This window comes from Cnephaeus nilssonii (genome assembly GCF_951640355.1).
Source record: "Cnephaeus nilssonii genome assembly, chromosome: 18".
Classification (NCBI taxonomy): domain Eukaryota; kingdom Metazoa; phylum Chordata; class Mammalia; order Chiroptera; family Vespertilionidae; genus Cnephaeus; species Cnephaeus nilssonii.
Genome location: NC_137089.1, coordinates 51,777,276 through 51,849,364, shown reverse-complemented (window position 1 = coordinate 51,849,364; position 72,089 = coordinate 51,777,276). Strand labels below are relative to the sequence as shown.

The 72,089-nt window shown below is 48.4% G+C and overlaps 1 protein-coding gene across 1 annotated transcript; it reads left to right on the top strand.

Annotated features, from left to right (window-relative positions):
* Window positions 1-17,661: 17,661 nt before the first annotated feature.
* Window positions 17,662-32,452, top strand: STMN2 (stathmin 2; the record flags this gene model as incomplete). The annotated part of the gene is made up of 4 exons (XM_079796516.1): window positions 17,662-17,752; window positions 18,382-18,554; window positions 29,689-29,880; window positions 32,393-32,452. The coding sequence occupies exons 1-4, from the start codon at window positions 17,671-17,673 to the stop codon at window positions 32,450-32,452; spliced, it is 507 nt and encodes a 168-aa protein (XP_079652642.1). The 5' UTR covers window positions 17,662-17,670.
* Between the last annotated feature and the right edge of the window lie 39,637 nt (window positions 32,453-72,089).

The window sequence follows — 72,089 nt, the reverse complement described above, 5'->3', positions numbered from 1 at the left end:
TTAGTCACTAACATTTTTAGCAGGGTTTATCTGTTGCATTAAACACACTTTTACTTACTGTGGGGGTTTTTTCCATTATTAATGGATAGATTTGGAATAAACATTTTATCATTTGGCCCAATATGCATGCAGCATTTCACTCCGATTCAAGAATTGCTCTCAGCGTGCCAGAAAGCTGAGTCACACAATAAAATACTTTTCCTCCCTATAATTTAGGATCAAAATAGTTTCTGAATTCTGTGAATATTCAGTAGTTGCTATCAATAATAATTTTAAGTTAAATTTGTACAATTAAAAAGTAAATGGAAGATGAATCAATTACATATTTCATTGGGGATCTTTCTCATTGATAAATCCAGACCATCTTTAGAAAAAAAATCCTGATTTATCAATCACCACTGTTCTCACTCCAACGGTATGGGCCTGACTATGGACCCCGCCCACCCCTGTGGCTGGTTCCTCACTTAAGGCTGGTACAGTGGCCTCCCCGAAGGTGGCTGCCGGCTCTGGGCGTGGCCACCCCAAGCCCCTGCAAGCTAACTCCAGCTCACACGAACTTCCTCTTTGGTTTTGGAAAAACACACATGATTCTGTGATCACAGGGTGTGTAATGTAAGAAATTTGTCAGACAAGGGGGAAATAACAAACTAGCCACTGACCCAGATGTTTCCAGTACCAAGGCCAGTTCCCTTTCCTGGTTCTCGCAAATGGAAACTTTGGAGTCTGCATTAACTTTTCCTCCCACTAGAGGGCAATCGAGTTCTCTAAAGAGGTAGATTAACCCACTTTCAAATACTTTTTTTTTTATGAAATATTTTTAATTGGCTTATTCCGTTGCTTATTTGCTACTTTAGTGTTATGCTTTACCCCAGTAGAATAAAAATGGTTGTGAGCCTGGTCAATTACAATGTATTCTCTTACAATTTTACTTTCTAGTTTCACTACATTATTACTATAATATCATTTATATTAATTTGGGGGGAGGTGGATAAATAGTAGAAAATGGTCCGTAATAATAAAAAATTTACTAGGAAAAATAACATATTAATGTTTAAACAAAGGAATAAATTAAACAAAAACATTTTTTACTTATTCATTTATTTATAGTGTGCTTGATGTTTGGGGCACACCTGAATGTCAATGGCCACCTTTGCATTGGTAGGGAATTTCTTTCTCTTATCATGTAATTATAATCCATCTGTAAAGTATTTGATAGTTTCACATGACTGTGTTCCTCAAGCTTTAATGTGCATATGAATCACCTGTGATTTTCACTAAAATGTGAATTCTGATAGGAGATCTGGTTGAGACCAGACATTCTACATTCCTAACAAGCTCCCCGGATGCTGATTCTAACCACCAAACGCGTGAGTTTTAGAAACAGAAAATGTGTGCTATACACGTTGCTTTCATAATCAGCTCTAGTATGATGCCTTCCCATTTTCAAATCCATGGCCAACTCTACAAAATATTTCACTTCCAAACCCACATGCTTAGGAAGTTCATTCTTCTCGAGTTACATGTTTTTTTGCCATCAATCTCTCTTCATTGGATTTTTAAAATATATTCCTGTTGCAGGATGTAGGACTCAGCAACAGACCTTCAGGAGAAATGTCGAAAGGAGCATTTGGCTGTATGTGTGCATGTGTGTGCGCAGGCGCGCGCGTGCGTGTGTGTGTGTGTGTGTGTGTGCATGTGCACGCACGTGTGTCTAAGAAAAAATGAATGTGGCTTTTGGTACAGTTGAGAAGGACTGATAAATCAATATCCAGCATCGCTAGCTTACTGTTATTTACAAAACAATGAGTTCAACTCGGCAGTTTTTAGGTGTGGATTAATATACAAAAGTCTGAAACTCCATTTGCCCTACAACTAATTCATCACAAATCCTCCTTCTATTGAAACAACTAAAACAGAGGATGTGTCCTAGCAGGTTTGGCTCAGTGGATAGAATGTCGGCCTGTGGACCAAAGGGTCCCGGGTTCGATTCCGACAAGGGTATCAGGGTCCTCCCTGGCCCAGGCCCTGGTCGAGCGCATGCAGGAGGCAATCAATGGATGTGTTTCTCTCACAGCAGTGTTTCTCTCTGTCTTTCCCTCTCTCATCTACTCTCCCTAAAAATCAACGGAAAAATATCCTCGGGTGAAGATTAACAACAATAAAAAAGCAGAGGGTGAGCTGCACTAACACTGCCTCTCACTGTGCCCCATACTCCTTGCTGACCAAAGCGCTCTGCCAGCATGTCTTCCTTACGCCGCGTGAGGAAGCCGATAGCTCAGTGTGGCTGCAGATCAGAGCACAGATTGCCTGTGGGCTTTCTGCCTTCTTAAGCCAGGAGAGGACCCCCCTCTTTTCTCTTAATACTTTCTAAGAAAGTCAGGCCAGAGGGGAAATGGGTCTGCGAGGACCATCAGCAGAGACATCACAGCCTGCAGTGGTGGCTGCCCTGCAAACATGACCACTTTCCTGGAAACGTTATCCTGCAAAACCGTACTACACGTGAAATATCTCAAATGAGAAATGCAGTGCTTCCCAAACAGGGTACCAAAAGCACCCCAGCTAAAACTGGCCACGGAGTGGGGAGGGTGTACTGCTACTCAGCGAAGTTGGATTAAGCCTCCTTCTCCATCCTTTGTTATTGTTGTTAACTGTTCATTTCAGGGTCTCTCAAAAGCTAGGAAACTTTCCATTTTGCAACTTCCGGTCCATTAAAGAGAGAAGAAAGCTGCTGACACAGCATTACGAAAGTAACGTGTGTTTCAGACGGTGGCCCGGCCCTGTGAGGCTGCAGGGCACCTCAGGCGGAGAGAACAAAAGTCTCATCCTGACGACCTCCAAGACTGAGCCTAACCGTCTTCACTGGCCCTTTAACCAGCAATTCCACTGTGACACTGCTTTCTTCCAAGAATCACTTTTCTGGCACAAAGATTCCTATAACAAGAGACTTTTATTGATTGAGTTAACCCTTATATAACTTGCTAGGCACTGAACACTTTACACATATGACCTATGTTAACCACCCAATAATCCTTAAAAGTAGGTCATTTTACAGGTGGGGAAACGGAGGCACAGGGAGGTGAGGTGATTTGGCTGCCAAGGTACCATAGTTTGTCAGATCCAGAATTTGGGCTCAGACCATCGGCTCCAGAATCTGCGCCTTTAACCAACACCAGATGCTCCTGGACCTGCGTCCTGGCGGGGTGATCCCACGGGAGGCCGAACCTCTGAGGCTGCCGTTCAGTTTCACAGGCCGGAGGTGGCCTCGCCCTTTCTGCGCAGGCTCACCTTGAAGAGGAAACACCTTCAAATTGATGACTAGTTTTAATAGCTCACCTGGGACTTTAAAATAATTGCCATGATTTGGGCTTTGGGGGAAAGAGTTAAGAGATCTCGGGGGGTTGCAATGTATGGAGCACGTGGCTCTCTGAACGGTGCGCTGAGAGGCAGCAGGGATTCCTGATGTGGACATGCTATGATGACCAGTTTCTGGGGGAAAAAATGAAATCTGGACGTAATTTAATCAGTATCGTCTTGGATAATGCATTTCAAAATGGATCCTTCTATTGACGGTAGATACCCAATTCTAACATTTTGTCTTATGAAATAAATCTCAGACTGAAAGAAATATGCACCCCAGGCATCCACATTTAATGCAATCGTTGGAATTGCTTGAAGCGCCTCCCGATGTGACTGCCTCTGAAGCAGGCAGGCGGCAGAGCGCCCCGGGAAGGCCGGGACACCCCGTGCAGCGCTGTTTAATTACCTTTTAATGAAGGCAGCGCGTCCGTCGTTTGTCACGGAGACGCTCGCAGTGGAACCTGTGTTTGTATAACCCACTTTTCCTGGCCGTGATTAAAGATAACATTTTGTGTACACTCGTTCTTACAAAACACTTTTATGTGGCTGTAAAGGTTAATGAATGCATCCCAGCAACCCCTGTGCTCATCATGCAAACAGCTTCGCCGGGAATTGTGCTTAAGAGAAGAAGCCACATGTTATACTATCCAACCACAGCAAAAAAAATTTAAGATTTTTCTTATTGGTAATTTTGCTGACCTCTAGGTTAAAATATTTACTGCTTCGAAGAAGTACAAGATTCCAAAAAATTGCTTTGTAATCAGAGTAGATCATTATGGTTCTTACGTGGTACAGGAAGGTACATTAAGTAGAATGTTCCCGGGAGTTATTATTTTTTTTTTTTTTAAGCAAAATCATTGCAAAAGCACCACCAGTAAGAGGGCGTATGTGGCAGTTATTTGTTCGGAGCAGCTAGCTGTGCTTTTGATGTCAGAGTTTGTACGTCACCATTGCAACAAGGACTTCCTGTAACAGTGACCATCAGTAATAAGAGTCTGTCCGTCTTCTAGCTGTTTGTCTTTATGGCAGGATTAAAAGAAATGGGTGCAATGTATCTAAACCCAGTCCCACAAACACTTGTACAGGAAAGCATTGAAGTTTCCATTTTAGCCTCCTCTCCCTCTTCTGGAAGTTTTTTCCCCCTACAAACTACACCCATATTAATTTCACTCAACAAACCGACTCATTGTAAACCTAACGAGTAATCTTCCCGTTTGGACTTCCTGGTGGATAGAAACCAAACTCCCAAGGCAGAGCTCCACTTAGAACATATTGGCTGTTGCAAAGCTGAGGCCAGAGAATCCCATGAAGCTCTCACTGTTCTCACCTCCAGACTAACCGGAGGGCCCCGCCATCTCAGGCTGTGGACCTGGCTGGGGAGACCGGCGCCTCCCTGGGGACCTGCTTCGGAACATAATTGTCTTAATTACTGCCTAGAGCTTTTTATTCCCAACACTGGCGTCCATTGCTGTTACTTAAGTCCTGGCTTTACCTGAGAGGTGCCGGTTAGCGTCCTTCACACTATCATTGTCAAAAACAAAAAATTACCAGAGTCAATTCTAGTCCTTTGATGCACATTATACATGATCTAAGACTCCTGTCACTTTAAAAATCATCTTTTCATTGGACTTGAGGGCTACATTTTCCTTTTATAGTTTTTTTTTTTTTTTAAAAAGAGCAGACAAACACAGAAGATTGAAAAATGTTCAAAAGGGAAAATTAGGTAGCCTGATCTACCTATATTAGACCTTGTAGTTCTTAGAAAAAATCTTTTTAATCTTCACATAATGCTTAGGAGATGGGCATAGTACACAGGTTACTCTGTCTTAAAATGAAACAAACGTGAAAGTGATTCAGATCTGCCAGGCACCACATAAATTCGAGGGGTTCATTTTTCATTATCAGTTAGGTGGAATGACGGGATATTTTATTCATGAAAACCCCAAGGCCATGCATTCAGAATGAGTAACGGGAGCAAGGAGCACAGGCAGAAACTGAGTCGTTTGCTTTTTGAAAAATACTTCCCAAATAATGAAAATTGAGCTCTGGCCTGTGCGCTCAGTGCTCAGGGCTTTGGCCTGCAGACCAGAGGGTCTCGGGTTCAATTCCCAGTCAAGGGCAAGTTCCTGGGTTGCAGGCTCCATCCTCGGCCCCAGTCGGGGTGTGTGCGGGAGGCAACCAATCACTGTCTGTCATCGATGTTTTCCTTTCTCTCTTTCCCCTTCCCTTCCACTATCTCTTAAAATCAATGGAAAAAATATCCTCTGGTGACGATTAACAAAAAATCATAAATAAATAAAAATTGAAATAAAAGTTGAGTGGCTTGTTCAGACAGGAGTGTCTGATATTTTGAAGGGCTTGTGCTTAGGTTCAACTTAAAATTCTTCTTTTCAAAAAAAGAAAAAAAGAACATTGGCTGAGAAGAAGCAATAACTCATCTAAAGTTCTATTACAGCCCTAGCCAATATGGCTCAGTGGATAGAGCCTTCGGCCTGTGGACCAAAGGGTCCCAGGTTCGATTCCGGTCAAGGGCACATACCTCAGTTACAGGCTCCTCCCTGGCCTGGGCCCTGGTAGGGGCATGTGCAGGAGGCAACCAATCGATGTGTTTCTCTCACATTGATGTTTCTCTCTGTCTTTCCCTCTCTCTTCCACTCTTCCTAAAAAAACCAATGTCCTCCAGTGAGAAGTTCTATTACAGTCAGTCCCCACTAACTTTCCTGCAAACCAACCTTCTTTAAGGGAAGGTGGCACAGCGAAGTGGAGAGAGTTGCTGGGAAAAGCCTCAGCTCGCAGACACAGAAAACGGAAGAAGGCAGACAAGCCAGAGGTAAAACTCAGTAGTTTTCTTCTGGCTCCTGTTTGCCCCTTGCCCACATCACCTTGACATTCTCTGCTCTCCGAGTCCCCCCCGAGCAACTGCACAAGCAAAGCAACCAGGACCAGACAGACGGTCAAGTGCGCGGGAGGCTTGGTTTAAAGCTCATCCAGAAGTTACAAACAAGGAAAAGCTCGGTGATAAGGAGATACTTTCAACAATAAAGATTGTTTTTTTTTTTTTTTTTAAATCAGTACTAATAAATTCCACCAGAAAATGGCCAGGTCGGGGAACATTACTATTCCGTGTGAGAGAGAGTTACCCTGCTTCCCTATTCACTACCTGATAATCCTGGAGCAAATGATCATTTCTGGACCACAGAGTCTCAGTTCCGAAAGGGGGGAACAATACCACCTAAATCACTCAGCTGTTAAGAGGATTAAGTAACAACTAAACGATAAACACTTTGTAGTAAAAATATTAATCCCCTTTCTAGACCTCTTATTTGAATGATGGAATATTCAAATATTGGAAAATGATGGAAAATATTAATTTAAAGTAAAAATCTAGCCTTGGCCAGTGAGGCTCCGTTGGTTTGGCGTCATCCTGTGCACTGAAATGTTGGGGGTTCAATTCCCAGTCAGGGCACATGCCTGGGTTGTGGGTTCGAGCCCCGGTTGGGGTGTATACTCGAGGCAACTAGTAGATGTTTTGTTCTCACATTCAGGATTCTCTCTCTCCCTCCCTCTCCCTTCTCTCTCTAAAATCAATAAAATCATCTTTTTAAAAATGTTTTCATAAATAAAGTAAAATTTAAAATTATTTGAGATATCTTCGACATATAACATATTAGTTTCATGTATATAACATGATTGATATTTGTATATGTTTTAATAAATTCTAGTACTTTGTGAATTTCCACATGTAATAACAAATCTACTAGAAATTACTTAGGATTTAGGAACTGATCACTACTCAATAATTCCTTGTGATAGAGGGAGAACTGATTATATTTATTTTTTAAAAATATATTTTTTTATTGATTTCAGAGAGGAAGGGAGAGGGAGAGAGATAGAAGCATCAGTGATGAGAGAGAATCATTGATTGGCTGTGTCCTGCGTGCCCCACACTGAGGATTGAACCTGGAACACAGGCATGTGCCCTGACCGTAAATCGAAACATGACCTCCCGGTTCATAGATCGATGCTCAACCACTAAGCCATGCTGGCCGTGCTAATATTATATTTATGATGCAACTGCCAATATAGTGTTTCTCCAAGACAAATCCACTCTGGGTAATGCCAGAATTAAAAGCACATTTATCCTGCATTTATTTCTCATCTTATGTTTTTCTGTCATCCCACTTTAAGTATGTACGTCTATAATAATAAAATTATAATATGCTAATTAGACTGGACAGCCAGATGACCTTCTGGATGAAGCCAGGGCTGCGAGGACCAAGCCCCTTGCACAAATTTTTTTGCATCGGGCCTCTAGTACATCTATAATTGACAGTTTCAATAAAAACAGTTTCAATAAAACTGACCCTTCTCACCTACCCAGTAAGGCTCATCAACATAAAACGTCACATTTAGTAGAAAGGAAAACTGATTCCAGAATTATTAAAATGTAGAAGTCTCCTGAAGAGCAGGAAAGGGGGGATTATAGCACACACACACACAGTCTGTGATTCTTAAAATCTTATTAAACCATCCATTTCATTCAACCCCCACACTGCTTGGCTGTTATCATCTCTTCTTCCTGCCTCTCCAGTCTCCCTGCCTGGCTCTCTCCTGCCCCCTACTTCCCTTTTCAGCACCCTTCCTTCAGCTACATCATTGCTTTCACAGGCATTTTTTTATCTAGATCTGTTTAGCTTCCTCCCCCCAACCCATTAGTATATGCCCACAAGGAAGATCCTAGAACCAAACACTGCAAATAGAATGTTCCTTAGATAACTACAGTGGGGGAAAGAATATGGCTTCTCAGAGTTCAGTATTATTTCTGAGTCTTTCATGAAAGTAACACTTTTTCAATTGACAGTGTGTCTGGCACCAATCAAAAGAATCTATAAGATGTTAGCAGAATCTAATTGTTAGAATAAGAAAGATATCCTGAGAAATCAAATTAGTGTTCACGCATCTGGCACCTGACTCCAAAGGCTTAAGGGTGGACAGTTGACTACGGATATAAAAGAGCATTTTAACTTTGGTTTTGCCTCCAAAATACCAATTCACATACATGTATGGTACACAAACTAGGAATTACCTTTATGACAAATGCAGAAATTATAGAAATATGTGATTACATTTACAAGTACAGTAGAGTCCTTGTCCAATTTGGCATTATGGATGATAACAATTTAGATATAAAAAAATACTCTATATTGTTTCACATTTTACACCATCAAATACAGATAAGATAGACACCCCACTTTCTCAGGAATATGAGATGATGACATCAGAGGAGCTTCGTCTTAAGGCATCGATACAGTTTAAATCCTCCCAAGGTCATAATATATTGCCCTGGGAGGGGAGCTCAGCCTTAAAGAAAATTCAGACATATCTTCACACACACAAAACAAAATCTAACAAGGTTTTGAAATGCCTCGCCAACACTCAAAGGAAGAGAGAAAAGAATGGCATCGCTTCTATCAACCAAAAACTTGGTTAAAAAAATATTTTTAGCCGAAACCGGTTTGGCTCAGTGGATAGAGCGTCGGCCTGCGGACTCAAGGGTCCCGGGTTCGATTCTGGTCAAGGGCACGTACCTTGGTTGCAGCACATCCCCAGTAGGGGGTGTGCAGGAGGCAGCTGATCGATGTTTCTCTCTCATCGATGTTTCTAACTCTATCCCTCTCCCTTCCTCTCTGTAAGAAATCAATAAAATATATTTATAAAAAAAAATATTTTTAGTAGTAGAGCAAATAAAAGAAAATGAAATTCAGACTTTAGGATTAACATTTTTTTTCTTAGTTTAGGACTAACATTGAAGAAATATTGAGTTAAGCAGCTTCAAAAGAATTGGATTCCTTTTGTTGAAATTTTCCTTTAAATGAAATAAAAAAACAACAGTTGCTCTGTATTGGTGATGCATTGCAGCAAGCTATGTTACAACCCACTAGAGAGAGGAGATGCAGGCAAATGGAAGTTGGGAGAGACACTGGGCTTTCGGTCCTGCTGGCATGGCTGAACAGAATAAACTAATTACCTAAACCAATTGAGAAGGAAGATGTCCTTCTTGATAAATAACGAATAGCCAAAACTTATTAATAATTTAAACATATAAATTGATAGACAAAAAGTAACTTAATGGTGCTCACCAATCCGAGTCAATCAGGTTTCAAAAAGTAGAAAAACAAAATGAAATAACCAAACCAAACTAAAAATTCTTTATGATATACAGGGTTTGGCAAAAGTAGAGTTACAGTTGTTCGTATGGAGAATAATCAATAATTAATAAAAAATAACAAGAATAAACTCGGTTTTGTGTACTCACAACTGTAAACCTACCTTTGCCCCATCCAGTATTTCCTCAAAGTCTGAGCAAACTCTACTGGTCTCAGGGATTCTTGTTTGTATGGTATGGCTTCCGTATATTGAGAAATCTACCCGCACAAGAACACACGGTTGCTTTTTAAACCTTTCTGAGTTTTTGTGCCATGTAATTATTTATTTCAAGTAAATCAAAACCACTATTTAGGACACTATTGAGTATCTGTGGCCGATTTCTTTGTCTTCTCTATAGCCATTTGTTTTATTACAAAAAGAATCAAAATAATATTTTGGCATGGAAAAAAATAGAAGTTCAACAAAACTATATCTATCACAGTGTGAGCGTGAAGAACTTTTGTTTACCATTTCTTGGAAGACCTTTTATTTCCAAACATCCAGAGGAAACAGAAAGTGTGAAAGAAAGCAAGTGTAGGCAGCGTCCCCTGGACTAGGTTCTCTTGTACGTTTGAATCCTGCTATGACGTGATGACAGGAAACTCACAGTGGGACTCAGAGGCAAAGACGTGACTTGCTTTGCATGTTGTTTTTCGTTCCTTGCAGAAGATTATGCTCATTAAAAGTTTTTGCATGTGCTCTGATGAATCCTATTTCAGAAAATGAGTCTACCTACCAAAGCCTGAGGAAGGCCCATTTGATTTCCAAAGCAAAAGAAAGCCATTTTCGTGGCATGTCTAGGTTAGCCTGAAGGATCACTTTCACGCTAATAACCACCTCAAAGATGGACGCTGATGGTAATGACACGTGGGAGCTGTGACATTACGATGCTGGACACTCATTGCCAAGTCTCCGTTACTCTCACCTCCTCCCAGAGATACTCAGAAATAATAGCACTGCAATCATTTTTAAATTCCGAGTAGCTCTAAGCCTTGACAATATTTATGTGTTTTATTTTTTTAATGTATATTTTTTCATTCTATTCTCCTTGAGACAAAGCAACTATAGGACATGTCACTTAAGTAGAGCTCACAAAGTCCGGAGACTTGTTTTCTTTCAGCAGAAAAATATTCCCTGGCTGTTTGCTTTTGCCCACTACTCCAGTTACATAAACATTACTGCACAGTTTGTTTGGTTTTTTAAAAAATATATTTTTATTGGTTTCAGAGAGGAAGAGAGAGATAGAAACATCAGTGGTGAGAGAGAATCACTGATTGGCTGCCTCTTGCACACCCCCCACTGGGGATCGAGCCCACAACCCGGGCATGTCCCCCAACCGGGAATCCAACTGTGACCTCCTGGTTCATAGGTCTACGCTCAACCACTGAGCCACGCCAGCTGGGCACTGCACAGTTTTTGAATGGATAGCTGAAATAGATCTTCAATGAATGTGATTTGAAAATCCCATTTTTAGGACACTATTGAGTAAATGTTCCATAAGGTGCATCATACGAAGTTTCATTGAATGAGGCTAGAATTCTCCTTGGGGGTTTGGAAACACGCGAAACCTACCTGAGGCTTCCGTGGCCTTTGTCTGAAATAGTTGCTGTCTATGAATTACAACATATCCTTTATTTCCTAAGGAAGCATTTGGGGAGAACGCTGTACGCCTCAGACAACAGACGTACCCAGATAAGGATTCTATCCCATGGCATGGAACCGTTTGAGTATTATTTGGCACAAACACCAAATTAAAATACTTCTCTCAGTCACAGTTGGTGCTAGTATCTTTTGTAAGTTGTACAATTTTGAAAGACACACTCAGAACTACAGCAACAATACGGACCTTAGGAATGCATAGAGACTTCCCACCATCCAGGAAATAGACATTTACGCAAACTGCTCAAGAAATGTGCTCTGAATTGTTAGCAGCACCAGGAAGGTGAGGTCCCAGGTCGGCACCACTTACTTTCCTTAGCACAGTTTTGATCACAAGGACTGATTCATGTCATCCAGTTTCTTTTCCTCGTCATGATGCTTCGCCAAGAATCAATCTAATTGAAATTTAAGAGCCTCATATACTTCTGTAAAACCCAGTGATGGGTTGTACGGCTTTACCTTAAAGGCCGCTTGATTTGATTCGATATCTATTCCTACGGAAACAGTATGCTGCGTCAGCCGATCAAATATTAATCTTCCGAGACCTTCCTGGTCATTACAGCTTAGGAGACGGTAATTCTTATGGGGAAGGTGTGTAGGATGAATGCAAACTGGATCCATGTTTATACTAAACCCAATAGCATGACATCATTGTAGCAAAATATCTAGGACATTACCTCATATAAGAGATCTGCTGGGATTTTTTTAAATCTGAGATTTATTTTTCATTTAAATGCATTGAATCCTCAATTACATATTCATCAAAGTTTTTTTTAAGGCCCAAATTCAAGCCAATCTAGTATGTAAGTGTTTTAAATGAAATCACTTTAGTCTATTTCATCTTTCAAGAAGAAAATCAGTGAAGGAGGTCCCAAAAATATAACTAAACGAGGTGACCGATTTGACTTTGAGAAAATAAACTGCCTCAGACTATAGGACCTCAGAGCAATCAAACTACCAAACACATCACTCGCACACACATATGCACCCACACATGCATGCACACGTGTGCACATGCACACATACTATATGGTCAAAATCAAGTTAAAATAAGCATCAGGAGCTTAATTTTCAGCCTAAAAACAAGGCACCACAAAAGAGCTGAGAAGCCACTGGTTCCCATCTATGTAAAGACTCGGACAATGGGAGGCAGAGCGTGGGGGTGCAGTGAGGAGAGCAGTGGAAAGTGTGGGTTCAGGGTTTAATAATCATGGGCGGAAGGTTCAGGTCTTCAGAACCAATTAGTGGAGAGCCTGGCTCTGCCACTGCCTGCGGCTCATTCGGGGGAGAGAGCCAGCCAGGCCCACAGTTACCCCCCCCCCACCCCCCAGTGTGCTGGCTGCTAACGGTACCTCCACCGGGAAAGACAGATTTTTTTCCCTAAGAAAAGGGGCGCCTTTAGTCCATGTTTATAAAAATTGGTACGTTTCAAACAAAGAAAATTTTCAATGAAATCCCTCAGAAGCCAATGCGAACCTGAGACCTGTAAGACCAAGCCGGCACCGTCTCCTGCATTCTCCCTCTTCTCGGACTGTGCCCTGACTCTGCCCAGAGGCTTTCAGAAGAAGGCGCTCGGGTTGAATCAAACTAAGTACTGACGCCAAGAACCTCGGGCCCTCGCTAGACGAGCATGGGGCCATGAGAAAGGAAGGGAGAGAAAAAGCGCTAACAGACCCTGGGCGCTCGCTCTTCGGGAGCCGTCCAGGGACACGTCCTCGGTCACAGCCAGGCCTCAGGGGGCCTGTCCTTATAGTCACACATTCCAGTGTCCCCTCAGACAGAAGGAGATCTTTTCTCCCAAAGTAGCACCTTAAGAACATTCCCAGAGCATTTCGTATTAGCTTTCACCTGGTAACAGGAAATCTAACACAGATAGCCACTCCCCACTCAGCAGTAGCCAAAACTGAGGAGACAAATAAAATTTTGCTCAGAATGAATGAACAGAAAGTATTTTATGACACTACTGATTCCAAATGAAGTAACAAGGAGATGGTAAGGATGAGAGCTCATGTTGGTGTGTTCTCCCACAAGCCAAGTGAAGTAGAAAGTTTACAATTTTTATTTTTATTTCAAAATAATGGGGCGGGGCATATTGTCATGAATAATATATTTTCTTGTGGAAACACAACATGTATAAAATTAAGAGGTAGTTGAAAGTTGGAGCAAAGGGCTTAGAGCTTATGATGTAGACTTAGAAGACTGGGGAAATAACTATAAATGTGTGTGTCTATTTCATATTTTACCAAGTAAGCAAAATATCTCATTTTAATCAATCCCACAATCTAATCTGATGATTAAATCTCAAGAACAATTATATTCTCCTCCACTACTCTGTTCCTCAAAGGAAAAAACAAACAAACACTCCCCACATTTATATACTCACAGGAAAAAGAAACAAAAAAATTTCAGGTAACTGCCTGCCAACATATATCATTCTTCAAATACCTGGATAACGGGTGCGGAAGTGTTTTCCTAAAATACCTGGATAACACCACTTTCTCTCCTTGGCTGTGACGTGCGTATGTAAGGATAAACTTACTCATATAATGAGAATATACACTCGGCACTAGCTGGTTTGGCTCAGTGGATAGAGTGTCAGCCTGTGAACTGAAGGGTCCAGGGTTCGATTCTGGTCATGGCCATGTACCTCTGTGCAGGCTCAGTCCCCAGCCCTGGTCAGAATGCGTGCTTGAGGCAACCAATCGATGTGTCTTTCTCAGATCGATGTTTCTCTATCTCTGCCTCTACCTCTCCCTTCCACTCTCTGGAAATCAATGGGAAAATATCCTCCAGGTGAGGATTAACCAATATATATATTACATATATACTACATACATACATGCATGTACTATATATGTAATATGTAACATAATATGTTATATATATGTAATGTGTAATTTTTTTTCAGAGTTCCTGCTCAGTAACTCTTCCTGAGTTTTCTCACCATTTGCACCAAGTAAAATCCACAAGTTCAAAAAAAGGTTTCTTTCTTTCTATAAACCTCTATACTTACTTGTGCCAATTAAACAACAAACGCCAAAGGAAAATGGGAAGATAAAAAAGTCTTGGATTCTTTATTTTAAACATCAGGAATCCTAATATACCAACAAATAAAAAGTAATCCTTTCTGGTAGAAACCATATGTAGACCGTGAAGGTGTGTGTTACCGATCTGAGCAGATTGTTGGAGGAAGTGAATAGTTACGTTCAAACTGGACTCCACTCTGACCTGTCGCACGCTGCACAAGTTCCTCCACTTCTCTGAGCGTTCGCTTCATCTGTGCGTCTAGACTAGTACAGTGCCTCTCCCCAGCTGTGTTGAGATGACTAAATGAGAAAATGCACGCAAATGGCTATACACCATGCCTGCTACGTCGTTTGTGCTCAGCGAATGGCAGCTGTCACCGGTATCCGCAGCTCATGCAGCCTTTCAGAAGAGTGGCTAAGCGCTCACTGTGCGTACATCACCAGGCTGCGTGGATATTGCTATAGAATCATCAGGCATCATGTGGGCTGAATATAAATGAATTACTGGAGAAATACACCTCCTTGCAAACATTAGTAGTTAATCGCAAGTGCAACCAACTATGAAGAAGATTACATGGAATTACCAGCCACCTCCCACATCCCTGCACATGTGCATCCAGCTCTGCTTGCATGCGCTGGGGTGCTGTGAAAAGATTAATAGAGGCTGATTTTCAAAAACTGATAAGAACAACTGTCAATTAAAAGTAGGAAATAACAATAGTGAGGTATTATTAGCGTGTTTCTAATAGCCTTTGCATTTGCTTGGGTTTTTTTTATTGTGCATACAAAAGGTTATCCAAATTATGTACCTTTCAGCACCTCAACCCATGCCCTGCTTTCTGCAAGAACAACTCGCTCACGGGACTTCGTTTTAAGGACCCTTCTCTGGAAAGCTCCCCTTGACCACCATCCACGAGCCCCCCTCCCCTGCCCTGGGCCCACATTTGGATATTATTTCCTGTCAAGGTGCTTCTTTCACACACTCTCTTGCATCCCCGTCCTTTTCCCCTGGCACTACCATTTCCAACACCAAACCATGGTTCCCTGGCACTACCATTTCCAACGCCAAACCATGGTGCCCTCAAACTTCACTCAGCTGTTTCTTAGGCGTGTCTCCCAGTGGCAGGTCTTTCCGGCATAAAGTGGCCAAATGAATGTAAGGAGAGGCTTTTTTCAGGTACTTCCCCCCCCCCGCCCCCACCCCTTGGAAGTGTTTAATGGTTCCCTGTTACTAGGATGAATGTCATGGCCAGACTTGGACAGTGAAAGGGATGTTACTGACGGGCTTAAACCAGCCCACTGCCACCTCTGCTTCTCAGAGTTTCTCACAAAAATATTCCTGAGGGTTGATGCAAAACCAACCCCCCAAGCTTACATTTCTTTTAAGATTCCATTTAAAATCCATGATATTCTAGCATTCCTAGGTAAAATCTACCCATGCTTGTTTCCGGCAAATATGACGTTGTCAGTCACAATCCGTTCCCATGAGCAACATTTCCAAGCGTCTTACCCGAAACCTTGGCGCAGATCTGACTCCCAGGAGGACTTCCTACCGCGTTAGCACAGCCTGTGGCCACGCTGTCTCCGGGGGCACAGAGGACCCCGTTCACAAACACTAGGAAGTGGGTGATACCTCCTGGAGTTTTCAACCCTTCTGAGAACCCCGAGTCCATAAAAGTCTCCCATACGGACTCTTTAGAGCCCCAACTCGGTGTCAGTGAGCAGTGCCCCTTCCCTCTCCATTTTCTCTGGCTGCCGTATAAAATACAACACACCCAGTTCCATCTGGATTTCAGGAAAGCAAAGGGAGATTGTTCGTATGTCTCATGCAGTATTTGGATTAAACTTAGCTCGGTGTCCTATATGTGCATTTGCTAAATCTAGCAACCCTGGCTGTGGAACCATTCCTGACCACCGTCCCCCCCTCCTCTGACCAGGCAGGTCCAGCTCTCCGGGCACAGTGAACCTCATCCTGAAAACTGAGCTAGACGAAGGCCTGTTGGCAACCTTGACCTTGAGTTACTGCACTTTATCCAGAGGCCCCGCTTTGTCATTGGCCACAGATGACTTTGCCGTCTGTGGGCCGGTTTCCTGTGCTAAATTGGTGGTGAGGTGAAGGGACAGTTGACTAAATGCTCTCTGGGGACCTTCCCCATCTAACATTCTGAAGCTCTAAAGCATCCGGGTGTTGCATCTGTTCATCGCTGGCCAACAAAGGTGCGCCTGTCACTAGAGCCTACAGTTCTCTTCTGAGGGTTTGCATCTCCCCAAGATGCTCGCCCTCCCTTGGGTTACAGTGGTGATCAGAGGACCCTGCCAAGAGGCGGGTGTTACCTGGGAAGGTCAGTACATTCTTCCATGTTGTATTACAAGTTAGGGCACCATATGCCTATCATTTTTCTCCCATTTTTCTTAATTTATTAATCTCACTAATTAAAGAATCAACATCTGGCCATCACTTGTCCTGGTGACCACTAACAGTGGTAAAATGCCCTCAAGGCCACCTGGGCAGGGGACCCCTTGGAGGAGAAAGGAGGAAATGAAATGAGATACGGAGGAAGGAGGTGCCCATCTGAGCTCCTGCGGCCACCTGGCGAGGTGGGCACCCAAACTGGGTTCCACAGAGCAGAGGAGATCCATGCCGGGGCTCAGGCCCGGTTTTCGGTGTGCGCTGAAAGAGGGAGCCGGAAGAAAGTGCCCTTGGGGATGAAGGGAAAGCAGCAACCCGGGTCCCTGGAGGAGGTATCTGCTCACTCGCTGTCCCGATGAGTCCTCTGCCGTCTCCAATGAGGGCCCTTCAGGCTGAGCCAGCTCAGGGCCCCTCCTGAGTCCCACACCCCACAGGCCTGCGCCTGAGCTGCACCGCCCCCATCTCTGCTCACTTCTGCTCCTGCTTCCTCCAGATCTTTCCCGTTGCTCCCTCCTGTCCTGCGGGATCTCATTCCTCCACCTTCCTTCCTTTAATCCCCTTTCTCCACCGTCTTACCTAACTGGCTGTAATACACCATTTATGTCCTGTGTAAGAAAATGCACTTCAGCGTTCTGTCTTAATCTTTCATCCGTTTATATTTTGTGGAAGAGCAGAGCGGGGCCCCGGCCGTATGCATCCTGGAGAAGGCTGTTACTACTTAACGTAACTGAAGCGTTAAGAGGAAAACGAGGCCCTGGCCGGGGGAGCTCGGTTGGTCGGCATCCCGAACGCCAAAATGTTGCCGGTTGGATTCCCCGCGGTCAGGGCACAGGCCTGGGTTGTGGCTCAATTCCCGGCTGGTCGCTGTTCCACCCTCACATCGATGTTTCTCTCTCTTCCATTCCTTTCCTCTCTCTCTAAAAATCAATAAAAATATTTTTTTTAAAAAAAGAGGAAGCTGAGGGAGGAGAGGTTCTAATCGTGCCCTTTGTTCCAGCCTACAAGGAGAAAATGAAGGAGCTGTCCATGCTCTCGCTCATCTGCTCCTGCTTCTACCCCGAGCCCCGCAACATCAGCATCTACACCTACGATGGTGAGTTCACACCAGAAAGGCTGCCCCTGGGCGGGCGGGGTCCTGTCCTTTCTCCCTCCCAGCTCCTCGTCTGATCGAATCTGCGTCTGGTGGAGCTCGGTCCTCACATGCTGGGTCCAGCTATCAGGCCTTATTGCTTGTCTATGGCTCAAAACAGTTCGGATTTGGGGCCAATAACAGGACTGTATGTGGGAACTGGAGGACTTCGTTATTTCTCATCATTTAGCCTGAAAGTGCCTCTGGCCTGGTAATTCCCACACACAAAACCATCGAAGTCTGTGCTTCTTGGTTTTCATGTGAAGCCCATATTTATGCAAAAGGAAAATCAAGTTTAGACTGAAATCAATTCAGGCTATTTTCTCCTAAGAATGTCTGCCATTACTCAACGCCCTGTGGACATTGTTGAGTTCCCCAACACCGTAAATATTTATTCTCTTAAAATATACCCATAATCGCCCCGCAGAAAGAGGTCTTGTATTTTCCAACCGAGGTGGAGCAGAGGACCCCACGCAGCCTGTGTCCCTGTCTGACAGCATAGCAGTGCTGCTTCCCATCGCCGGGACTCGGGTGATCAAACTGAGGCCTGCTTCAAGCTGTGTGCTTACCATCCTCACATATTCCTTTCCCAGACATGGAAGTGAAGCAGATCAACAAACGTGCCTCTGGCCAGGCTTTCGAGCTGATCTTAAAGCCACCATCTCCCATCTCAGAAGCCCCGCGAACTTTAGCTTCTCCCAAGAAGAAAGACCTGTCCCTGGAGGAGATTCAGAAGAAACTGGAGGCCGCTGAGGAGAGAAGAAAGGTAACTTTCCCATACTTTTTTTTTAAATGTATGCTTAATTATGGTTGACATACATTAGAATAGTCTCTCTCTCTCTCTCTCTCTCTCTCTCTCACACACACACACACACACACACACACACACACACACCCCTGGCTGAGGTTCCAGAGGACAGCACCTGGATACGTGAGGGTCCCCAGTAGACCTGGAGTCAGGTGACCACTAACAGTAAAGGTTGCTGCTTTTAGACTAGCTAGAGCCAGAGGTCTCAGACACTCAAAGAGCGCCATGCCCTGGTGCCCTGCCCCCATTGTGGGTCCCTTATTGTAACAGTCGCCCTGCCCCAGTCCCTCCCCCTCAGGGAGAAGGCACAGCCTCAGGTAACTTTACTCCAGGGCTGGTGGTGGGAGGTGTGCAGGTCGGTGCTCCTCCCTCTCAGGCCTGAGTCCCACCCCCACTGTAGTGCGTGGTTTTCCTTGAAACTAGGAACCACCCCTCCGCCCTCTGAGATTTTTCCTGCCCAGATGCTCCCCCAGGATGAGCGCCAGGCACTTGCCCTGCCCTCCCCAGGCTGAGCTGCCTGCCCTGAAGTTGCTCCTCCCACGGTCCCACGGTCGGGAGCTGCCCTGGGATCTATGAGTATCTTCCTGTGCTCACTTCTCCTTGGTGGCATTTTTTCCCTTTTCCACTGGTTTGTGTTGGAGACCTTTTCTTTTGCCAAATTTTAATTCTCCACAATCAGATGGCCAAGAAAAGCCAAGGGTATTAAAAATGGAGGGCACTCAGAAACCCCAAGGACTTTGCACACAGCGACAGAAGTTCTGTCTGCATGTATCTGTACCAATGATGTGAATATGGGCATCCATCCCATGAAGATACCTTTAATCAACCCAAGTGGAATTACTTTAGCTAATTCATATCTACATTGTATTTTCCACTGACTTATCATCATATATATTATTTAGTCACTAAGAATATGCTCCATACCCAATCTTGTGATTTGAATGGAAACTCTGCATTTATAACAATTTTTAATTTTAGTAAGATGTTGTCTATAAAAAGCCAACCCATTAAACACTTCTATCTGATAGGTATAAAGAGAATGAAGACAGTCCTTCTAAAAACTGAAATTTCTAACAGGGAGTGCAGGACAAACACGTGTGTGTGTGTCTGTGTGTCTGTGTGTGCATGTGCACATCTATACTAATAAAAGGGTAATATGCTAATTAGACCGGATAGACCAGACGTCCTTCTGGACAAAGCCATGATGGCGAGAGCCAAGGCAGAGGCGGTTAGGGGCGATCAGGCAGGCAGGTAGAGTGGTTAGGGGTGATCAGGCTGGCAGGGGAGAGCAGTTAGGGGTGATCAGGCTGGCAGGGGAGAGCAGTTAGGGGCGATCAGGTCGTCAGGGGAGAACGATTAGGGGCAGTCAAGTCGTCAGGGGAGAATGGTTAGGGGCGATCAGGCCATCAGGGGAGAGCGGTTAGGGGCGATTAGGCAGGCAGGCAGAGGCGGTTAGGAGCCAGCAGTCCTGGATTGCAAGAGGGATGTCTGACTGCCGGTTTAGGCCCGAGCCCTGCGGGATTAGGCCTAAACCAGCAGTAAGACATCTCCCGAGGGGTCCCAGATTGGAGAAGGTGCAGGCCGGGTGAGGGACTCTCATCCCCCCCCCCCATGCATGAATTTTGTGCACTGGGCCTCTAGTATGTATATATGTGTGTGCATATACATATACATACAGATATATACATATGTATGTAGTATCAAATAACAAGGCTCGAAGAGTAGAAGTCCTCAGGCTAACTTTTCTGAACCAGAAAATACTTTTTGTTTAAGATGAGAAACAACACAATCTTCCTGTGGTTGAAAACCATCTTGCTGTAACACACTGATTGCAATTTCACTTTTCACGGCAGAGTGACATTCTCAAATGTCACAGAAGTCTGAGGAGGACTTCTTTATTTATTACATATATATTTATTGAATTTGCCCACTTACTGTTGCCCTAAGTCAGAGTTTTAAAAGGAGGACACTAGCTACTAACCTGAGTATATGTATAGAAAGTTGCTTTAAAAATATTTGTTCACTTTTGGGGTTGTGAATTATAGCTTTCCTTGCATAGCAGAGCTAAGTTAATTTCATCCATGACCATCCACCAAGACTTGGCTGCTGATGGATATTAATAACGAGCTGTAACAGCAGCGAGCACGCCGCACACAGGCAGTCCAGTCCCCCCCAGGCACTGGCATCAGAGGACACCGGTATCGGTCCTAGGTTCACATAGGCAGGTTCTGTCACTTGGTTAGAATACAAACCCAGTGACTGAGCTAAAATGGAAACTTAGAGATGAAAATCCTGCAGCAGGTTCAGGATGTTGCTGGTGTTTTTAGGTCAGATATTTAATTGGAAGGAAATCATTAAAGGAAAAGGAAGAACAACACAAAGATGATCAATATTAACTGGGAGTTTTCATTAAACTCCCTGAGTTAACTACTTACTGGTTCTGGTAAAATTCCTGCCCCCTAACAATAATAACTTACCAGCAATGAGACATTTATACAATTGAATTGAACTAGAAATTGGCCACGTGGCTAACAGACTTCTACACGTATGACCATCCGCATTATGAATCCCAAGAAAAACGTTCTTTGGAACCCTTTAAAATCAGTTTTCCTCCGCGTTTTTGCTATGACTTCTTGTTACAGTTTTCAAGGCAAAAATCATTACATGGATTATGTCCTGGCAGTAGGGCTTTAATTAGAAGAAAATACAACTAATTAACAGAAAGTATCAACCGAAAAAATCACTAATTGATTTTATTCTGTTGGGTCGTACTGACTTAATTAGTATTCATTTGAAGAACTGTTCATTCTCTTTAAAAAGCCTTCCGCAAGCGCATATATCTCAGCAATTATCTAAGCAAGAACATGCCTATAACCAAAACCTGGCTCAACTAGCTAAAACAGGAGCAGGTGTGTGACTAAAAAGTCTAGGAGGGGTTGCAGCTTCAAAAACAGGTGGATTCAGGAGGCCCAGCAACATTGTCAGAAAACGTTCTTTTCATCTGCTTTCAATTGGTTTCAATAGTAAGAGTGTTTAGTTTCAAAGAGTCATCCCAAATTATTGACCTCAAAAATGAGCAACCCCTGCAGAAAGAGCTCCTCTCTCCTAAGAGTTCTAACAAAAGCCCTGGAATTGGTGGTCTCTCCAGGATCACATGCCTACCCAGGGGAGGCAGCACTTTGATTGGCTAGCCTGGATCACATGACCTGAAGAGACTTCGCTAAGATCTCTGAGGTTAGAAGTGAGGAGGAGTGATGCCCCAAAAGACTACTGACATGTTCTTACCTGAAGAAGGGAAATGAATGTTGACAAGAAAAATTACAAGCATCCACAGTTTTTGTCTGCAAATGTTAGATGACCATTAGAATAATTATTTTGCTCATGCACTATTCAATTTGTAATTCTCTTCTTTAGCCCTGCTGACATCCTGTGTGGATATTTTCATATAAAAAGAACAAACCAAAAAAAAATCCAGCTATGCAGCTATCTAGACCAGCACTGTCCAACAGAAATATAATGTGAGCCACAGAGGTGTTTTAAATTCTTCTAGCAGTCACATTTAAAAAGATAAAAAGGAAACATGAAACTAGCCACGTGTGGCTACCCAGCTGGATGGCACAGATACAGCTGATTAGACCGGGAAACTCGTAGTGAACAATGGAGGAAGTTTAGGCCTAACTTTTTCAAAGTGGTACCAGATAATTATTCAGATTCAACTTTACTTTGTATTGTCCTTACATATTCTCTAATAATTAATTGATATAAAGTCAAAAAGAAACTTCCACACTACGATTGCAATCTTTGCATTATCCGAACCAACACAGGTGGAGTTTAGGACCTACAGAAAGAGGTGGGCTCTTCTAAATCCCTCACTTTCTTCCTTGCCCACCTAGGTCTCAGGTTATGTGTCACTTCCTCACCATGGGGAAGGGACTCCTCCAAGCCCCTTTATATTGTTATTCTCTCTCATGGTACTCAGGACTATTTCTGCTTTGCAGTCCTTAGCACAGTTGGTGCACACAATTGTTGAGCATATGTTTATCTGCATATTTACTTAGCCCTATATCCCCCATCTATATATATAAAAGCCTAAGTGACTTGAACGAACGACCGGTCGACCATTCGCTATGACATGCACTGATCACCAGGGGGAAGATGCTCAATACAGGGGCTGCCCCCTGGTGGTCAGTGCACTCCCACAGCCAATCTCCCTCTGTCCCTCCCCCAGGACAGCTGGTCCCGATAGGCCCCAATCAGGACTGAGCAAGACGGCCCCGCTAGGCCCCAATTGCTGGCCAGGCTGAGAGACCCCACCCATGCACAAATTTGTGCACCAGGCCTCTAGTTAGATTATAAACTCCATGAAGGTAGGGGTTATATCTTCTATTTAATAGTGCTTGGCCATAGTTAGTACCACAAATATTTTTAAATAGTAACTTGCAGACCAAATGCTAAAGTGGCAATATGTAACTTGTTTTTGTTTCATCCTCCCATCATAAAACAAAATAATAGTAAGTTTCCAAATGACACCTTCTGAAGTTGCACTAAATAAACTCTATAATCCAAAGAATTCTTAGTCTGGGGAAAATCACTCAATCAACAGATATGTATTGAGCGTTTTCTATTTGGTCAGATGGTACTAAATAAAACAGGACAAAGGGATTGGTAGTACTGGAGTGAAAAGCTCTGTTCATATGGGGTGGTCGGAAAGGCCTCTTGAATATGAGAACATTGGAAAAGCAGCATGAAGGCTAGAACGTTTGAAGTAAAGAGAATGATGAGTGCAAAAGCCCTGAGGTAGGAGGCTTGTTTGAGAAATAACAAGGAGGACAGTGTGGCTGAAGCAGAAAGAGCAAGGGCAGACTGGTAGAAATTGAGCATTGTAAGGAATTTGACTTTCAAGTAAATGGAAGGTCACTGAGGAAGATAAAACCATTTCACTAGTTGATATGAATTGCAACTTCTTTTCACAGACATATCTGTTTTAAAAAGCTGGGTGACTAGCTGGTGGCAGTTTATTATTTAAAAAAATAAGACCTTTCCTGCTTTTTCTCCCTTTTTTTTTATTATCTCTGGGAATTTATGTTTACCTCCATGAGACCATATTCTCTCAGGAGGTCAGCTTGAAGCTCATATTTTGAAATCCAAGTTTCCATACTGCAGCTGACCCACTTGGGCAAAATGGAAGGAACACTTAGTTATCCATCCTTCTACCCACCCACTTATTCATTCAACAAACATTACTCAGCAAGAAGCAGAAGAGCCAAACTAGCCGTACATCCCCGTTGGCTCAGGACAACGTCCGCTTTCCTCCTGCTGTTCTGATATCATTGGTATTATTTCAACCTCCTAAGTGTCCTGGTTTGGACGGTAAATTATACGGATATCCTAAGCCAAGCACAGTGTTTACGAGTGCTTCTTAAAGCATAATGGTTAAGAAATATGTTAAGAGAATGTCTATGATTCAAAGCCTGGTCCCACCACTTCATTGCTGTGTGACTTTGAGCACGTCACTGAACTCTCTGTCCTATTCTAGCCATCTGTAAAGTGAGACAAATAATAGGCCTGCATCATGGAGTCACTGTGAGAATTAGAGGAGTTAGTTCCTCCACATAAAGACATATAACCGGCACCGGGAAAGCACGGGTAGCTGTTATTGAGCAAAAACACACCCAGTTCCTGCCCTCACAGATCTCATGTTCTAGCACCGTGGTCGGCATGCCATTCAGAAATGTCCCTCGAGAGCCACATGCGGCTCTTTGGCCCCTTGAGTGTGGCTCTTCCACAAAATACCACGGCCTGGGCGAGTCTATTTTGAAGAAGTGGCATTAGGAGAAGTTTAAGTTTAAAAAATTTGGCTTTCAAAAGAAATTTCAATCGTTGTACTGTTGATATTTGGCTCTGTTGACTAATGAGTTTGCCGGCCACTGCTCTAGCAAATTCATAACTTAAAAAAAGAAAAGAAGTTCCTCATCAATGCAGATACTGAACTGTTACCATACAATGTGTTTCATAAATGTTTTTAAATACTAACATTATTTGCCTAATTATAAAGAAAAATAGACAGTTTGATAGGTAACAGATATAAGTGGCTTGAAAATTTTAATGTTATGAGAAAATGATGAAAGCTGAAGGATTTAAATCACATTGACAAAATCTCATGTTAAAATTGATTAAATTATAAAGAATGCCACTCAAACCAGCCCAGTGACATATAATTGGCATTCTGACAATATTGGCACAACGAACTCCCAAGTCACTGACCTGCTGAAAGAAAGATGTGTTGCTTATTTTCATAAAATGGCATAAAAGTGGGGCATTAGTCACCAAACTTGATAAACTTATCTTTTGCATTTGTTGGCATCTCACGTTGTAGATGCAATTAACATCGAACCCAGGAAAAGAGGGGGTGGGCTGTATAGCAGTGGGTCCTGAACTGAAGGGCAGGATTATTCGCAATTCCCGTGGCCGTGGCCACAGACTCCTCACGCGTGACCAGCTCCCCGGGGGCTGTGTCCCGAGGAGGTGACCCAGTAAATGCGTACGGCTTTCGCAGAAGGGCTCATTCTAAAGACTTTGGATTTTAATCATTTTAAATTTCTTATTCTGCTTCTCGTCCTTCAACACAAAGTGAAGATTGCACCCTTTCGTTTCACACACTCCCATTCAGGTGTCATATTTTAACAAGACATTATTTGTAACGTCAGATGGGTTAATGTTTTCTTCATTGTTAAGAGTAAATCAATCATTAGATATCATGAGTGTCTGATACATGGTTCTAGATGGAAAGTAACATACTCAGATGCTGAGAAGGGACAAGAAAATAATGGGACAGAAAAACATTTTACTTCAGAAGTGAATGAAAACTAGCCCTTTTTACATGCAGTCTTACATCTCCTTTGTGTACCTAACATAAAGTGAGCTTTATATACCACTTAACTCAAATGTTTCTTCCATTCATTGGCACAGTAATTAAGTCTTATACTCAGTGATATGAGAAATGGTAATGAACTCTCGGGACAATGCTGCAGTGTTCCCACATGGACAACCACGCTTCTCCCAGACTCGTTATTTCTCCCTCCGCGTGCCTCTCGTGCACTTATTCCAATGATACCGAGTTCAGCGTGACGCCTGGAAAAGGCGTTTCACCATCACGTGCCTGTCATCCCCACAGCCGATGGAGAGGGCTCCTCAGTCTCCCAGGATGCCCCACTCGAGGTCTCGGGTCTATAAATACACTTGCCTTGATAACAGCTGGTCGCTCCCATGCCCTAATTTCCTATTTCAGTATTGCAGTGACCTTCTACATTAGGCACATGCCATTCAGAAGTGTCCCTCCATGGCCACATCCTTTTCCCTTGGACAAGTTATTTTTAACAGCAAATCCCACCTGTGTCAGTCAGTCCCTTGCTCTCTGATAATCTATGCAAGCGAAGGACAAAGCAAGAGGGCCTGTGCGACCTTGTCAGGAGCCCAACTTCTGCAAAAATGAAGGCAAATGCTGCCACCCCTGTAGGTCACGCCTTCTTCCTGTGCCCCATACTCACTTTGTGTCACGTTTTCATGCACTTTTCTGGATGGCAGGCCGACTTGCTCATTGATAGAAATACTGGGATCAGAGCCAGCTTTCTTCCTGGAGGCTGTGACCTGGGAGATTCCACAAGGTTCAAGAGGGAATCGATTTCTCCCAGGAAGGGAGTTAAGGTTTCGGCAGTGGTATCTGGGCGCCAGGCTGTGAAAGAGGGAAGGAGAAGTGTGGTTTTCTGCAGCGAGGGAGTGACGGAGACTTGGGGCCCACGGAAAGGCCCTCAGGCTCCTTGGAGACACTGTGTAAGAGCTGAGTGCATCTGAGGAAGGACTGAAATAGGGAGCCGTAGCTATCTTCTCTGCGAGGCACTCATTCCATAACCACTGTCCCAGCCTGCAGTTTTCCGGAGACAAGGTAAGTATCAGGTCCTCGCAATGCGTTCGTTGAGACGCGGTGGCTGGCACCGTCCCTTCCAGTGCCGGTCTCTGCGGCGCACACGGCACTGCTGCCTCAGTCTCTGTCTCAGGCCCTGAGCTGCGCTAGTGAGACACCTCGCACCCGACCTGGGGGTCTCATTTAGCCTCAGTGGCTGCAAAAGGCTGACACCATGAAGCGGGGCATTTCAGATGAGCCAAAGGCCGCTCCAGGATGCTGCAGGCCTCTCGCCACTGACCGTGGGGCCTGCGGGCGCTCCCACAGACCCAGGGTGTCCCGCCAAGGCAAGAAGTTGGCAAAGGTGTGTGTTGCTATTTTAGTCTTTTAATTCCAAAGGATTCCTTTCTCAGGCCCTTTCCCCTACTGTCTCCTGATTGTCATCAGCTCTTTTGCAGAAGAAAATTAATAATGCAAGATCCAACGTTAATGTGAGCACCTGGAAATTAACAATTCCGCAGTTGCCTCTTGGTAACTACCCACGGTAACTCTCTCCGCAAAAAAATGGCCATAAAAATCCAGGTGGCTCCCATCTAGCCAGGTGGCTCCCCCCTATCCAGGTGGCTCCTATGTAGCCAGGTGGTTCCTATCGAGGGCCACCAGGCTGGGTGCACCGAGGAGGAAGAGAGGGAAGGGCCTGCTAATACCCTGACCAGAGAAGAACCACCCAGAAGCGTTGCCCACAGAGAGGGTTTGAAGTTACATTTTGTTGGGCTTTATTTTTATCTGTTTGGTTTTCTTTCCTGGCGCTGCCTCAGGGTTTCCTGTCATAAAACTGATATGAAAAGTTACAAGAGAAACCTCGATTCCAATCTTACCTCTAGTTCTCGGACACGTGGCACCCTCATTTTGTGAAAACCCAGACTTCTCTCCCTCTGGAAGTTTTCTGGTCTGGGGGTTACAGATTGAACTGCATGTTCTGAGATGAAGGATCAGTGGTTTCCCCCAATTTTTTGAGGTGCTCACTGAGTGTGACATTTTCTATCACTGTAGCCCATTCAGCGGATGAGGGTGGTGCAGAGGGGGCAGGTAGAAAAGGGTTGTATCATCACCATGAGGACCCCTGAACCCACTGATGTCAATAACGAAGATATTTGAACAAATATCCTGCACACAGGAGGCAGCCAACATTTTACACCTGAGTTTAGCTGTGCCAGTAGGTTAATTGCCATCATCTCCCAGTCACCGGGTTTTGAGTTTGGGTTTCAATAATAATGGCTACCCTTCGCCCAGTACTAGCTTACTCTTTATTGGACACTAGCTGAGTACCTTGCAAACATTTCATTTGATGCTTATAAACAATCCTATGAGATAGGCACTATCTTTATCCATATGTCAAAAGGTAATAATTGCATGAAGATTGTTCTCAGAGAAAAACTTTAAACACAAACACACACACACACACACACACACACACCTTCAATCAGTCTCGCTCTCTGAAACAATTCAGTAGCCTTGGTAACAGAAAAGAAGCAAAGTCCACGCAGGAAGCTTTACCAATAGTCCACCTGCAGGCAGGAGGATGAACCAGCTAGAAAATGCTTTTCATGTTTCTCCAGAAAAGCTGCATTGATTTTGAACTCCTTTTGTGTTAACATTTCCTCCTGGTTTTTCATCTCGGTTTTATGGCAAGCTGTAACAGAGCAGGAATGTGGCGGGCCCACTGAGATGCCAGGGAAACCACTATGGGGTTAAAACTGGAAGTGGGCTCAGTTCCCAGGATCTTCTAATCTCCCATGAATCATCAACATGTTCCTGACAAAGGTCGGAATAAACACATCCACAGGCCTCATTAGGCTTTCTGTAGAATATCACCTTTTTTCCACGCCCGTAGAATTTTATCTGAGTTTCTACCCCTGTCAGATCTCATACTGTTTATACATCAAGATTTATTTAGTAAGACCCCATGACCACTACCATCAACTAAAATGTTTTCCTATTGATGCTTTTAGTGGTATTAATACTTAACAGCCCATGGAATATATTTTTTATCTACCATTGTGTAGAATCTCACATTTAATGCATCTCAGAGGACCAGCCAATCCCGAGTAATTACCCAGGAACAATGAACGTGTAATAATTTAGTCTTACCCCTGGAAAGGCCAGCATTAAGTAGCTGTGTAATTGTGGAGGAGCAAATGAATGTGGGAAGAAGTTAACACATTCAGGGTCACCAACACAGCTAAAAGGTGAACACAGGCCTGACGTCGAAGCCCATGCCAGTGTACGTTTCAAGCATAGACTGAGAACTGCCTGCATTATAATCACTGGGGGTGCTGATCCAAAGTATAGATTCCTGGGTCTCACCAAACCGCCACAGAACCGAAATCTCTGGCGGTGGCTACCAGGCCTTTGCTTGTTTACCAAGCTCCCTGGTGGCTGTTAACATTCATGTGCAGAACTATGCTGCCCCCTGCTGCTGTAGGTGAATGTCAGTGCAGAAAATGCAGGGTGAGGGGTGTCTGCTCCTGGTATTTCTGCCGGGATCACTAAGCAACCACAGGGTTTCAAAAATGACCTGGGTGACCTTGGAATGTTGCAGAGAGGTCAGCACAGGGGCTTCCTGTTGTCTGCGGCCACGTGGACATTAAGTTTGCACTATAGACACGTCTCCAAGACTAACTTGGCATGAGAGAAAAAAAGGGGGGGTTAGGGAGGGGGAGAGGGGCATGGAATTAAACCAGAAAGTGAATGTGGTGATTAGATTGGCGGAAGCGGGACGTTCATTGCAGCACCCAGCCTACAGCTGATCTACAATAATGAGGCAGAAAAAAGACCGAACTTGCTCCAATCCTACCTATTGTCCTCCTGCTTCAGTAGATGTTGCTACCCAGTGATTAACTACAGCATCCCCTGTCGCATAAATGCATAGCAGCAACTCATTAAGAAAACAGAAACAAAAACTCCTCGGTGAGGGTGAAATGTTTCTTCTAAGACAGCCTATCCAGAAAGCTCACATCTGAAAATCCAGCTAACCACAGTTCCCAGCTCCCCGCCTACAGGAAGCCCTGAGGCGTGGAGGTGAGGGCCCAGTGGCCAGCCGTGCTCCGGCCAAACGTGCTGCCTGTTTGCTAAGAGCGTGCTGCGGTCTGGGCCACTCCTTCTCTAAGAGGACGTGTTTCTCTCGCCCAGTCCCAGGAGGCCCAGGTGCTGAAACAGCTGGCGGAGAAGCGGGAGCATGAGCGGGAAGTCCTGCAGAAGGCACTGGAGGAAAACAACAACTTCAGCAAAATGGCCGAGGAAAAGCTGATCCTGAAGATGGAACAGATTAAGGAAAACCGTGAGGCTAATCTAGCCGCTATCATTGAACGTCTGCAGGAAAAGGTAATCACCGCAGGGTCCTGAGCAGGCGCATTCCTCAGACACAGCTGGGCGGACTGCACATCAGGCACCAGAGACTGGGTCAGAGCCTGCGCATGCGAGCACAGCTCACCCCGTGCTCAGGCCTCAGTGTAGACAGACCTAATGGGGCTGTAACATGGGCCGGGCATTGGGCCCCACCAGGAGGCTGGAATTGTGTCAAACTTCCAGGGGGAATGGGTGAAGGGAGGCTAATTCATTATTTTCCAATGTAGGAAAGAATGCTGTACTAACCTTCAGAGCCAAAATGTTGGAAATATTAAATTAGAACCACGCAATACTTCATACATATATATTACATAATGCTTAATTTTAGTTTAACCACTAATTAATATGCAATATTAAATACATCAATATTAGGTTGGAAAAGTATATTTGTCAGAAAAGGACAGAGTATTTACGAATGGTGGGAACCTGTTCTCTCCACCTAGGAACATCTGCGTGGAAAGCTCGGCTGTGGTAACACTGCAAGGAGCCAAAGTGAAGGGGAGCAAAGGGGAGGTGTTCATTTCCTCACGTCCATACCTGGTGCCTTTCTCTCCACCAAATGTACACTCGGTCCCCCCCAATCAGGATGAGTGGCACTGCAGATCCTCCCCAAAATGTTCTTTCTTGCCCTTCTGTATGCTCTGTGCTATCCACAGCCAGGGCCATCACCATCGCCACCACCACCACCATCACCACCACCATTACCACCCATCATCACAACCACCACCATCACCACCACCATCACCACCACCACCACCACCACCATCACCACCACCATTACCACCCACCACCATCACCACCACCACCATCACCATCACCATCATCACCACTATCATACCCACCATCATCATCATCACCATCACCACCATTAACTCCATCACCATCATCACCATTACTACCACCATCACCACCCACCACCATTACCACCTACCACCACAACCACCACCATCACATCACCACCACCACCACCATCACATCATCACCACCACCACCGTCACCACCACCACCACCATCACCATCACCACCACCATCACCACCACCACCACCACCATCACCATCATCATCATCACCATCATCCCCACCATCATCATCACCATCACCACCATTACCTCCATCACCATCACCACCATTACCACCACCATCACCACCCACCACCATTACCACCATTACCACCATCACCACCACCACCACCATCACCATTACCACCACTATCACCACCCACCACCATTACCACCACCATCACATCACCACCACCACCATTACCACCACCACCACCACCACCATCATCACTACCACCACCACCATCACCACCCCTCAAAACCTTCCTTTCAAAATGGACGGTATAGCTATGAGTAGTCAACTTCTGTCCATTTTCAAAAATCAGATTAAGCATTGTGAAAGAGGGTCTTTGAGATAGGCTTCCTCAATCCTTTTCTGAGCAGCCACCCTCCCCGCCTGTCCTGGGTGCTATCGCATGGTAAGCACTGGAGATACAGGGAGATATGGGACTGTCCCTGTCACCAGAACACTGAGTGAGAGTTTAGACACTTCCAGCCCCCTGTTTTCTGATATTTCTTAGGAAGCTTTGTGTCGTCTGTTAGAGTTGGCCCATCTCATCTAAGAATCGGGCAGCCTCAGCCTGACATTCTAGTGATTCTTTGATTTTTCACTCCCATTCTCTGACTGCAAATCAGGCCATAACTAAAGGAAATCAGACATAAAACCTAAAAAAATATATACACTGAATTCCATGGAGATTTTCATGGGCACCTGAACTCTAAGGAATGCTCGGAAGCTTTGCTGGGAAGGGCATGTGAGGCTTTGAGGGTGTGTGAAGTTCAGGGTGACCTGAGCAGGAGCCAGAACAGCCACTGGATGCCTCAGTCAAACCCTAAAGTTGAGATTTAACTTCCTTGTGTAAGCCCAGTCCCTTCACACTCTCTCAACTATTTCACCCACATGGGTCAGGTCAACATTTAGAGTAGGCACCAGTACCATGGACAGCGGAGAACCACTGTGTTCCATTCAGGATCATTGTGACTCCACCTTTACCTCACATCCTAGGCCCTAAAAAATCCTACGTGGCATTGCTAGGAACAGGCACACTCATCTCATCACCATGATTCTCAGTTTGACCTGCAGAAAGTTCCCCACCTGATACATCAGGAATCCTGAGCAGTGGTCACTGTCTGGATTTATACAGTGGCCATAATAGTTAAAATTCTCTTTTGGTCATAGTTTCGGTTGAATACAATGGTTGTTGTTTTTTTAAGATGCCACAAGTCTCCTAAGAGCTTCTGCATTGTGACATGTATTGGGTTCCCTGTGTTCCTTTCTTGGGAAATGAGAACATGTTCTGAAGGTAGATGTCCAACGAGGTTACTTCCAGTCAAGCACACAGCATGCAAAGGGGCGGGCGGGCCCTCCTGGTTGTGCGTGGAGCAGACAGCGGGCTCCGTGACACAGCTTGTCCCTTGGTGTCTTGCAGGAGAGGCACGCCGCGGAGGTGCGCAGGAACAAGGAGCTGCAGGTGGAACTGTCTGGCTGAGACGACAGAGGGTATGGCACGCCCCGCCACTAGGAAGTCCCCCTGCCTATATCATAAGGGATGAGGCGATATCGGTATGAGAAATGTGTGACATGGTTTAAAAAGAACTCACTATTTAAAAAACACACAAAAACAGAATCAAAAATAAAAAAAGTCAATGCGGTCTCTTTGCAGAATGTTTTGCTTGATGTTTAAAAAAATACCTTGGTTCTTATTTTGTAAATACTTACATTTTTGTTAAAAAATACAAGTATTGCATTATGCAAGTTATTTCATAACCTTACATGTCCTGTAACAGGCTTTTGATGTTGTGTCTTTCCACGCAAATGAAATCGCTGGGTCTGTTCTTTCCGAAGCTCCCCACGTCTGACTACCTTCCCTGCCTTTCTCATTCCAACAGAAAAACGAGGTCAGTAGACAGCCCATGGTGCTAGAGATCCACCATTGCCTAATGACCTAGACAGCTCTGTCATCCCTGAACTTGACCGAGCCCATCCCTAGACCACAGGTGTTATGACTCCACTCCTAACTCTACATTTGTTCATTCATAACCTACTTACTGCCTAGACACAGCAAAACCAGGCTAAGAACAACCACCAATCATAGCATTGACATTCGCTTCTACTGGATTGTGTGCTACCATGTGCTTCGGTTTTAGAAAGGGATGGATGAGAAGACAGACCTGAGATCAATCTGGGTGGAAGCAAAAAAAAAATTTCAAGTGCTATGGTTTAAACGGTTCCAGCAGCCGTGAAATCGCTCTTCATGAAGTGGGCTTAGTTCTCTCCTTTAAGTTCTGTTGATGGAATGAATTAATTAATGTGTCAGGTGGCTTATTTGTGGATGCCATGATGGACGATGTTCATTTTAAGCTCTTACCTATAGTACAAGTACATGATGCTACTGAATAGTTTTCACTTGGAAACTGTGAGCTGGTCGTTGCGTTGAAATACACACACACACACACACACACACACACACACACACACACACAGTCAGAAACACTGCGGACTTTCACACAAGCTGGTCTTTCTTCCCCAGTGTGCGGCAATCCTGCCGATTAAAAAACTATATCTCACTCCATCCGCGGGGCTGACGCAGTGAAGGGGGTTGGCAGGGCACTGTGCCAACTTCACCAGACACCCATGTCAGTACCGATCACAGTTTTGAAGTCGTTTCTCCCCAACTCCCAACTCCCGAAGATTGCTGCCTGCATATTTACTCTTCATTAGTGCTCTTTCCTGTATGTCATTGTGAGCAAGCTGTGATGAATAAAGAATTGGAGTTCTGTGAACTAATAAACGGTTGGTCTGTTCTCTTGCCCCCTCACGGGTCTGAGCCTGGAGTCCAGACCTGCAAACAGTCAGTGGATTAGACCGTCTCAGCAGCAAAGACCTGGAGTGTTTGAGACCTTGCTTCCCGGCATATGTCGTCAGTTTGGCTCAAACTCAACAAAAATTATCTAAAATAAACAAACAAATAAATAAGCAAAGAGACAGTCATTAGAGCTTGAGGAAGCCAGTGCTGCGCTGGCTCCCTTCCCTTTGGGAGCAGCAAGCAGCCCCTCTCTCTTCTCCGTCCCTCTGTCAGGCCTGCACGGCGGGAGGTGTCTTTGATCTGGTCCCCTTAAACACCTTCAGGACTGATGGAGGCACCACAGGTTCGACGGATCATTCTGAGGGTGAGAGCCCCTTTCAAAAACCCTGGAAGGTTCCTGGCGTCCCCTCAGGCTCCCCTGGCCCCAGGCCACCTCCCAGCCTGTAACAGTGCGGCCTCCCTGCCCTCCTGCCGCATTCGCACTGCCAATCACACGGCACAGCGGGCCCTGCCCATGGCCCAGATGGTCCTACAGGACCAGCGGAACCACGTCCAGTTTAGCAGGAAATCATAAATAATTGAAACCACATGGATTTATGAAAAAATAAGCTGGGCTACCATCCATGGCAGTGCTAACAAGCCAAGTTGAAGGTGGAGGCCATCTGGTCTCCACCTTGAGTATCTTTACTTGTGGGGAAATCTAGCACTGCAACACTGCACACAAATGCTTAAAAATATGAGCTCCGTGACCTCTTTTTTGGAATATCAATCCGCTTCTGATTGGCTTACTTTGGTGTAACTAGAGTCACAGGCATTATGTTCAAGGGTAAGAGAGAAAAAGGGTAAAAAAGAAAACGCTAGCACCCAAAAGCTTCCCATGCTTGCTGGCCTCAACCACCTCCACAGGTTCTAATTCCCTGACACACCACGCCCCATGGCTGAGGCTCCCACAGACCCTTCGTGTATTCAAGGTAGGAGCAAGGTTTACGAACATTTCATTTAAATCCATTGGTACCCCCAAAGTCTCTTCAGACCTGCCTGTGATAAATATGGTACCTCACTCCCTAAATACCAATTAAATAAAGGTATCTATTTGGTTCTGCAAGCTCTATGACGGACAGTGAGCACGGTCATTGAATTGTCTCCTCTCCCTCTTGAGTCATACCCAACTCCTCTCTTCCTCGCCCCCCACAGTCCAGTGGAGTCCATCCTGTGCCAAGGGACAAGGATGTGATGGATATTTTATATTTTATTTTTAGAGAGAAAAAGGAAGGTAGAGAGAGACACATCAATTTGTTGTCCCACTTAGTCATGTATTCATTGGTTGACTCTTGAATGTGCCCTGACCAGGGATTGAACCCATAATCTTGGCGTATTGGGACACTACACTAACCCACTGAACACCCAGCCAGGGCATGATGGACATTTTAGAGGCCATTTCTACATCCAACAAGCGGGCCTTTCTGCTAACTTTCAGGTTAGCAGCAAGCACTCAGGTCTTCGAAGAAAAATAAATGCTATGCTCTATCCTATTCCAATCCTACTGCCGTCTTTTCCCTACCCATATCGACCAAGCTTCTAGAAGTTGTTTCTCTTCCTTCACCTCGTATGCACCCCTTCACCTACCACCATCTGCCTTCTGCTCTCAGTCTCCAGCGAAACTACTCCCACCAGTACCAATGGCCTCTTTGCTGCTAAACCAAATAGAAACTCCGTCTGGCCAATACTACTCAGATCAGCCCCAGGTCCTACCTACCCTAAGAGTCTTCCTTAAACCTCTCCCACCCCACCGAGCTGGCGAACCTCTCCCACCCCACCGAGCTGGTGAGCCACCCACCCCTCCGATGTGCTCCCAAGCACTCTGTGCAAATACTGGAAGCGGCAAGGACTGCGATTAAGGTGGAGGTTAAGGTGCCTAGCTTTCGGACCCTGGGCAGGTGCTTACCTCCTTTAAATCTCCTCACCCAGAAGTTGGGGGTGGTTGCTGGACTCATTGTTCTCACCTCTTCACTCTCCACGCCCCCTTGCCCTCTGCCATGTGACTCTGCGGTACCTCCCCTCAGAGGAGGCCATTGATGCTGGGTGTGGCCACACGACACACTGACCCCTGCAATGACCATGGATTTGACCCGAGTTGAGGCTTGAAATGTGCAGAGGCTTGCCAGCTTTTCCTCCCAGCCTGTCGCGAGGACGTGCCACCCAGGGGTGCTGGGACAGGGGAATGACCTGAACCCCCTCAAACACCCGGGCTGTCACCACGCCCAGATAGCACCAGCCTGAAACCCGAAAGGAAACACGCAGGAAAAGTAAGCGTGTTGTCCTGAGCCCCCGAGGCCTGACGAGGTGTGACACAGCGTTACTCTGAAAAGGCCCATGTGACGCCCGAGAAGACTGCTGAGGTTAAAGGAGCTAAGACACCTTCACACGGCACCTGGTGCGCAGTGAATATCCAGTAGTCATTCACTATCAGCACAGGTCACACTGCGCTTTCATTTCCATTTGCTTAGTGTTTCTCTCATTTAACCATTACTTCCTCTAAGGCAGAATCTCTAAGCTTATTGTTGAATCCCTAGCATTTAGAAGTGTTACACACACAGACACACACAAATGCAGGGACAAAATGAATTAATGCATCCAACTGAGAAAAACACATAGTGCAGGGCTTGGCCTCTGTAGGCACTTCTTAAATATTCATTTCCATCAGGCTTCCTTCCTCCGTAGTCCAACAGTATCTGCTTGGTTTTAAATGATTGGAAATTCAGCTTTATGTCCTACAGAGGACCAGTTTAGATGATCAGAAAATAAAACTTCTGTGAAAATTGGAAAACTTGCTAATACCTCACCATAAAGGAAAACAGATATAAGTTGTTTCAGGGAACTCACTGACAGAAATTGAACAGCGCTGACAGAAACCGCTGTCCTGAACACTGTACGTGCCTTGTCCCCTTTAAGCCTCAATTCCCTCTGTCAACAACGTCGTTCCCAATGGCAACCCCAGGACACTGCTGCCCCGGCAGTGGCCTGAGTCTCTGCCTGGCTCTTAGTGGCCACTTCGAGATCATTCTCCCTCCTCCCGAAACACCCACTCCTGACTCTCATGTCGCCAGACAACTCAACCTCTTCTCTTCATTGTTGGCGGTCACTACCAGCCCCAGGTCATGCGCCCCTCGCCCCCCTGTGATTTTTAGTTCCCGGTCACTGTGGTCACTGTTACTCTCTTCAATTCCATCCCTGTCCTGACCACTGGCCATTTTCATACCACACAGATGATGCTACCACACTCTGCTCTGAGTCCCATGACATCCCCTCCCTAGTGAGCCTAGCCCTTGGCTTTCTCTAAGCCGCCACGCTCCTGGTTATGCCCTAGACCCGTGGTCAGCAAACTGTGGCTCGCGAGCCACATGCAGCTCTTTGGCCCCTTGAGTGTGGCTCTTCCACAAAATACCACGGCCTGGGCGAGTCTATTTTGAAGAAGTGGCGTTAGAAGACGTTTAAGTTTAAAAAATTTGGCTCTCAAAAGAAATTTCAATCGTTGTACTGTTGATATTTGGCTCTGTTGACTAATGAGTTTGCCGACCACTGCCCTAGACTGTATCATTATCAGGAGTCACAATCCCTCCACCATCTCCATGCCAGGCACCCCACTCTTTGGCCTCCACCTCCCGTCTTTCCAGCCGAATACCTGTCCTTCAAGACCCCAATCCCTGGGTAGTTCCTTTTGTGTCCCTTCCCCCCACAGTCATCACTCCCCCCCTTACCAGCTTCTTTTCCCTGGGCAATCATTGCAATCTCTCTTCTATATCCAGACAACTGCCTCCCTTAGTGTGCTGTTTCCAGTCAGCCAAACCCATGACCTACTAAACGAACTCTCCATCGAGCCCAGGCCTGTTCACATGCAGAGAGCACAGCTATCCTGACTGGCCTTCCTTTAAATTCATGAATATAAACCTCAAGCAAGCCCTTCACATTTCCCAGCAACCACGCCTTAGTTCTCTATATTCTCTTAAACCTCCTCAATTTCTAACATCTCCTCCCCATCCTCACATTCAGCTGAGGACTCACTGAGAAACGACGTCATGGGGATATGCTATGCATGGACCCCAGCAACACATCTCCCGCCCCTCCCACTTCAGCGCTGCCTTTTCTGCTAAGGCCAGAGCTGAGCCATTTCTACACGAGGCCCAACTTCTCTCACCAGCTCAGATGGATCGCCCCAGGAATCCTCCCCCCTCCCTCCTATTTCATATTTATTTCTACAGCACCAGCATTAAAACATGCTATTACTTCTTCCACCTTAGAAAAATTCTATTGCGTTTTTCCCACCAGCTACTGACACATTCCCCAGCCCCGCTGTGCAGCATTGTCTCACTCACTGTCATTTCTTTCCTCCTCGTCTCTCATGAACCCTCTCCAACAAGGCCTCGGCCCACCGCTGTGCTGTACTTACCAGGCTTGTCAGGTTCCCCAGGACCTCCATGCTGCTGGGTCAAAGTGAATTCTCAGGCCTCATCTTGTTTGACATTATTTGCCATAACTGATGACTGTCTCCTCTATGATATCGTTCTTTTTCTCTTTCTTTTTTTAAATCCTCACCTAAGGACATGTTTGTATTGATTGATTGATTGATTGATTGATTGATTTTTTTTTTTTGAGCAAGAGAGACACACGGATGGGCCGCCTCCCATATGCATCCTGACCAGGGATCAAACCCACAACCTAGGTGTGTGCCCTGATTGGGAATTGAACCCACAACCTTTTGGTGTACAGGACGACGCTCCAACCAACTGAGCCATCCAGCCAGGGCTTCTCTGTGATATCTCCCTTCACAGCCGTCACTGACCCAAACGTAAACATCCTCTACATGCCGACAGCTCCCAAACCTTCATCTCTAGACTCATCGCCTGAACTTCAGTCTCGTAGAGCCAGCTGATCACTCACCATCTGCATTTGTGTGTTTGGACAACGGGCACCTCAATTTAACATGGCCACTGCAAAGCTCCCCGCATTCCCTCCCATCCCGCTCCCTCCATCTTCATTTTCATCCTTCTAATTGCTCAATCAAAAACCGTGTCGTCACCTTTCACGCCACCAGGGGGCAGTGTCTGATCACATGTGCTGACAACTCTTTAACCCGGGCAATTGTTTTACACAGGAAGCACCCCTGTCCACTCATCTAAGAAATGAAAAACTTGGACATAAAATACTACTCATTCCTTTGACATTACTAATTAAATACATGATGACAAATACTGTCGTTGGATTAAAATGAACGAAAAAAAGAAATGTGTTTCGTATCCATAATTCTATCATTATCCTTATCTAACGGAACACATCTCCACTTCCCAGCTGGTCACCACTCTCACCACTCAGCCGCCGGTGCAGCAGGTGCTCACCCTGGTGACAGGAGTCTTCGGCTTCTGCTCGGCACTGATGCTGTTTGAGGATTTTTCAGCCGCTGCAGCCTTCCAGTGACTGGCCCTGTCTCCCCTCCTTACAGCTCATCCCGGTAGACAAGAGGCGATTATCATTTCTGCTTGGCAGATAGGGAAACACGGAGGGGCGCCCTCCGTTTGGGGCAGAATTGAAAGCGGCCTCCCAGTGGACAGGCTGCCCAGCACTCACTGGACGCAGCGCCAGCCCCGCGATCAGGCCCCGAGCACTGCCATCGCCGGGTGAGCCGGGATGGCCAGGTGCTCTCCCGGTGTGTTACCTGAGACGCCTAGAGATGCGGTTCCCAGCGAAGCACATCGGGGCTGTATAAAGAAGGCGGTTCCCCGAGGCCTCAGCAGCATCCTCACCAGGAACCATTAATGGGAGAGCCCAGAGACTGTTCCAGGAAATAAAAGCCATAAAAGCTGAAGGTAACAAGCCAGACTCTGCTACCTGGTCATTCCATCAACAGGCATTCATTAAGCGGCACTGCGGGAGTCACGGTGGGGCTGGCGATGTATAGAACAGTGTCCTTACTCTAAAGGGACATAAATCTAATTATGGAATCATGGCATATAGTCACAAAACATTTATTCACAAAATATAAACACTCTGCTTCTCTGTGGCTGAGTTCAACAGAGATTGTCAATAAGAATTCATTGATTACTTCCTAAGTTCCAACTATGAGTGAGGTGCAAGAGTGTGTATAAAAGGCCTGTGTTTGTCCTTGCAAACCTTACACTCTCATTGTAAAGAGTATGATTTATTCTGTTTATTAATTTATTCAATGAAGATTAGTGGACCACCTATAACATTGGAGTATCATGTGAAGCAAGAGGGAAATGACTAACCCACAATCCCACCCAAGAGGAACTCAGTCCGGTAGGGGACACAGACTGTAAACAAATGGTTTACTTTCAATGTAATGTGTGTGCATAGGAATATATATAGACACGTAAGTATATCATTACTTTGAAGATTGAACTATTTGTAGGTAGATAATGCTTAACATGAGCATGAGAATGAGAAGAAACATCACCAAAAGGGTGTTTTTCAAGTAGACTCACGAGTGAAGGGTCTCCCAGGTAGAAGAAACTTAGTGTGCAAAGGCACCGGGTCAGCAAATGGCGTGGTGGTTCATTCACGGCTGAGCAATGTCAGGAGATGAGAATAGTAGAGTAGCAGGGACCAGATGACAAGTGGGAGGGGACTTCAGCTTTACACATAGAAAGCCATTAAAATATGAAGAGACCAGGGCAACTTCATCTGTGTATTGTTAAGATTATTTTAATTTCTGTGTGGAGGATGGTTTAAAGTAGAACAAGATTAGAGGCAAGGAAATAGAGCTCTATTTCAATAATCAAGACAAAAGCTAATGAGAGAGATGGAATGTGGAATGATTTAGGATGTAGAACCAAAACCACATGGTAGCCAATTGATACTGGATATAAGGGGTGAGAAGTGTCAACAATTATGTATTTCTATTGAGATTTCTTGGTTTCTATTGGGTCATGACTAGGTGCCCTCACCTCACCCCTGCCCAACCAGCAACAGAAGAGGAAATACAAGATAATGAATGAGAGGAGTGAAGGAGAAAGAGCTCAGATATAACTATGCCAAGTTCAAGAAACAGGTGAAACACCTAATGAAGGTGGCCCATAAAATGGTTGAAAGCTGAGGTAGGAACAAGGATAGTAGATGAGACCAACCTGAACACAGGAGAGATAAGAAAAAAGGTTACATTCCACAAGACAATACAGCCAAGGTCATGGTGAAAGTGGGTCCTGAGGAGAAGTATTGTGGTGATAAGATGCAATATATGGTTTAGAGACTAGAAAATCTTGATCAGAGAGGCGAATGGAGGTTAGTAAATTTTTCAGGACATGAAGAATATAAGATTATCATTTATGTTCATAAAATAAAAGGCAGAACCTCCAAAATTTAGTACCAAAAGTAGAGTTTCCTGGTGAAGAGGAGAGGGTGGTATAATATTTGTTATATACTTGGCACTGTTTTAAGTACTTGACATATATTAATGTACAGGGTGGGGCAAAAGTAGGTTTACAGTTTTGAGTACATGAAACAGCTATTCTTGTTATTTATTAATTATGACACTATTTTCCATACGAACAACCTCAAACCTACTTTTTTTGCCCACCCTGTATTTAATCTTCCCGGCACAGTGCGTGGATATCATCATTATTATTTGTGGATGAGGAACCTGAGACTCAGAGGTGCCCAGTAACTGGATGCGGTAGTTAGCGGTGGAACGGTAGTAAGTGGTGGAACAGGTGCTGAGCTACACAGCCCCATCTTCCATCACTTCACCCCACTGCCTCCCACGCTCTTGGGCTGCTCTGACTCAGGACCTGCCCTATGAGCCCATCCGCCGCCACCACCATGCCGATTCAGGGAGGTCTGCTCAGTCCCCTGGCGGCACGGATACAAGCCAGGACCTGTAAAGTCTTTACTGAGCCATAAAGGAGAATAAAGTGGAAACACAGGAAGAGCACTCAGAAAACTAATCCGACTAATAAAACCCAAGTCTGATGCTTTCATAGTGAGGCTGCCCTGTTCTTCATGCTTCCCTCTGAACACAACACTCAGTCCAGTGGCTGCCATCCCTGCACGCCTCTTGCCTGACTCCCTCACCTTTACCAGGTGGCAAAACCCATCTTTAAAAATGGGCGATATGGACATCTAACTTGAAGAACATCTTTGTCAGTGAAACTTCTTCCTCATTTCCACGGATTTACCAGCAGACCCACCTGTACCCAGGTGACTGACATCACACCTGACATTTTTCTACCAGTGACCCTTCCTGCCCAGGACCTCCATGCCCACAAACCTTCATCTTGAAGTGTGTCTTCACTCTTCCACGCATTACCTAATACACCACACCAAATGCTGTGTCCACCTGGGATGAATTAGACACCTGTAAAATGGGAGTATTTCCCCATAAAGTTACAAGTATTGGACCAGGGAGGAAGCTTTGGACATAGAGAGGAAAGGACTGGACTTGACAAAGTCTTGCTAGAAGAGTTGAAGATGAACTTAAAATTTCAAGTCTAGGGAGTACAAGATGGCAGCAGTGTAGGAGGATGTTAAATTCACCCCTCCTGTGAACAAAATTAAAAATACACACATGTAGGTAGCAATTGCTCCTGTAAGACAACCTAGCACTGAATGGCCAGCTCTGCAACAAACAAGGGAAAAGGCTGGGGAGCGGAGGGAGCCCTTGGGGGCCATGGGAACGCCCTGGGCCATTGCTGATGGTGCCCTCCACCTCAGTGGGGCAGTGGGAGCTCTGCTGGGGGACCTGGCCTACCTGCAGTATCACCAGGCTGTGTTCACAGCAGCGTGGCCTGGAGCTTTGGCCTCTGAACAAAGGGAGCAGCAGGAACATCAGATGTTAGCACACCCACCTGGTCTCCCTGCCAACAGCTGCTCCCCCCGGAAGGCCCTGCCCTGTGCCCTGAGCACATGCTCGGCTCAGCACCTACAGCCACCTGGCACTTACAGCTGGCACAGGGCTCGCTTCCACATGGACCAATGGAGAGAGGAGGAGGGAGACTGGGGAGAGAAAGCTGGTGACTGTGGGGATCCCCTGTTGTGAAGTTAGTGAGCAGCATTACTAGGTCCCCTCTGCCTCCATAGGGCGGGTGGGGTTCTGTCCAGGTGTGTGGGCTTGCCTGTAGGGTCACTGAAGTGTGTTCCTGGACACATTGCCTGAGCACATTCCAACCCCAGCATAGGGAGCAGGCAGGACCAATAGGACAGTACTACCCGCACCTGGCCTCCCCATCTGAAACTGCTCTGGCTCCACTGGGTGGGCCAGTGCCCCAGGCACCTTATGTACCCACCTGGCTTCTACCAGCCTGCCAAAACCACCCCGCACATGGTCTACACACAGCCTGCTTCTATGCAAGGCCACTTTTCCAGGACTGGAAGAGATAGCTATTTTGTCTAATTCAAATAAACAAACAAAATGAAAAAAAAAAAAAAGAAGAATATCTCTCAAATGAAGGAACAAGAATTCTCAGGGGTGGGAGGAAGATTAAGGAAAAGGAAATAGTGACTTGCCTAATAAAGAATTCAAAGAATCGGTTAAGGTGGCTCACCAAACTTGAGTGGAATAAAAGAACTTAGGGAGAACTTCAACAAAGAGCCAGAAAATATAGGAAAAAAACAAGCAGACCTGAAGAATACAATAACTAAAATAAAAAATACATTATAAGAAATCAACAGTAAATTAGCTAACACAGAACAAAGCAGTGACCCTGAGACAGACTGGTGAAATCAACCAATCAGAAAGAAAAAAAGAGTTACAAAAATACAAGATAGTTTTAGGGACTTCTGGAATAACACCAAGCACTGAAACATTTGCATTATAGGGATCCCAGGAGGAGAAGAATGCAAAAAAAGGAACAAAATTTTATTTAAAAAAAAATAATGGCTGAAAACTTTCCCAACCTGGGAAAGGAAACAGACATTGAGGTCCAAAAAGCATAGCGTCCTAAACAAGATGAACCCGAAGATACCCATACCAGGACATATTGTAGTTGAAGTGGCAAAAGTTAAAGAGACGGTCTTGAGTGAAGCAAGAGAAAAACAAGTTACATTCAAAGGAGACGCTATACGGCTACCAACTGATTTCTCAGCAGCAACTTTACAGGCCAGAAAGGAGTGGTTAGGACCTCTTTAAAGAGCTGAATACAATCTAGAATAATTCACCCAGCAAGGAATTCAAGAAGAGATAAAGAGCTTCCCAGACAAGCAAAGACTAAAGGACGTCATCACCATTAAACCAGCTTTACAAGAGATGGTGAAGGGTCTTCCAGTAGAAAAGGAAAGGCCATAACCAGAAATAAGAAAACAGGAGAAAAAGAAAAGCCTTGCAGGTAAAGCCAAATATTTGATAAATACAAGTCAGATATTCAAAAGCTACTAGGAAGGTTAAAAGAAAAAAGTATCAAACTCAGCTTAAACTATAGTAAGTAGTTAGGAGATATACAATGCAAAAAGATCTAAAATCTGACGTCAGTAACATAAAGCATGGAGGGGGTAAAATGTAATCCTTATAGAATATAGTTGAACTTAAATGCCTCACAGCTTAAAATCGATTGCTATAGATAAACAATGATATATATATAAACCTTATGGAAACCACAAAGCAAAAACCTACAAAGGATGCACAAAGAACCAAGAGAAAGGAACCTAAACAAGATACTAAGCAGCAAACCACAAGGAAAGAGATCAAGAGAAGAAAGGAACAGAGGACAACTATAAAAACAACCAAAAACAATGAACAAACTGGCAAAAAGTACATACTTACCAATAATTACATTAAATGTAAGTGGGTTAAATGTTCCAATAAAAAGACATAGGTGGAGCCTTGGCCGGTTTGGATTAGTGCAGTGGTTCTCAACCTTTCTAATGCTGCAACCCTTTAATACAGTTCCTCATGTTGTGGTGACCCCCAACCATAAAATTATTTTTGTTGCTACTTCATAACTGTAATTTTGCTACTGTTATGAATCATAATGTAAATATCTGTGTTTTCCGATGGTCTTAGGCGACCCTGCTAGCGGTTCTCAACCTGTGGGTTGCAACCCACAGGTTGAAAACCGCTGCTGTAAGAGCCTAAGACCATCAGAAAACACAGATATTTACATTATAATTCATTAACAGTAGCAAAATTACAGTTATGAAACTAGTAATCAACTATGGGAAAGTACACAAATGTGTGGAGATTAAACAACATCCTACAAAACAACCAATGGGTCAAAGAGGAAATCAAACAAGAAATCAAAAACTACCTTGAAACAAATGAAAAGGAGAACACAACTTTTTAAAATGTATGAGATGCAGCCAAAGCAATTCTAAGAGGGAAGTTCCTAGCTTACAGGCCTACCTCAGGAAGCAAGGAAAATCCCAAATATGCAATTTAACTACACCAAAAGGAACCAGGAAAAAAAAGAACAAACAAAACCCAAAGTAAGAAGGAAAGAAATAGGATCAGAGTTGAAATTTTGCAAAGTAGAAAAGCTCAATAAAAGTAAGCTGGTTCTTTGCAAAGATAAATAAAATGGACAAATCTTTAGCCAAACTCATCAAGAAAAACAGAGGAGAGCCCAAATAAATAAAATAATAAATGAAAGAGAAGTTACAACGGATACCATAGAAATGCAAAGACTCGCTGAAGCATACTGTGAGCAATTACATGCCAACAAAGTCGAAAATCCAAAAGAAATGGATGCATTTCTGAAAGCACATCACCTTCCAAGACTGAACCAGGAAGCAATACAAACCCCTATATTGGTTCTGCAAAAGCCCCAATGCGCGTAAGGGAAGCAGGCTGCCCAGGAGAGCTCGCTCCCCTTGTTGGGTAACCTTCCATCAGGGAACCCGCTCTGAATCCAAATCAGCCCTGCTGTCCCCAAACAGAGGGCGGGGGCTGGAAAGGGGAGGAGAGCCTGCTGGAGGCTTCTGTTCCCACCTGCAGGAGCGCCAGGACCTCCATCAAGTCACTTCACCTGTGCCTCACTTCCCTCCCTTTAAAGGATCCCCCACCTTCCTCCCCAGAAAGCGTGTGCTGCGGTCCAGGGGGGCTTTGTCTACAGCAGCTTTGAACTTGTTGGTAGGACGTCCTGCACAGGTTGCCGTGATCCCACTCCCATAGAAAGTAGGTCCTTGACAACACGTGCAGGAAGGTGATCCACCGCGTGGTGTCCCCTGGGTAAACAGACACGGAAAGCACACCTGCTGGGAGCTGCTGGGCCGGGAGCGGGGAGGAAACCCCGGGTCTAGTTGTCACCATTTGTGTGAGAGAAGGTGACAGAGCTCAGGCAAGGCCAAAAGGAACCCACCCAACCAAGGAAACCCTGAGGTGTGTGTGTCTCTGTGTCTTATATGTCTGTGTGTATCTGCATGTATCTCTGTGCGTGTATCTCTGTGTGTGCATCTGTCTGTGGGTGTGTCTATGTGTGTCTGTGTGTTTTGTGTGCCTGTGTGTGTCTGCATATGTCTCTGTGCATGTATCTCTGTGTGTGTCTCTGTGTGTCTGTGCATGTCTGTGTGTGTCTGTGTGTGTGCATCTGTCTGTGTGTGTGTTTGTGTGTCTGTGTGTGTGTCTATGGTGTCTATGTGTGTCTGTGTGTGTCTCTAACAGACGCACAACAGCTACTCTGGGGTTACCGAGGAGCCTGCAGAACACCCACACATGCGTGGCCAGGTGGTGAGAGATGATAGGTTGCCAGCACTGTCTATCCACCCAGAAGTCGGTGGGTTCTTGCAGCCAAAAGCCAGCTTGTGATTGTCCAAGTAGCGTCAGCTCTCCCTGCCCTGCTCACCTCCGAACTGGCTTCCTGACGCTGATATCCACAAGCCACGAGTTCTCAGCTGAAAGGTTTCAGGAGCATTCTACAGAGAAAAGTCAATAAGCCACAGCCACCGATCTCTAAAACATTACCAACCTAGTAGCCCACACTTAGACATACAGCCCAAGCTTAAAGCCAGCCTGGCAGCCTTTCATCCCCTTTGAGAATAGCAGAATACGAGATTAAGCAAAAACAAATGCCTGCACACAGACAACAGTATGGAGATAACCAGAGGGAAACGGGGTGGAGGGAGGAAGAAGAAGGTAAAGGGGAGATAAATGGTGACAGAGGAAACTTGACTTTGAGTGTGAATACACAAAACAATTTATAGATGATATATTATAGAATTCTAAACCTGAAACCTATGTAATTTTATTAAACAACTAGAGGCCCAGTGCATGAAATTCGTGCATGTAGGGGGGGATTCCCTCAGCTCAGTCTGAACCTTCTCCAATTGGGGACCCCTTGGGGGACATCCCTCTCACAATCTGGGACCGCTGGCTCCTAATTGCTCACCTGCCTGGCTGCCTGATTGTCCCTAACTGCCTCTGCCTGCCAGCCTGATCACCCCCAACTCCCCTCTCCTGCCAGCCAATTTGGTTCTGATTGGTCGGTTTCTATGCCACATCAAAAGCTCTGCCTGCTAAGCAGCCATTGGCTCTCCACAGCACCCAGATTTGGTTCTGATTGGTCGATTTCTATGCCAGCATCAAAAGCTCCACCTCCTAGGCACCCATTGGCACCCCACATCACCCAGATTTGGTTGTGATTGATTGGTTTCTATGCCAATCAACATCAAAAGCTCCACCTCTTAGGCAGCCATTGGTTCTTCACAGCACCCACATTTGGTTCTGATTGCTCGGTTTCTATGCCAGTCAGCATCAAAAGCTCCACCTTCTAGACAGCCATTGGTTCTTCACAGCACCCACATTTGGTTCTGATTGGTCGGTTCCTATGCCAGTCAGCATCTCCAGGCCTATTTCTGGGCCTGATCAAAGAGGCAGGGCTTAACAGCAGCCCCTGCAGAGGCCAGGAGAGAAAGAAAAGCTTGGCTGTTGGTGAAGCTCAGAAAGAAAGAGGGAGAGAAAGAGAGAGGCAATTACTGATTAACAGCTGCCACTGAGGCTGCGGATCAGACTCTGCCTCTCTCTCTGGGTCTCAGCCCCCTGGGCAGTCAGTGCTGGGTCACCACGCTGCAGCTGGGCAGTCAGTGCTGGGTCGCCCTGGCAACCCAGCGCTGACTGAAGGACTTCTGGGTTGGTCAGCCTTCGGTTGTGATTGGTCATTACAACCCTGGCCTTTTATATATTAGACTAGAGGCAAGAGTATGCCTTCCTTCCCCTGGTTGCTGGCACTGGCTTCCTGCTGGCACCTGGGACCCAGGCTTCCCTCACAGCCCCGGCTTTGTCCGGGACGTCATCTGGAAGGATGTCCGGTCTAATTAGCATATTACACTTTTATTATTATAGATGTCACCCCAACAAATTCAAGACAAATTTAAAAATAAATAAGTAAATAAATAGCAGAATAAACAGACCACCTAACACTCTATGCCCCTCCATGTGCATATATGCCCCTCTGTGTATATATGTGCCCCTCCATCTATATATATAAAACCCTAATATGCAAATAGACCGAACAGCGGAACAACCAAACAACTGGTCATTATGACATGCGCCAACCACCATGGAGCGCATGTAGAACATGGTGGGCGTCAGCCGCGGCAGGATGGTGGAGAAGGTGAGCAGGGACGCCAGATCTCAGTGGGGCGCCGGTGGCTGTCATCAGGGCAAGCCTCTGGTGGTTACTGAAAATTCTTTGCTCCCGCGTGCCATGGTCATGCCTGGCTCTTGCACCTGCTGCCAGCACTGGCCCCGCTTGCACTCACTGCTGGCACCAGAGCCACCGCTCACACCCGCTGCTGGTGCCCAGTGCCAGCCCCAATCACTCGGCACCATCAGTGGGTGTGAGCTGCAACTGCCAGCCCCGATCGCCCCTCAGGGCTTCTCCACCTCCCCCTGCTCCTGAGGGGCAATCAGGGCAGCAGCTTCTGCTCTCACCCGATGACAGTGCTGGCCCCATTTGCATCCACTGCTGGCAGGCCCTCACTCGGCTGAGCTCTGCCTGGGAGCCCACACCTTGCATGTCCCAGGCCCCCTCCTGTTTAGATGGGCTCAGTAGTCCTGAGCTTAAAATGCCTGTGTCCTTTGAGCCTGCAGAGAGAGGAGGCAGAAGAAAGAATGAGCAAGCAGGACTGCTGGGGGCGTATGGAGGAATATGAGTTAAGACAGACCGGCCACGGGACGTTGGTTGAGTGCACACTGTTGGGAAAGCGAGACTGATACTTAACAAATGGGATCCATCCCTGTCACCATGGCAGGTTTCATATGTGGAAAACATGTCATTTTATGGGGAAAAATGGTTTTTAATTGAAATGTAAATATGCATGAAATGGGTAAGATCCACACAGGTCCTTGCTATACAGAATCATATGAGCTATTTCTCCGTGATCAGCAGCAACAGCAGGCAGCCTGGGTCCCCGTCCGGGGCTCACAGCACAGATGTGTCACTGACGTGGCTCAGCCAGAGGAAGCCCTGGAGCCCTCCTCAACGCAGCTCCTCAGGCGACCTCGTCATCAGACCGTCTAGTCATTTGTTTACTCAACAAATGTTCACTGAGCACCTACCGTGTGCCAGGCATTGTGATGGGTGCTGCACGATAACAGCACACAATACAGTCCCTGCGCCCTGAAGGGTTAGTGTGATGAGGCTGGCATTTAATGCAAAAGATATTTCCACCCTGACAGACTAGCCACTCATCTCACAAGACAGAAGGGGAAACAGACACAGTACTCTTCCTTCTGTGAATTCAAGGTCTCCGGGACTTGAACTTCTGAGTAAACAGACTGGGGAAGGAGAGAATTACCTATTATACACTAGGAAGGTATCCATTAGCCACCATCTCTTTGGCTACATTAACAGAAAATCCAATAAAAATGCATGCTAAGTGGTAAAGAAGTTTACTGCCTTACTGTGTCAGAGACTGAACTGTCCCTCAATATCCCATAGTACTGGTAACACAACCCTCATTCTGACCTGGTGGCCTTTGGTTACCCAGGATAAAAGCTATGGGCCAGGGTCCCTCACACTGAGTGTTAGCCAAGGAGACACAAGCCAACATGTATTTGGCAGCTTTAAACTCTTCCCCAAGAGACAGATGATACATACACTTTGCCTTCTCCCTCCTCACGTCTTCCTCCTCCGGCCACCTTGAACACAGATGTCATAATATGGACCGTAGGATGAGGGCCACATCCTAGAGACAGTGGATGGATGTTCTGGAAGAATCCTAGGTCCCTGAGGACATCATGGAATCTGCTCAGCACACCAGCCCTGGCCTGCATTCTTACAGACGTTTACATGAAAAAGAATTAAACATTTTACATTTTATTTAACTCATTGTTATTTTAGGTCTGCATGACTCACAGCAAAAGCTGACCCTAATGGTGCATCCTGATGCTGCCTCTGCTGTGGGTGGGCGTCAGCAATGGTGTGATCCAGTGGCTCTGGCTGCATTCCTCTGCCATCCCCGAGGCCTCTGTGTGCTCCATGAGGGAGACTCAGCTCAGGCTGGTAAGGATGTGGGTGCAGGGGGCTGGAACTCATGTCTGCACGTGACAAAAACCTAACAAGAGAGGGGAAAGTGGCTTCCAGTTTTCCCAAAAGAGAGAGAACATACAAAGACGTCCCCAACAAACCTTTCCCCTTGTATTTGGGCCTGAATTGAATCCTAAAACAATCATTGGCAAGGGGACAGGAATACCCTCAGACCAAATAGAGCCACCCTGGAACCAGGGCGGGGCAGCTTCCTCCCGGCAGGCCCTCCACGGTGGGAAAGGGCTGGAGAGTGAACAAAAGTGAAATTGTGTTAGGAAGGAGGAAAAGGAACGTTCTGGTCACTTAGGAGCACAGCACACCTCCCAAATCTCCTGGCCTAAAACAATCTCCCCAACGTTCTTATTTGGCTCACACGTCTGCCATCTGGGCAGGACTCGGCATGGCACCTCACCACTGCTCCACGTGCCACCCGAGATCGACCGGGCAGCTCCATGCCTCTGTGCTGGGTCTCCGCCCGGCTTCCAGCACAGAAGGCGGCTTCCTACTCCCTGCACTTCTGACCGACGGCTGGGGCTCTGCAGGCACCGCCCAAGACAGAAGAACAGGAGGGGTGCTCAAGCCTCTTGTAACCCGGCCTCCCTCTGTGTCCTTCTCTGTGCACAGCAGGTCACAAAGGCCCAGGTCGAGAGCGGGAACATCAATCCCACATGTTGATGGTTCTGGGGCAAGGTGCTGGGAGGAGATATGAGAGTGGAAGTGTTGCTCCGACTTGTTTTGGAAATGCAATCTGCCCTGGGTGAATGGAGGTGGAGAGGCCACCAGTAGTGTCTGCCACCGGAGATAAGACATATCTACAGACATCCTCTTACAAGGTGACAGCTGCCGTGAGATGTAGGGGACACGCGCTGGAGCAATACTTGTGCTATATTGTCATGACTGTCGCCCAGCTCTCCTCTGTTCAAATGTCCTGCCTGGGTCACATGAGCTCCACACCCTCGGGCGCATTTCACCTCTGAAGCGCCCACACCCTGGGCAGAAACTGCCCCCAAACCCGCTTGTCCCAGGGAGGCGGCCATGGACCCCGCGGGGCAGCCAGACACTCTGTCCCTGGGTGACGGGACGCCCTCACTGAGGCACAGCGGACACACGGCAAGCAGAGGGACGTGAGCCATGTCAGGTGAGGAGGTTTAAAATGAAAAACTCCCTCAGTGGGGAAAGCGAACTAACCTCTGAATCATGCCCCCACCTGACCACACATCCAGATTTGCAAAGCCCCTTTCATTACTCAAACCCACCATGAACACTCCACTATAGTCACACCTGCCTCCCATCACACCTGCCTCCAATCACACCTGCCTCCCATCACACCTGCCTCTCGTCACACCTCCTCCCGTCACACCTCCTCCCATCACACTTCCTCCCATCAAACCTCCTCCCATCACACCTGCCTCCCATCACACCTCCTCCCGTCACACCTCCTCCCATCACAACTCCTCCCGTCACACCTCCTCCCGTCACACCTCCTCCCGTCACAGCTCCTCCCATAACACCTGCCTCCCATCACACCTCCTCCTGTCACACCTCCTCCCGTCACACCTGCCTCCCATCACACCTCCTCCCATCACACCTCCTCCCATCATACCTGCTTCACATCACACCTCCTCCCATCACACCTGCTTCACATCACACCTCCTCCCGTCACACCTCCTCCCATCACACCTCCTCCCATCACACCTCCTCCCGTCACACCTCCTCCCATCACACCTCCTCCCATCACACCTCCTCCCGTCACACCTCCTCCAATCACACCTCCTCCCGTCACACCTCCTCCCGTCACACCTCCTCCCGTCACACCACCTCCCGTCACACCTCCTCCCGTCACACCTCCTCCCGTCACACCTCCTCCCATCACACCTCCTCCCATCACACCTGCTTCACTTCACACCTCCTCCCGTCACACCTACCATCACACCTCCTCCGATCACACCTCCTCCCGTCACACCTCCTCCCATCACACCTACTCCCGTCACACCTCCTCCCGTCACACCTCCTCCAATCACACCTCCTCCCAATCACACCTCCTCCCGTCACACCTCCTCCCATCATACCTGCTTCACATCACACCTCCTCCCATCACACCTGCTTCACATCACACCTCCTCCCATCACACCTGCTTCACATCACACCTCCTCCCATCACACCTACCATCACACATCCTCCCATCACACCTCCTCCCGTCACACCTCCTCCCATCACACCTCCTCCCGTCACACCTTCTCCGATCACACCTCCTCCCATCACACCTCCTCCCATCACACCTCCTCCCATCACACCTGATACCCATCAACCTGCATCACATCACACCTCCTCCCGTCACACCTGCCTCTCGTCACACCTCCTCCCATCACACCTCTTCCCATCACACCTGCCTCCCGTCACACCTCCTCCCGTCACACCTCCTCCCATCACACCTGCCTCCCATCACACTTCCTCCCATCACACCTCCTACCATCACACCTCCTCCCATCACACCTGATTCCCATCACACCTGCATCACATCACACCTCCTCCCATCACACCTCCTCCCATCATACCTGCCTCCCGTTACACCTCCTCCCATCACACCTGTTTCCCGACACACCTCCTCCCGTCACACCTCCTCCCATCACACCTCCTCCCATCACACCTCCTCCCATCACACCTGCCTCCCATCACACCTACCATCACACCTCCTCCCGTCACACCTGCTCCCGTCACACCTCCTCCCATCACACCTGCCTCCCGTCACACCTCCTCCCATCACACCTGCCTCCCATCACACCTCCTCCCAACTAACCTCCTCCCATCACATGTCCTCCAATCACACCTCCTCCCATCACACCTCCTCCCATCACACCGCATCCCATCACACCTGCCTCCCATCACACCTCCTCCCATCATACCTGCTTCACATCACACCTCCTCCCGTCACACCTACCATCACACCTCCTCCCGTCACACCTCCTCCCGTCACACCTCCTCCCATCACACCTGCTCCCATCACACCTCCTCCCATCACACCTCTTCCCATCACACCTCCTCCCGTCACACCTCCTCCCATCACACCTCCTCCCATCACACCTCCTCCCTTCATACCTGCTTCACATCACACCTCCTCCCATCACACCTCCTCCAATCACACCTCCTCCCGTCACACCTGCCTCCCATCACACCTCCTCCCAACACACCTCCTCCCATCACATGTCCTCCAATCACACCTCCTCCCATCACACCTCCTCCCATCACACCTCCTCCCGTCACACCCCCTCCCATCACACCTACCACTCGTCACACCTCGTCCTGTCACACCTCGTCCTGTCACACCTCCTCCCATCACACCTCCTCCCCTCACACCTCCTCCCAACACACCTCCTCCCATCACATGTCCTCCAATCACACCTCCTCCCATCACACCTCCTCCCATCACACCGCCTCCCATCACACCTGCCTATCATCACACATCCTCCCATCACACCTCCTCCCATCATACCTGTTTCACATCACACCTCCTCCCATCACACCTGCCTCCCATCACACCTCCTCCCATCACACCTCCTCCCATCACACCTCCTCCCATCACACCTATCATCACACCTGCCTCCCATCACACCTCCTATCGTCACACCTGCCTCCCGTCACACCTCCTCCAATCACACCTCCTCCCATCACACCTACCATCACACCTGCCTCCCATCACACCTCCTATCGTCACACCTCCTCCCGTCACACCTCCTCCCATCACACCTGCCTCCCATTACACCTCTTCCCATCACACCTCCTCCCGTCACACCTCCTCCCATCACACCTCCTCCCATCACACCTCCTCCCTTCATACCTGCTTCACATCACACCTCCTCCCATCACACCTCCTCCCATCACACCTCCTCCAATCACACCTGCTCCCATCACACCTCCTCCCATCACACCTCCTCCCGTCACACCCCCTCCTGTCACACCTGCCTCTCGTCACACCTCGTCCCGTCACACCTCGTCCCGTCACACCTCCTCCCATCACACCTCCTCCCATCACACCTCCTCCCATCACACCTGCCTCTCATCACACCTCCTCCTGTCACACCTCCTCCCATCACACCTCCTCCCATCACACCTGCCTCCCATCACACCTCCTCCCATCACACCTCCTCCCATCACACCTCCTCCCATCACACCTCCTCCCATCACACCTATCATCACACCTGCCTCTCATCACACCTCCTCCTGTCACACCTCCTCCCATCACACCTCCTCCCATCACACCTGCCTCCCATCACACCTCCTCCCATCACACCTCCTCCCATCACACCTCCTCCCATCACACCTCCTCCCATCACACCTATCATCACACCTGCCTCCCATCACACCTCCTATCGTCACACCTGCCTCCCATCACACCTCCTATCGTCACACCTGCCTCCCGTCACACCTCCTCCAATCACACCTCCTCCCGTCACACCTACCATCACACCTGCCTCCCATCACACCTCCTATCGTCACACCTCCTCCCGTCACACCTCCTCCCATCACACCTGCCTCCCATTACACCTCTTCCCATCACACCTCCTCCCGTCACACCTACTCCCATCACACCTCCTCCCATCACACCTCCTCCCTTCATACCTGCTTCACATCACACCTCCTCCCATCACACCTCCTCCCATCACACCTCCTCCAATCACACCTGCTCCCGTCACACCTACCATCACACATGCCTCCCATCACACCTGCCTCCCGTCACACCTCCTCCCATCACACCTCGTCCCGTCACACCTCGTCCCGTCACACCTCCTCACATCACACCTCCTCCCATCACACCTCCTCCCATCACACCTCCTCCCATCACACCTATCGTCACACCTGCCTCCCATCACACCTCCTATCGTCACACCTGCCTCCCGTCACACCTCCTCCAATCACACCTCCTCCCGTCACACCTACCATCACACCTGCCTCCCATCACACCTCCTATCGTCACACCTCCTCCCGTCACACCTCCTCCCATCACACCTGCCTCCCATTACACCTCTTCCCATCACACCTCCTCCCGTCACACCTACTCCCATCACACCTCCTCCCATCACACCTCCTCCCTTCATACCTGCTTCACATCACACCTCCTCCCATCACACCTCCTCCCATCACACCTCCTCCAATCACACCTGCTCCCGTCACACCTACCATCACACATGCCTCCCATCACACCTGCCTCCCGTCACACCTCCTCCCATCACACCTCCTCCCTTCATACCTGCTTCACATCACACCTCCTCACATCACACCTCCTCCCATCACACCTCCTCCCGTCACACCCCCTCCCATCACACCTGCCTCTCGTCACACCTCGTCCCGTCACACCTCGTCCCGTCACACCTCCTCCCATCACACCTCCTCCCATCACACCTCCTCCCATCACACCTCCTCCCATCACACCTATCATCACACCTGCCTCCCATCACACCTCCTATCGTCACACCTGCCTCCCATCACACCTCCTATCGTCACACCTCCTCCCGTCACACCTGCCTCCCGTCACACCTCCTCCCATCACACCTGCCTCCCATCACACCTCTTCCCATCATACCTCCTCCCGTCACACCTCCTCCCATCACACCTCCTCCCTTCATACCTGCTTCACATCACACCTCCTCACATCACACCTCCTCCCATCACACCTCCTCCCTTCATACCTGCTTCACATCACACCTCCTCACATCACACCTCCTCCCATCACACCTCCTCCCGTCACACCCCCTCTCGTCACACCTGCCTCTCGTCACACCTCGTCCCGTCACACCTCGTCGCGTCACACCTCCTCACATCACACCTCCTCCCATCACACCTCCTCCCATCACACCTGCCTCCCATCACACCTCCTCCCATCACACCTGCCTCCCATCACACCTGCTTCACATCACACCTCCTCCCATCACACCTGCCTCCCATCACACCTGACTCCCACCCTCCACTTTCATGCAGAACATTAACTCAACCTCACTCAATGGCCGGAGCACAGGTGAGAGCTGGCAGAGCGGTGTCTACTCACAACTAGTTCGTGAGGCCATGGTCACTTGTTGTTTTAAGTGAAACTTACAAAACAACGAATTTAAAAAGCGACCCATTTTGGCTGAGCAGCAGGCCCTGGGCAAAGAGGAGTGCCTGGCAGGCTTGAGACCCGGAACCGAAGTCTGGCCTCAGTGAGCTCCTCACTGGCCCTGAGTCTGGTCCCTACCCCCTAAAGTGATAGCTCAGAAATGCCTTGTTGGGAAGTCACGGTGACTTTGGTTTGGAATACGAACACCATGACCTGGGCTCTGGGGTCAGCCTTGCCTTCGAAAGTGGAAACTCGCACCAACTCCAGCCTGGGAGCCTTTTTCTAATGGATACAGCCTCCCGCAGACCAGCCTCAGCCATCTCCAAGGCGTCACACGTGCCTCCCTTACAACAGTCCCAAAGCCCTGGCCGGGTCACCCGCCACCGGCGTCAGAGGAACAGCAGTGAGCTGAGGCGCCCACGGGGCGCAGCCTGGCTGGCCCAGCAGCTTGGGGAGCTGCACCTGTCACAGCAGCACAGACAGCACGTGGCTCCCTCCATTGGTTCCAGGAGCTCGGCCACAGGAGACTCAGACCCCTGCACCCCCCTGAAGGTTCCAGTTGCCGCGACAGGCCTCAGCCAGCCGGGTGCTGTTGGCCTCTGGTCGGGTGAACACAGAGTCTCTGCTCGTGGCACCTGCAGTGACACTGTGAGGCCAGCGGGCCTCTGCCGTCCATGCGTGGGTCATAAGGTCACTGCATCTGAAGTCAGAGTCCCTGGGCCCAGGGCCCAGGACAGCGTTGTCCAGGTATATGTTGGGGAAGTTGCTGAAACTCCGGCTTCAGTCTCCTCACCTGCAAGATGTGGTTCATCATTAAGCTTTGCCTGGAACTCACAGTTTAAAACAAACAAACATCAACTACAGCATTTTGGGTCCGATATTAAGCTAATCTGAGGGCCACCATGCCACAGAACAAAAGCAGAGGAGCTTTTGAGTCACGAGGCAAGGATTAGGCTCTTCTCCCCTCGGACCTTCGTGTCCTCCTCTAGAAATGGCTTCTGGTGACCCCAGTGGTGTTGGGTTGGGCCACCCTGGAGTGGTGTGGCCTGGAGCAGTCCCTCAGCCCCACTGAGCCTGCTCCCCTCACTGCTCGGTGGAACTAATAGTATCTATTTCTGCATGTAATAGCGATTTTTAAGTGGAATAATAAATGCATGTAAAAAATCTTTGAAAGGAGGCTAGCTTGTAAGAGGCACTTAATAAAAAGAATAAAATTGAAACTAAATTTTTATCATAAAATTATTAAATTCATACAAATAAAAGTAAAATGGAAACTAAATTTGTAGTATAAAAGAGAAACTAAATCTTCTAAATGGAAACTATTATAATCAATACTAGAGACCCAATGCATAAAATTCATGCAAGGGGCTCGTTGGCCCTCACAGCTGCAGCGCCCGGCTTCGTCTGGAAGGTCGTCCGGAAGGTTGTCCAGACGGTCATTCTGCTGTTCAGCTGTCTGGTCTAATTAGCATAGTATGCTTTTATTATTATAGACTAGAGGCCCGGTGCACAAAATTTGTGCACTTGGTGGGGGGGGGGGTCCCCTCAGCCTGGTCTGCGCCTTCTTGCCGTCCAGGAGCACTCGGGGGGTGGGGAGCAGGCCTAAGCCGGCAGTTGGACATCCTTAACGTTGTCATGAAAGCGGGAGAGGCTCCCGCCACTGCCACTGACTCACCAGCTGTGAGCCCAGCTCAGGGCTTCTGGCTGAGCAGCACTCCCCCTGTGGGAGCACACGGACCACCAGGGTCAGCTCCTGTGTGGTGGTCATTGCACATCATAGTGACCGGTCATTCAGTCATTTGGTCGCTTAGGTTTTTATATATATAGATCCTTGTCCCCCACAATGCCTAAGAAAACTAACACAGTTTAGTACCTAAAATTATTATCTTAGAAAAGAAAATAATTAAGCTGTGATCAGAACACAGTAATTCAAATAAATATTTGGAGAGTCAAGAGCTTAGGCTAGGAGTCAGGCTGCTTGGGCTCAACCCCAGCTGTGTGACCTCAGACAAGTTGCCTAACCTCTCTGTGCTTCAGTTTTGTTATCTCTAAGTGGAATGACGATTGTCGCTATCTAATCTGGTCATTGTGAGAATCAAATAACCTCAACAAGTTGACACAGAGGAGTCCTAGAAAGTGTCTAACTCGTGGTGAGTGTGCAGTAGGTGCTGGCTGTGTGTCAATGGCCATGCTAATAGTTTGGTGAATCTCACATCCCACGTCAGGCTAGTGCTTCCTCTAAAGGACTCAGAATCTAAGAAGAAAATAAATCCCCTATAACCAAATGGTGCATTGTGCCATTTTGACAAAGCTACCCTTTTCTCAAGACACTTGACTATTATCTGCCAGCAATCTTTCAACATAAGCATGTAATAATTACTCATGTGAATGCTGCCCCTGGATTGTGCAGTGCAGATACGGGACCCTGATAACTGGACATAAGAATGTGTGTGCGTGCACCCATGTGCCCCGGCACACATTTTATCAGTAATAGGATACAGGACCAAGCCAAGGGGAAGGGCTGGGAGAGAGCAAAGGAAGACTGTAGAGAAAGGGACATTGCCGGTGGGCCTTGAGCAATGAGTGGAAACCTGCCAGGTGGAGTTGGGGGCTAGCAGGGGAGATGAAAAGGGAATCCAACTGAGGCAAACAAAATAAGCCAAGTTCAGAAGCATAAGCGTGGGACCAGAGAGAGGAGTCTGATTGTGAACAGCGGGGGGTGACAGGTTGGACCTGGGGGGGGAGGTGGGAGGAAGGAGAGGAGTCTTTAGAAATGTGTAATCAGGCTATCTCTCAAGATGGGGGTGCCTCTCACACCCAAATCACCTGATGTGTGTGTGTTGAAATGCAGGTTCCTGGGCCTCACCCCAGAACTGCTGAAGCAAGCTGTCTGGAGATTAATCCTGGGGGCCCACATTTTTAATAAGCGCCTCGGACAATGTTTATGTTTCATAAACTCTGAGAACCGCGGTGGCAGGCAGCAGGGCCATCCCAAGTCCTGAAGTGGAGGAAGACCCCGGAACAAGCTGGTTTAACCCAGTGAGTGGAGAGGACATTTCACACGACAGCAGGCGACGCAGCAAGCTCCGCGAGTCCTGGTTGGCATCATGAGCACAAAGCCCGGGCCTCGGGAGCCTGAGGGTTGGAAGGAATTGGCCCGCTGCAGGAGGCAGGACAGTGAAAGGAGCAGCACCCGCTCACCACACCACGGCGTATCCACAGCAGCTAAACAGCACAGTGCATAGTGAAGATCTCCAGGAAATATTGTTGATTGAAACAAGCAAATGACCAAGCTAAGCAGAGGATGAGCTACCTTTTTGTAAAGCAAACTCACATGTCCCATAACCCCACACATGCATATACATATATGTAAATGCACGAAAATGTTCTAGAAGGACCCTCAATGCACTGATAATAACAGTGACTTCTGGGAACTGGTTTTGCTTGGGAAGAGTGGTTAAGGGAAATGCAGACTCATCATCTCATCCCATTTCTATAAAGAGAATGTATTCCTGTATCACTGTGTAATTAAAATTTACTTTGAGAAGAGATCAGATTAAAACGGAGCTGGCTGGGTTGTGGGCTCAATCCCCAGTAGGGGGCATGCAGGAGGCAGCCGATCAATGATTCTCATTATTTATGTGTCTATCTCTCTCTCCCTCTCCCTTCCTCTCTGAAATGAATAAAAATATATAAAAATGAAAAGCCTAGCCCTGACCAGTTTGGCTCAGTGGATAGAGCATCAGCCTGCGTACTGAAGGGTCCCAGGTTCGATTCCAATCAAGGGCATGTACCTTGGTTGCGGGCACATCCCCAGTGGGAGCTGTGCAGGAGGCAGCTAATCAATGTTTCTCTCTCATAGATGTTTCTGACTCTCTGTCCCTCTCCCTTCCTCTCTGTAGAAAATCAATCAAAATAAAAAGCCTATATAATAAAGAGGTAATATGCAAATTGACCATCATACCCTCACAAAGATGGCTGCCTATGACCAGGCCGGCAGGGGGGTTAGGGAGGGATGACTGAACAAGCAGACTGTGTGGGGCAACCAGGCCAGCAGGAGGGTTGTGAGGGGCGACCAGGCTGGCAGAGAGGGTCAGTCGGGGGCAACCAGGCCAGCAGGGGGGACAGTAAGAGGTGACCTGGCCGGTGGGGGGAGCAGTTGGGGACAACCAGGCCGGCGGGGGGGGGCAGTACTGGGTGACCAGGCCGGTGGGGGGGGGGGCAATTAGAAGCAACCAGGCCAGCAGGGAGGGAGCAGTTATGGGTGACCAGGCCGGCAGCGGGGGGCAATTAGGGGCGAGCAGGCCGGCAGGGGAGGCAGTCAGGGGCAATCAGGCCAGCATGCAGAGGCAGTGAGAGGCGATCAGGCCTGCAGGGGGAGGGCAATTAGGGGCGACCAGGCAGGCAGGCAGGTGAGCGATTAAGAGCCAGTGGTCCAGGATTGCGAGAGGGATGTCCTGGGGATTGGGCCTAAACTGGCATTTGGACATCCCCCAAGGGGTCCTGAATTGGAGAGGGTGCAGGCTGGACTGAGAAGACCCCCCCACCCCTGTGCATGAATTTAGTGCATCAGGCCTCTAGTAACTAAATAAAATGGAGCTGGCTCTGAAGACAACCGTGTCCCTCTTCCCAGTTTTGCTTCCAAGGTGACATTGACTAAGCACCGCCCCCATGCATCTCCACTCAACCAAATCAGAGATGGAGACCAGGTGGACAAAGCTAAGGTCTTCTTCTGAATAAATCAGGGCAGCTGAGCTACTAATCTGAATAAACACATGACACAGAGGACCCTGAGGTTCCCCTCTCCTTCCAGCAGGGCTCACTTTGTAAGTGCTAAGGTTCAGAGGTTTCCCGGCAACCTGGAGGAAGGCTCTCATTGCAGTGAAAGCTTTATGGCTTTGAAAAAAGAGTGCGTGACCACTCCACCGAGGTAATAAAGAACAGAAAACCTGGCGTGCTTTCTTCCTCGTATGTTTTAAGTTCTAGCTCCAGCGTCATGGAATGGGAGCGTATTCTGCTAGGAATTGTTCATGGAAAAGGAGGTTTGCCGTTGGGATTTGCACCAAGGGATATAGCAGCAAAAGTAGTGAGATAACACCTAATTTTCTGTGCACAACCATCATTAACTCATGCAAGGCCTTTTACAAATGCCGGAGTCGGCCCAAGAAAACCTGTTGAAGTCACACACGAGAAACTGCCTAGCAGCCAAACCTTGTTGTTAAATTGAATTAAGTGTTTTATGTGTCACTTTTTGAAAAATAAACTGCACGACACGTTTACCAGACCAGAAACTGCAGAAATACTTAAGGTTTTGCCCTTCTGCAATTGAGACTAGTATATGTCTTGATTCCGTAGAGGCAGGCTTTCCGTTGCAGGATTATAGAATGGCGTATTTAAGGGAACTGTGGGTTGTTATAAAGTGGGTCAGCTAATGCTGTCTGGTCCGTTTTGCTGTGGACACAAATGAGCAGAATGTCCGAAAAGCTCCAAGAGGTGACTCAGTGCTTTGCAAATTCTCTTCTCTGTGCTGACTCAGCATGTCACTCATTGCTCTTAGCATTGCCAACAATGACGTTTCTTTTTCTTTCTCTGCACATCACTTACAACAGAACAGAATGAAATAAACCTTTAAACAAGAAGGCATTCTGTGTTTTCCATTTGAAGTGCTTAGTCCACCATTAGTATGGGTTTTATAAATAAACTAGGGGCCCAGTGCACGAATTCATGCACCTTGAAAGGAACTGTGGGCTGCGAGACTGTGGTGGGCACAGGGGCAGGTCTCGGCCTATTCTTCACACCACCGCCTGACCCCTCCTGCCATGCCCCCAGTCTCCTGTCTGCTGGCAGCCCTGCTCCCACGCGCTGACAATGCCAGCCCTGCTAGCACCTGCTGATGGCGAGCAATTAGGGCTGGTGCCAGCGGTGTGTGTGAGTGGGGCTGGTGCTGTCAGCAGGTGTGAGCAGTGGCTCTGGCATCAGCAGCGGGTGTGAGCAGGGCTGGCGCCAGCAGCAGGTGAGAGTCCCTGGCAGGACCATGGCACATGGGAGCAAAGAATTTTCAGTAACCACTAGAGGCTTGCCTTGATGATAGCAACTGGAGCCCTGCTTTGGTCTGGCGCCCCAGCTCACCTGCTCCACCATTCCACCTGCTGTCAATGCCCGCCATGTTCCACACATGCCCCCTGGTGGTCAGCGCACTTCATAGAGAATGGTTGTTCAGTTGTTCTGCCTTTTGGTCTATTTGAATATTAGGGTTTTATATATATAGATACCAAGCTCCCCAATTTCCATGAAATAGAATATAATACATGCAAACACATTTTGCCAGAAGGTATGCTAGTGATCATAAAAGGCAACAATGGAAATGGAAATATTCATGATTTGGGTTTATCTGCTCTTACGTTCAAAACATCTGGAGAAGGTTAGGGGGATCTCTTGGCTTATCCACGCCAAATCACAAGATGCTACTATGATCCCTTATAGGCTGTGACTATTTAACAAATCATATATAAAGATATCCACCCAGAAAATACTTACCTGGTGTTTTCTGTGTCCAAGACACACAGGGAATACAAAAAAAAAAAAAAAAGAATGAATCCAGAATCCATTACTATCTATGCATGGTAAGTCAACCAGGTAATTCCCACAGATGTTTTCAATCCAACATCTTCAGCTGTGATGGTCGCCCCTTATAGTTCTGCCTCAATCTTCTTCAGGGAGTTTTCCCGCACATAGGTTGCCTCACTTTCTACCACGTGGCCCACCTGACCACAGCCTGACGAACCAGGTCTGAGAGCCAGTGGCCTCGGAAGTGGCCTGGCGGAGAGCTCCTCCCCTAAGAGGCACGTCTACAGAATGAGGTCTGGCCATCCAGTGAGCTATTCTGTTGATTGATTTTTAGAGAGAGGGGAGGCAGGGAGAGAGAGAGAGAGATCTGTTGTTCCACTAATTTATGCATTTGTTGGTTGATTCTTGTATGTGCTCTGACCCAGATCAAACCCAAAACCTTGCATATTGGGATGATGCTCTAACCAATTGAGCTACCCAGCCAGGCCCGATACAGGACCTATACGAAGGGGTGGCGTTCTAGGAGGGAAAGAAGGATGTAAATGTCTGGCTGGTGTGGGAGAATCTGCTCGCGCACCTTTTTCTTAAATGGGTCACAATTCCGTGGGATGAGACTCCATTGGATTCATTGAAGTGAGTGATAGAAGAGTTTCATTTTTGTGTCAATATTTACAAAACACCAGCCACTCAATCCTTGACAACTATTCAAAATCATAATGAAAAAAATTAAACTTTTACTTTTAAATGCTCAAAATTCAGTGAGGAGCTATGCAAGCAAAGTCCTGAAGACTGGCGCTCCGCCTGAGAAACGACAACTGCGAGGCATGAAGGGCTTTGCTGCACGGTGAGAAGCGGGCTGCGAGAGCGCCATCGACGTCACTAACAGCAAAAAGCGAAGTGGCCTTTATTCTGGGCAAGACGGTCACACTTGGCAAAGGACCTTCCAATACATGACAGGCTCCGTCACCGAAGGATTCCAGGTGTCCCTCAGTGGCACCGGAATGCCTGTCCCCATGCATGCTTGTCCTCACGAACCAGCAGACTTCGTTACCAGCCCATCAGCTGGAGTTTTTCCCAGGTGCGGCCACCAGGATAATTATTTCTTTATCGTTGCCTCAAAAATCAACTCACATTTAATTCTCCCTGGTATATAATAAAATAACACAACTTTAGAGAGGACCGTTGGGGCCAATCACACCCATTCTGCGCACCCCCTGGTGAGCCCCCGGAAGGCACCATTCTGAGTGAAGCTGCCGGGGGGCTGAGCCCCTGGCCTTCCAAACGCGGGTGCACGCCACCACCTTGTCACCCAGGCACGCGGGCTAGTGCACCAGCTGGAAGGATTCAGGTCTGCCTCCGGCTCAGAGAACGTGTTTGGTTAAAGGAAGGCCCAACAGTGACCCAAGATGGTCACTTTGTTCTCTGTCAACAAAGAGAGAACCCCATCTTGTTCTCCAGCTTCACCTCTTAGAAAACAGCCGGACACTGTGACCAAAGTCCGTCAATGACACCAGAATACAGAGCGGAAAAAGCCCCCAAACGTTCCTTTAGCGATAGTTGCGTTTCAGTCACACCTGCATCTGAATGCCAGCTCTCCCCAGCTCTGTGGCCTCACAGCAGGTCACTTAACCTTCCGAGCCTCAGTTTTCTCCTCTGTAAAATGGGAATGGTGAGGCCTGACTTTCAGAGGCATAACGGACACAAGCCAGGTATCTAGTAAAACACCTGGCAGTCGGCGAATGTGGAATGTGAGTTAAACAGCTCCTTTGCTTCATAGAATAAAACAGAAAACCAGTTGCCCGGGACCAGCCAGCGAGTCACTAGCCCTCTAATACCAGCAGATCGCCAATGAACCTCGAAGAGAGGACGAAGATCCTCCCCGATTTCTTCAGCAACATCTGAGCTTTTCCTCAACCTTGGTAAAAAGTACAATAATTTACCCGTGGCCAGAGGTTTGGCAGTGGTTTCAGGATTCAACATATGGCGTGTGGATTTCGTTGCGGGTGCGCGTGCACACACGTGCGTGCACGTGTGTTTTAGGCTATCGTGGTAATGTAGTAGTCCCTTGACTGAAAGTAATTCATCCCTTCTCAGATTTGCACAGGTGGCTTCGACACCGACCTTCCTCTTTCCATTTGCTTCGAGAATGACCTGGACTTCCTGGCTCTGCTTTGCTGTCCCCGCATCACCGTGAGCGCTGGCTGAGATGGCGGGTGAGGCCCGTGGACCAAATCAGCATCATTGTGAGGCATCAACCAGTGACAAGCACTAGGCTCCCTCACTAGGCGCAGCCTTCCCCGCCCGGCATCCCGAGAGGACCCAGATTTCACGCACACACACCAGCTCCTGTGGCCCAACACCTCTGTCATCCCCGACCTCTGGGACCCCAGTCAGCAGCCCCTGTGTCTCATTCTGCCTCGGAGCCTCCCGCTCAGCTGTGATGACCTCCCCACACCTCACCAGGGGGTGTCAGCCCATGAGCCAGAGTGTCGGTGGGAATATTTGCATCATTAAAGTAGCTGTGCCAGGGGGGTCTGCTAGCTGCTCCCCAGTATCCACCCTTCCGGCCCCACACCCCACTACCCCCCAACCTCACCCCCCTGGAGACTGTTCATGACATGCTCAGCTGTCCCTGGTGTTCTGGAAACAATCAGGCCCACTGAGTCCCACGTGCGCCTGCTTTTATCTCCTGCCGCGCAATAGCCCACGCGCCTCCTGCCTTAGTGTCCCTCTGAGGCCAGAAGAGACGTGACTGGAGCCAAAGTCACACGTTCCCACAGGGGCCGACGTTGCCTTGCTGCTCAGGAGGCTTTGTCTCTTTATCCAGAACTGATGTGAAATGCCCCGAAAAAGAAATTTTTAAAAGTAGGATCAGAAAAGGAGCAGTATAAACACAACGTGCCCTGTGCTTGGTAACTTAGTACTTGGGCAAGAGACACATTGGGTGGGAGCCACCTCCGGGCCTCAGCAGACAGCGCGTGGAAGGAATTGGCTTTTGTCATCAGCAGCGCTGGGAACAGCGGCAGTCAGTCAACCGCGAGGTGGGCGCGCCCGCAAGTCCTGCTCGTGAAACAGCAGGGCTGGAGTTTGGGGATCAAGCAGGTTTGGGGGTCACTTTCCGGGTCCTTATTGTTGGCAATCTGGCCACATCGCTGCATGGCGTGGGGCGGAGAACCTAAGAACTGAAACCTCAGTTTCTCCCTCTGCAAACGGGGCTAATTCTGTGTCTTCCAGAGGCTGCAGGAGCTCAAATGACAACTTCGTATTGCGCGTGGAGCAGGCTGGGGCAGCGCAGTGCCTGTGGCGGTGGGTGGTTGAATAAGCAATGTCCCCCTCAGTGAGTGCTCCAATGTCCCCCTCAGTGAGTGCTCCAATGTCCCCCTCTGTGAGTGCTCCAATGTCCCCCCCTCAGTGAGTGCTCCGATGTCCCCCCCTCAGTGAGTGCTCCAATGTCCCCCTCAGTGAGTCCTCCAATGTCCCCCTCAGTGAGTGCTCCAATGTCCCCCTCAGTGAGTGCTCCAATGTCCCCCTCAGTGAGTGCTCCAATGTCCCCCTCAGTGAGTGCTCCAATGTCCCCCTCAGTGAGTGCTCCAATGTCCCCCTCAGTGAGTGCTCCAATGTCCCCCTCAGTGAGTGCTCCAATGTCCCCCTCAGTGAGTGCTCCAATGTCCCCCTCAGTGAGTGCTCCAATGTCCCCTCAGTGAGTGCTCCAATGTCCCCCTCAGTGAGTGCTCCAATGTCCCCCTCAGTGAGTGCTCCAATGTCCCCCTCAGTGAGTGCTCCAATGTCCCCCTCAGTGAGTGCTCCAATGTCCCCCTCAGTGAGTGCTCCAATGTCCCCCTCAGTGAGTGCTCCAATGTCCCCCTCAGTGAGTGCTCCAATGTCCCCCTCAGTGAGTGCTCCAATGTCCCCTCAGTGAGTGCTCCAATGTCCCCCTCAGTGAGTGCTCCAATGTCCCCCTCAGTGAGTGCTCCAATGTCCCCCTCAGTGAGTGCTCCAATGTCCCCCTCAGTGAGTGCTCCAATGTCCCCTCAGTGAGTGCTCCAATGTCCCCCTCAGTGAGTGCTCCAATGTCCCCCTCAGTGAGTGCTCCAATGTCCCCCTCAGTGAGTGCTCCAATGTCCCCTCAGTGAGTGCTCCAATGTCCCCTCAGTGAGTGCTCCAATGTCCCCCTCAGTGAGTGCTCCAATGTCCCCCTCAGTGAGTGCTCCAATGTCCCCCTCAGTGAGTGCTCCAATGTCCCCCTCAGTGAGTGCTCCAATGTCCCCCTCAGTGAGTGCTCCGCCTACTGAGGAGGAAAGTGCAAACGTCCAGTTATAATATAATACAATGGGGTTGGACGGACGGACTGCGCAGCACGGGAGGAGACAGGACACAGACCTGGCATCCGTCCTATGTCCTCTGGGGGAGGCCCCTGAGCAAGGACATAACCTAACCATCAGCGTGGCCCTGACCCTGCATTTCATGTGGAATATTCCAGGTACCGTTGGCCGTTCTCTGTGACCCGCGGGCCCATTGGAACATCATATGTGTTCTCTGCAAAGCTGGAAGCTGTCCTGAACCAGCTCCGCCTCGAAGACCTGGGCCACTCCCTTATCTTCTCGAGGACTTCAGGGTCCATCCCGCGTCACACTGTCGCTCAGCTGACAGAACCTTCCATCAGCTTCTTCCCCTGAGGAGGGAAACGTCAGGATCCATTTCCTGGAGAAGAACCAAAAATGGCCTTTTCTCCCTGAAACGGCCTCGATACACTGTTGCTGGAAGGCTGGTCTGAGGGTCGTTTGCGTCTGGACCACGGAGAGCCTGCGGAGGAGGCGCCGCTGGGCCCGGAGGACGGGCTGGCTCTGGGTGGAGGTTTGTCCTCATTTCTAACAGCTACGGTTCTTCGGCAACGTGCTGGTTGTACCTCACGGTAAAGGGCTGGCAAGGAGGTTTCCACAGAAAACCGAGCGAGCGGGACGCACCTGCAGACAGCCCGGTGATGGGCGTCCCGGTGCCAACACGACTTGCAGCGGCCGGGCCCTCCGGGCTGTCTGGGGCATCGGGCTCGAGGCCTGGAGGACAGCGGAAAGGCGGTGTGCAGCAACTCAGGTCACCGCCGGCCCCGGGGGGTCACCTGGCTCTTTTGCCACAAAAGGAGACAGGGTTCCGAAGTGAGTTAGAAACGGCCCGCCGGGCTGTCCCTGGCCCCCACGAGGTCCTGCTGAGCAGAAGCCCCAGGCTGCCAGCCGGCAGGGACCCCCCACACCTCAGCCAGCTGGTCCAGAAGTGCAGGCGGGGCAGCTCGGGCACACCCAGGTCTGACCAACAGCGGCCCAGGGCCCAGGGCCCAGGCCCGGCACCGCCCAGCCTGGCGGCCGGTGGTCACACGGGCAGGGTGGTCGGGGCTCGGCTTTAGGGGACCAGGAAGGCGGCCTCAGTCGGACGGGGGATGGCAGTGGCAGCTCGGAATGTACATTTAGGGAGGACACGGAGGCAGCAGTGTGGATGGAAGAGGCCAGAAACGCTGCATTTGACGGGCTTTACATGGGGCTGAGCCAGTGTCCGTTCGCCCCACCGAAGTGTAGGTGCTAAGGAGCCTCAGGAGCATAACTACAGTCTCCCCAACACAGGCGAGCCCCCCCACGCACACACCACATGCACACACGTGCACACACATGCAGCACACTGCACAATAGGGAGGCTTCTCGAATTCGGAATTCTCTGAGGTCACTGCTCTGACGTCCCAGTAGAAACCAGGACACACCGAGGGCCAGGCTCCAGCTGCCCAGTCAGCCACGCTGTCCTGTCTGCGCAGCAGGAAGGGCAGGGGACCGGGACCCCGTGCCAAGCCGCGGCCCTGCAACCCGCAGAGGGCAGGCCGGGAGGGAGACGCCTGGACCGAGGCCGGACTCGTGGGCCGCTGCGTTTCCTGTCTCAGCGCAGCCTGTCTGGAGGAGGAGGCCAGCTGCCCAGGGAGATGTGTGTGGCCAGCGGTGGCCCTGGGGGGCTGAGTCAGGGGGCGGGGCCTGTGCTGGGAGGTGGGGGACGGGAGGGCTTGCCCAAATGCATCCCTGAATGTTCTAGGGAAGGGGACGGGTCCTGGACCGGGAAAGCAAGTCCTCCCCTCTTGCTCTCGTGTCTTTCCTCTCTTCCCTCGCAAGCTGAGGCAGGATGAGCGGTCGAAGGAAGAAAAAGAAAAGCGGCATTTAAATTACTGGAGGTCACGTCCTGTTTGGCAAAACAACGAGAGGGCAGAGACCACGCCCACAGAGACCTCAGGCCCCGCTCTCTGCCAAAGGCACCTCGGTTAGTGCTGCCTTCATGGCCTGGGGGGCGGCGGGAACCCCCAGGTCCCCTGCCTCTCTCCTGGAAAGGAACCACTCACGTCCTCCTACTGCAGACGCTTCTGAGGCTCCCGAGAGCCAGGGGTGCAGTGACCCCGGAGGGGGGTCTGGGGATTTGTTTCTCCACCCATGCCCTGCAGTGTGGCCTGGGGCACAAAGGGGGGCCCTGGTCGCCACGGAACAGCGGGGAGAGAGCAGTAGAACCTCAGTCCTCCTGTCCGGTGATGCAGGGCTGACGGACGAGGACCCTAAGAAATGGCCCGCCTTTCACTTTTCAGATGAGGCCTAACTGTCTTCAGAGTGTAACCCCGCGATCCAGTCTCCACCCAGTGGCCACTACCTGCTCTCCCCTGGCCCGCAGGACAGCGAGCAGGTGGCGTCACACTCAGGGCCGCAGCCCGCCAGCCCCGGAAACCGGCGCTCAAGGAGGAGAGAGACCTCGAGAGGTAAATGTCCAGTCGGTCCCTGGGAGCGAGGCCAAGCCATCCTAGAGAGCCAGACGCTCTCTGACGAAGCCAGCCATAGGCAGGGCTGGCAGGGAGGCAGCGGCCCGTGAGCCAGCCCAGGAGCGTGGCCATGCCGACGGGCACGTCCGGGGACAGGGTGACCGGACTGAGCAGGGCTCCTGGGGCCCGTGGCTGCGGAGCCCCGTGGAGACAGGTGCAGCAGCGACTACAGCCCGAGGCAGTGCTCATGGCTCACCGAGGCCCTCGGAAGGGGGGGACCCTCCCGTGGGCCCGCAGAGGGACGGTGCACCGGCCGGGGGCGCCCCCTCGTCCCCTCAGCAGCTGGGTCTTGTGACCTGACTCGGTTCATTCACCTGCATGTCATCCTAGTTCCTGTGAGTCTCCCGGGGGGCTGGCCCTGTGGGACGCCAGTGCCCGCGGGAGTCAGTCCCCACTCACTGCGGGACCAGTAAATGCAGGGAGGACTCTGCACTGCAGGCCTGAGGTCAGACGTGGAGCCCGGGAAACACATGCCTGTCAGCAGGGCCGCTCGGGGGCCACAGCCAGCCAGCCAGCCACCGCGGCACCCGCTCAAACACGCAACTAACACGTTTCTAACACAGACTAGTAACTAAGGCCAGCTCCGTGACGGGGAACACGTCCTGGCTTCAGAGAGTGATAGAAAGCCACCAATGCCTGTTCCGTTGCAGGCTGGTGCTGGGGACAGGAGGGGCCGTGAGGAGGGGCTTGTGGGACGTGGGCTTGAGGTGGCTGTGTAGGCTGACACGGGAGGCTCGGTCCCTGGCCCCCCGGATAGGGAGGGAGGTGTGGGACCTCGAAGGAAGTGGGGGCAGAGAGCAGAGGCTCGGGTTTCGAAGCCCAGGTGTGATGTGGGAGACCTCGGGGCTGGCAGTATCTTCGGTGTCTTAAAGGCCGGCTCCCGCGGGTCGCGAGGCCTGAGAAGCCCGCCGTGGTGACAGTGCAGAGGCTGGGTCACGGGAGAGGGACTGGAAGTGAGAGAGCAACTAATATGGCGGCACAGGAGCCTGGCCAGCAGGGCTCTGAGTCTCATTTTAGTGCTTGGTCCTCCCTTCAATTCTCGATTGTTCTCCCACGTTCTACGACGTCAGCTCAGCTCGCTGCATGTTACTGGCCTCTGCTGTGCACACGGCACCTCACTTAACTCCCCCAGCAAATGGGCGTGCACTCCTGTCCCCGAATTTTTAGGTGAAGAACAAAGAGCCTGCTTGCAAGTTAGGTAACTCGCCCAAGGTCAAGCAGCTGACCCCCGATGGTGGACCAGAGGCCTGGCCCTGAATTCCAGCACAGGTCTCCCCGGCTGAAGGCCAGCAAGCCTGTGTGTGTGTGTGTGCGCGCGTGTGTGTGTGTGTGTGTGTGTGTGTGTGTGTGTGTACAGTTTCCCTGCTATCTAGGGTAATTAGAAAATACGATTTCTTAGCAAAGAAACTCATGCTCTATGTTTGACATAATAGGCTTTATTATGCTTTATATCAACATCACATTTAGTTCAGGAAGAGTTTGCTGGGTGGCTCAATTGGTTGGAGCGTTGCCCTGTACACCAAAAAGGGTTCAGGTTCCATTCCCGGTCAGGGAGTGTATGGGAGGCAACCCATCGATGTTTCTCTCTCTCTCTCTCTCTCTCTCTCTCTCTCAAATCAATAAACAGACCCTAGCCAGTTTGGCTCAGTGGTTGAAACATCGGACCGCAGACTGAGGGGTATCAGGTTTGATTCTAGTCAAAGGCACGTACTTCAGTTGCAGGCTCGAACCCCGGCCCCTGTCGGGGAACATGTGGGAGGCAACCAATCAATGTGCCTCTCTCATCAATGTTTTTCTCTCTCTGTCTCACCCTCCCTTCCACTCTCTTTAAAAATCAATACGGAAAAAAACAATCCTCAGGTGAGGATTAACAAAAGAAAAAAAAAGGGCGGGGGGTGGGGGAAGAATATCACTAAACATGTCCTCGGGTGAGGATAAAAAAAGTTTGCTCTCAACCAGCATTAGGCAAGTAAAATTCTCGAATATATTTCACTCTTAATCTGATGAACAGGGTCAGCAAGCAGGCAACCAGTTGGATTAGTGGCTTGAACCAGATACAGGTCTCCGATTCCCTCACAGGAATGAAGTCCAGGGAAGCAGCCTGCAGGGTGATGGTGCACCACAGAGTCAGGCACACACTCCGCTCTTTCAGCTCCACCATTCTTAGCAGGGAGCTTCCATCCTCAAGGTCACCTCACGGTCCAATACGGTGCTGAAGCTCTGGCCCCAAGTCCATGATCCAGGCAGGCACCTGGAGGGGAGGACGGGCAGGAAAAGCGCCCTGTGGTCAGGCGCACTTCCCAGAAGTCCCTCCAACCGGTTCCACCTGGAGCTCATCTCCCGTCATGCCATCGGGGCCTGGGAGTG